Source organism: Pantherophis guttatus, chromosome 2, assembly GCF_059756535.1.
Source record: "Pantherophis guttatus breed Tessera chromosome 2, ASM5975653v1, whole genome shotgun sequence".
Taxonomy (NCBI): domain Eukaryota; kingdom Metazoa; phylum Chordata; class Lepidosauria; order Squamata; family Colubridae; genus Pantherophis; species Pantherophis guttatus.
In genome coordinates this window covers 269,949,113-270,019,552 of record NC_142064.1, presented here as the reverse complement: position 1 = coordinate 270,019,552, position 70,440 = coordinate 269,949,113, and the positions used below count along the sequence as shown (strand labels likewise).

General features: G+C 44.5%; 3 protein-coding genes and 1 pseudogene across 12 annotated transcripts in view; 3 read left to right on the top strand and 1 right to left on the bottom strand.

Moving 5' to 3' along the window:
* The first annotated feature begins 11,536 nt into the window (after window positions 1–11,536).
* On the top strand, window positions 11,537–12,920 carry LOC117662645 (uncharacterized; annotated as a pseudogene).
* A 5,415-nt stretch (window positions 12,921–18,335) lies between these two features.
* LOC117662569 (uncharacterized) lies at window positions 18,336–34,888 on the top strand. Of its 4 annotated transcripts, none has more exons than XM_060691217.2 (5): window positions 18,336–18,522; window positions 20,212–20,368; window positions 24,017–24,882; window positions 28,470–28,599; window positions 29,862–34,888. In XM_060691217.2, exons 3-5 carry the CDS (start codon window positions 24,166–24,168, stop codon window positions 31,292–31,294), a joined length of 2,280 nt encoding a protein of 759 aa, XP_060547200.2. In that variant the 5' UTR covers window positions 18,336–18,522; window positions 20,212–20,368; window positions 24,017–24,165; the 3' UTR covers window positions 31,295–34,888. The 4 variants fall into 4 exon arrangements, with proteins under 4 accessions (XP_060547200.2, XP_060547198.2, XP_087740339.1 ...); XM_060691215.2 differs by having other exon boundaries at window positions 18,370–18,522; window positions 24,021–24,882; XM_087884213.1 differs by lacking the exon at window positions 18,336–18,522 and adding an exon at window positions 19,055–19,325 and having other exon boundaries at window positions 24,021–24,882.
* A 7,331-nt stretch (window positions 34,889–42,219) lies between these two features.
* Window positions 42,220–54,305, bottom strand: LOC117662582 (uncharacterized). 2 transcript variants are annotated; one of them, XM_034412049.3, is made up of 4 exons: window positions 54,012–54,305; window positions 51,220–52,030; window positions 47,770–47,890; window positions 42,220–45,842 (listed from the first exon to the last, which is right to left on the bottom strand). In XM_034412049.3, exons 2-4 carry the CDS (start codon window positions 51,907–51,909, stop codon window positions 44,668–44,670), a joined length of 1,986 nt encoding a protein of 661 aa, XP_034267940.1. In that variant the 5' UTR covers window positions 51,910–52,030; window positions 54,012–54,305; the 3' UTR covers window positions 42,220–44,667. The 2 variants fall into 2 exon arrangements, with proteins under 2 accessions (XP_034267940.1, XP_034267939.1); XM_034412048.3 differs by having other exon boundaries at window positions 51,193–52,030; window positions 54,012–54,264.
* A 3,155-nt stretch (window positions 54,306–57,460) lies between these two features.
* Window positions 57,461–70,440, top strand: part of LOC117662562 (uncharacterized) — a 19,219-nt gene continuing 6,239 nt past the window's right edge. The window contains exons 1-4 of one of the 6 annotated variants that reach the window (XM_034412000.3): window positions 57,461–59,310; window positions 63,779–63,861; window positions 65,523–65,567; window positions 69,140–69,828. In XM_034412000.3, coding sequence (XP_034267891.1) covers window positions 69,145–69,828 — 684 coding nt within the window. In that variant the 5' untranslated portion in view covers window positions 57,461–59,310; window positions 63,779–63,861; window positions 65,523–65,567; window positions 69,140–69,144. Of the gene's footprint in view, window positions 59,311–63,778; window positions 63,862–65,426; window positions 65,568–69,139; window positions 69,829–70,440 lie in introns of all 6 variants that reach the window. The other 5 variants (XM_034412001.3, XM_087884166.1, XM_034412002.3 and 2 more) reach the window with 5 other exon arrangements.

Genomic DNA, 70,440 nt, shown 5'->3' with positions numbered 1-70,440 from the left:
CAAAGGGTATGTCTACTTATGCCAATGGGATATTTCACTTTTTTCTTTTTTTAAAAAATAAATTTACAGGCATTTCTAAAATTCTGTTTTCACTGTTATCATTATGAGGTAACTGAGTGTAGATTAATGAGAAAAACTTAATTTCAACAACTGTAGAATCAGCATAACTCAATTGACACAAGTGAAGGTCTGACTACTTAGTGAATGCACTGTAGTTGTTGATGTGCTCAGAAGCTGGGATCTGCCCAACTTCTATTGGCTACTTCAGGGGGGCTTCTGGCATCTCCCTGGCCCTTGCAAGCACAGGGCAGGACCCCTTGTGAGCCCCTTGATATGGACACCTGGTTCCCCAGAGGCACCTGGTACCCGGATGCTCCTCCAGTCTGATGAAGGCTCTTTCTCCTTATGGATTTAAGGCTCTTTGGGAAGAAGGTCCAGTCCTGGGATACACAGAAGGTCAACTGAAAATAGGAAAAAGGGGCTAGTCTGCCATTTCATGCTAATTCCACCACACACACACACACACACACACACTCATGTGCCTCTGAGCATTCAGCTCCTGGCAACAAAGGGGGTTTCATTATTCGTGGGCCCTCCTGTGGGGGCCTCTGCCGTCTTCCCTTCTCAGCTCAACTGAGAGAGGATGAGTTTGGCTCGGTCCCCCCTCTGAGCCAAGAGCTCAGGCATAGCTGTGGGGCAGACAGAGCCATGGAGGTTCACTCCAGGCAGCCATCAACCTGCGACCATTTGAAGTTACGACAGAGCCCACCCACAAAAGGTACTTTATGACGGCGATCCATAATGGGCAGACGACCATAAGTTGAGGATCACCTGTACGTATTGATTTTTTATTTATTATCGAATTTAGAAACCACCTATATCACCCAGAGAGAGTGAATGATTTGCCTTGTTGGGAAGACATCCATTTCATTCTATGGCCACCTTTTGTTGGAAATGACTTCAACAAACAAATCTGGGTCAGTGAAAACAGAGATTTTATTTAAAAATAAACAAGAAAGCAATTTTGCAAAATAGGGTGGGTATCGCAGCAGACCTCAGCAAAGGAGTTTTTTTTTTTTAATGCAAAAGTTTTACAATTACATTTTCACCCCTTTTTTCCCCCCCACCTCCCCCCCAAACTTCCCAACCTCCCTAACCCTCCCTAACCCTCCCCTCCCCCCAGACTTCCCTATAATATATTCATACTCATAAAAAACCCTTAATATAACACTCATATATAAACTTGAACCCCTCCCTCCCCTGTATAATTTCTCTCTTTACCTCATTACATTAAAATATTTCCAATACATTATTTTCAAATAAAAGCTATTTGATACTTTCTAGTTTGATATTTGTTCTGAACATATTCTATCCACCTTTTCCATTCCCATTCATAAGTCTCTTGTGAACAATCTTTTAAATATGCTGAAATCTTCGCCATCTCTGCAAAACTGGCCATCTTCAAAGTCCATTCCTCGATAGTGGGCAAAGCTTCATTCTTCCAGTATTTACCTATCAACAATCTTGCTGCTGTTATCATATACAATATCAATTTTGTTTCACCCAATGTAAAACCCTTAACTATACCCAATAAAAACAATTGTGGAGAAAATTGAATTTTTTTCTTCAAAACATTCTGCATGACCCACCAAATTTTTATCCAAAAAGCCTTAACTTTCCTACAGGTCCACCAAACATGATAATACGTAGCATCCAAACATTCACATCTCCAACATTTTGGCTGAACATTAGGGTACATACATGACAACTTTTTGGGAATCTATAAAACATTTTATAGAAATTTTCCCTCAGGTTCTGCGACTGTGTAAATTTAACATTCTGAACCCAAATTTTTTCCCATGTTTCCAACATCACTGGTTCTTCAAAATTTTGTGCCCACTTAATCATACAATCTTTAACTAATTCAGTTTCTGAATCCCTTTCTAGCAAAACATTATAAAGCCTTTTGATATGCATTGGACCTTTCTCTCTTATATGTCTAACCAATTCTTCCTCGTGCAACATAATACCAGTTTTTTGGTCCTCTTTCCATCTCAATTGTAGTTGATTATATTGTAACCAAGTTAAATTAATCCCTTCGTCCAACAGTGTCTGCAATGTCTTCAGCTGCCATCTGCCCGCATCTGTAAAAAGAACCTCTTTGTATAAAACCCCCCCGAGTGACATTATATTTGTATTCCACAAAGTATGACCAAGATCCAGCCATAGCGGTATTTTATAATCCCATTTGAGTCAATGCTTCTTCCAAACTCTCATCAAAGAATCTCTAAGTATATGACTTTTAAATACTTTATCAACTTTGTCATCATAAAATAAGTAAGCATGCCATCCAAATTCAAGATCAAAACTTTCTGCATTCAGTATTCCAGCCTTTTTACTTCCAAACCAATCACTTGTTAAAGTTAAAGCTGCTGCGTCATAATATAGCTGTAGGTTTGGAAGTTTAAGACCTCCTCTTTCTGGAACATCTTGCATAATTTTCAATTTCACTCTCGGCTTCTTCTCGTTCCAGACGAACTTATTCACTCCAGATTGCCAAACTTTCAATTGTTTATCACTTTTAAGCACCGGAATCATTTGAAACAAAAAAAGAAATCTTGGCAAAATATTCATCTTAACTGCTGCTATTCTTCCAAGTAGACAGCTGCAGTTTTTTCCAAGTCTCCATATCTTTCTGCACCTCTCGCCACAACACCTCATAGTTATTTTGAAACAATTTCATATTTGATTCTGCAACCTGAACTCCTAGATATTTTACCTTAGGTACAGTCTCAAAACCTGCCCTTCTTTCAAGCTCATGTTTACGATCTTGTGTCATGTTTTTAGCTATCATTTTAGTCTTTTTTGGATTCAATCTAAAACCTGAAACTTTACCATAGTCTTGTATAATGTCCTTCATCAAGATTATTGATTCCATTGGTTGTGATAGGGTAACAACCAGATCATCTGCAAATGCCTTTATTCTGTAATCCTCTTGCCTGATCTTTATACCTTTCAAAATATTAGAGTCCCGTATTGTATTTAGCAAGACTTCTAGTGTTAAAATAAATAAAAGTGGGGACAACGGACATCCCTGTCTTGTTCCTTTTTCAATTTTAAACTCTGTTGTCAAACTTCCATTAATTATGATCTGTGCCTTTTGCTCTTGGTAAATTGCCGAAATCGCCTGTATAAGTTGATCCCCAAAGTCCATCTTTTTCAAAGTCTTTAATAGAAAATTCCAATCCACTCTATCAAAGGCCTTCTCTGCATCCAAAAAGACCAGCACTGCAGGGATCTGTTTATTCTTCTCAAGATATTCCAATAAATCTATTACTTGCCTTACATTATCCTTCATATATCTGCCCTCGATAAATCCCGCTTGATCATCATGAATCACCTTTTGAATTACTGGCATCAACCTGTTGGCTAGTACTTTCGCAAAAATTTTATAATCTGTATTCAAAAGAGATATTGGTCTATAGTTCTCTGGTTTTTTAGGACCAATTTGTTCTTTTGGTAACAAAGATATGTAAGCTGTTGTCCATGATGGGGGTATTTTACCCCCTTGCTGAATATTGCAAAATAAATCTCTAAGTTGTTCCACCATTTCAGCTTGCAAAGTTTTGTAGTACACTGCAGTCAAGCCGTCCGTGCCAGGAGCTTTGGCTGTTTTTAACTGTTTAATTGCTACTATTATCTCCTCCTCTGTTATTGGATAATTCATTCTTTCCTTTTGTTGATCAGTAATTTTTGTAACTCTTTTATCGTTTAGATATTTTTCTATAAGTCCATTCTGCACCTCCTCTTTAGCATATAATTTAGTATAATAGTCCACAAAAGCTTCTTTAATTAATTTTTGTTGAAAAATTTCTTTCCCTCCAATATCAATACTATCAATAGTCCGTATACTTTGTTTTTTCCTCAATGTGTAAGCCAACCATCTGCCCGGTTTATTAGCATTACAAAATGTGTTATGCTTCGCATATTGTAAATTTGTTGCAACTTGTTCCGCCATAAGCATTTGAAATTGGTCTTTCAAAAGTTTTATAGCACTACGTATTCTTTCATCTGTTGGATTTTTAATAAGTAGCTGTTCTTTATTCTTTATTTCTATTTCCAGTTCAGATCTTTTCTTTTGTCGAAACAGTCTATGTTTAGAGTTCATGTAAATAAGTACCCCTCTCATATAAGCTTTACTTGCGTCCCACACAATTTCAATTGGGGTACCTTTATTCAAATTTATTTCAAAAAATTCTTTCAGATGCTTTTTAAGTTCTGTTGTATTTTTTTCATATCTAAACAAATTCTCATTTAATCTCCAAGAACGTCTCTCAACCTTATCCATCTCCATTTCTATCCATACTGGGCTATGGTCAGTCAAAGTTCTTGGAAAAATCTTTGTTCTTTTTGTCTTAACAAGTAAATCATCTGTCAACAAAATAAAGTCAATCCTAGAGAAGGATCTGTGTCTGTCAGAAAAAAAAGTATAGTCCAATTCTTTTGGATTATGTATTCTCCAAACATCTTTTAGTTCCATATCTTCTTTCATGTCAAAAAAGGTCTGTGGTAATCTGATTCTAGACTTTGCCAAACTCTTTTTATCTAATTTAGAATCAATCACTCCATTCCAGTCTCCCATAATTAAAATAGATCTGTAATCCCATTGCAATATTTTAGTATGTAACATCTTATAGAAATAGTCCTGTTGTTGATTGGGAGCATAAATCCCAATCAGAAGAATTTGGCCATTTGCTGTAGACAATTCAATTGCTACAAACCTACCATCTTCATCTGTTTCTATAACTTTAGCTGTTAACTTTTTATTTACATAAATTACCACACCATTCTTTTTTTGCGAAGTTGAAGATATAAAATGTGTTCCTAGTTTGGAGTTTATCAAATATTTTTGATCTTGAGTTGTGGTATGCGTTTCTTGTAAACAAATTATATCATTATTAAATTGTTTCAAATATGTAAATAATTTCTTCCTTTTCTGTGCTGAATTCAACCCATTAACATTCCAGGATAAGCACTTAAACATCATCAGCCTCTTTCTGGAGCAAAGAGCAAAATAATTGAAGATCATCCGAAAGCTTCGATCTCGCTCCTCCCATAGCTCCAATCTCTTGTGCAGTACTCTTATCTGCCTCCTTGTCTTGTCTTTCCTGTTGTTGTTGTTGTTGCTTTTGTTTAAGTAACTTAGCTTGAGCTCGAGTTATACGTTGATCCTTAACTTCAATCATCCGAACCGAGTCCAAGATTGGAGAAGATTCCAGCAAGGGCTCATCCAGAAAACCTCCTTCTGCACCTTGCACTTCTTCTAATTCCTGCTTAGACTGTTCTTGCAGTTCTCGTTGAGGTTGCTTCTCTTCACTCTCTTTAATCTCCAAAACTGTAGATGTACGTGGAGATGGTGTTCTTTCCTTAAGAATAGTAGTGTAAAAGTGCTGTGCCTTCTCCACGGTATTCAAACGGTATCTTTCTCCCTTGTATCTGAAAATTATGCCGACTGGTGCGTCCCACCGGAAAGGTATCTGTAAATTTTTCAATTCCTTAACAAGAAAACCAAATTCTTTTCTAGCTTTCAGCATTTTAGGAGGTAATTCTTTATAAATTCCAATTCATGAGCCCCCCACTTGTACAGAAGTGTAAAAGGATTTTTGCAGGATATCGTTTCTTATTTCTCTTTCTGTAAAGTATATGACCACATCTCTAGGTAATTGTCTTTGTCTGGCCACCCAAGAGTTCACTCTGTAAATTTTATCTATTTTGTGAAAAACCACATCTGGATTGACTTGTAAAATCTTAGCCAGGGCCTCAGAACAAACTTGTCTCAAATCCTGTCTTTCCTCCTCTCGAATTCCTCGAAGCCGTATAGCAAACTCCATTGCCCTGAATTGTATCATGACAATCTCGTTTTCAACTCTTTGCATTTTATTATCAGCATCAGCAATTTTATAATCATTGTCTTTCATCTTAACATTAACTTCTGATTTAAGTTCTTCAACTTTATAATCAACTTTCCCAATAAATTCTGCCAGGCCAGATGCCACTTCTGATATTTTTTTGGTCACCTTGTTTTGATTCTGTTTCACCATATCTTTAACTTCATTAATTTCTTGCATAAACTCCTGATGTGATTTTTGAAGTTTATCATCTATCTCCTGTAGAGATTTTTGAAGTTTATCATCTATCTCCTGTAGAGATTTTTGAAATTTATCATCCAAAGTTTTAGAAATAAATTCTTTTAAATCTCCCACATCAAATTCTTTTTTCTGAGTCTGTAACTGTTGAGCAGGGGGAAGCTGCGTTTCATGTTTGTGTGTGGGGGATCCCCCCCCTGTTGCCTTCCCTTCCTGCTTCTTTGAGGCCATCCTGCCACGTAAGCTAGTTTTTCTGAAGAGGGAAGTTCCTTTTCCTTTCCCTCCTGCACAAAGACTTCTAAAAAAGTCCCCCAGATTTAGTCAAATAAAACTGAAGTAAAACAAAGTCAAATTTTTAGAAAAAGAAATTTTTTCTTTAGGTAAAGCAACTTTGTAGCAGCTTTGTAGCTTTATAGCAAAGCAGGAAGGCTTCACAAATCCACTTTCACTAGCTCGTTAACTCAAATGCTGGCCGCCATATTTTTTCAAATCACTTTCACTCACTCGCTTTCTCTTTTGAATTAAAAAGTCAACAAAGCACTAATACTTGCAATTTTCAAGTTTCTGGATTCAAGTTGGTATTTCCGCTGTTTGTTAGGGTTAATTCCTTTCACTTTAAAAGTTTGCTGCTGCCGGCTTGTTCTGCTGAAGGCAGAATCGTCCCACGCCGCCTGGAGTCTCCGCAGGTTGGAAGGGAGCCGCGCCTGTTTTTTCCCCCAGAAACAATTCCCTGGGGGGTTACAGGGGCTCAACCTGTGCCCTGCTGTCTCTGCTCCTACAATCTTCAAGATTTCGGAGGTTCACTCCAGGCAGCCATCAACCTGCGACCATTTGAAGTTACGACAGAGCCCACCCACAAAAGGTACTTTATGACGGCGATCCATAATGGGCAGACGACCATAAGTTGAGGATCACCTGTACGTATTGATTTTTTATTTATTATCGAATTTAGAAACCACCTATATCACCCAGAGAGAGTGAATGATTTGCCTTGTTGGGAAGACATCCATTTCATTCTATGGCCACCTTTTGTTGGAAATGACTTCAACAAACAAATCTGGGTCAGTGAAAACAGAGATTTTATTTAAAAATAAACAAGAAAGCAATTTTGCAAAATAGGGTGGGTATCGCAGCAGACCTCAGCAAAGGAGTTTGAGCCAGGAAGCCACACCCTTAGATTTCAAAAACGTTCATTATATACAGTTCTATCCTGACAGCCCATTTCCCTCCTCCTTTGGACTTATTGGACAGGCCCTCTGGAGTTTTAGCTAATCCAAGATGCCTCAAAGGAATACGTTATCTCTTTGTTTTCTCAGATTACTTTCTCTTCTCCCGTACCTATCTGTTACGTAACATCTCTCAGCTGTCTAGCGTTAAGGAATGTCTCCATTAGCATTAAGGAATGTCTCCCTGCACACTCAGCAGTGCCCCTCTCCTATGACAAAGAACAAGATAATGCCCACATGTCCTTCTCCAAGCATATTACAGACCTTTCGCATCCTGGACATAAACTGTTTCAACTCCTACCCTAAAAACAACGCTATAGAGCACTGCACACCAGAACAAGAAGACACAAGGACAGTTTTTTCCCGAATGCCATCACTCTGCCAAACAAATAATTCCCTCAACACTGTCAAACTAGTTACTAAGGCTGCATTACTATTAATCTTCTCATCGTTCCTATCACCCATCTCCACTTATGACTGTATGACTGTAACCTTGTTGCTCCTATCCTTAAGATTTATATTGACTGTTTCCCTATGACTATCATTAAGTGTTGTACCTTATGATTCTTGACAAATGTATCTTTTCTTTTATGTACTCCGAGAGCGTATGCACCAAGACAATTTCCTTGTGTGTCCAATCACACTTGGCCAATAAAGAATTCTGTCGTATTCTATTCTTTTCTGTGGATGCTTTTTATCAAATGGAATCCATTCAGGGGTGGGTTCTAAAATTTTTTACTACCGGTTCTGTGGGCGTAGCTTATTTTGTGGGCGTGGTTTGATGGTCATGTGACAATTCTTTAGGATTTAGCAGAGGTACTGGTCTACCAGTCTTTCAACTGCTTGCTGAGCTGTACCGGTCTACCCATTTGTTTTTGGAGGCACCGGTCTACCCATTTGTTTTTCGAGCGCACTGGTCTACCACCACACTGCCTTTTAGGATCAGCTGTAGGGCGGCCCTTTGAAGCCCCATGGCAAGAATTTAAACATTTTTTTCCTTCTAGCCGATTAGCTGGGACTCGGGAGGCAGCGAATAGATTGGGGGCAGGGCCAAACAAAAGGTAAGAATAACGCGGGGGTGGGTGGGAGGGCCCAGCTCCTGAACAAAGAGAACTGGTTCGGTGACGTCATATCGTCACCGCTACTGGCTCTGCCGAACCGGGAGGAACCCACCACTATTCTATAGTGGTTTGTCTATCCTTCTTCAGCTGCTTCTTGCAAAAAGTGAGCAAGGGCCCTGCCAGCCACACTCACCTCACACAAGTTCTGATCTTGAACGTGGATTTGAATTCTTACATTTCTCCTTGAACGGGGATGATTTTCATAAAGATTCATTATCCTCAAACACACACGTGTGTCTACATGGACACTGATGCATGACTGTGTACGTCCATATCTGTGTTTCTTAACTTGATCATTTTAAGATGTGTGGATTTCAACTCCCAGAATCCCCCAGACAGCATGAATTCCTGGAGCTGAAGTTCCCCCATCTTTAAAAATGACCGTTCTCAATCAACACCCAGGACATCCAGTATGGCCTAGTGCAGTGGTGGGTTCCTCCCGGTTCGGCCTGGTTCCACCGAGCCGGTAGCGGTGACGATATGACATCACTGAACCGGTTCTGGGGCCCCCTCCCCCCCACCCCCCACGTTATTCTTACCTTTTATTTGGCCCCACCCCCAATCTATTGCTGCCTCCTGAGTCTCAGCTGATGGCTAGAGGGAAAAAAACTGTTTAAACTCTTGCCGCTGGGCTTCAAAGGGCTGCCCTACAGCTGATCAGTGTTAAAAGAAAACAAATGAGTAGACCGGTGCCTGCAAAAATACAGGAGTAGATCAGTGCCTGCAAAAATACAGGAGTAGATCAGTGCCTGCAAAAATACAGGAGTAGACCAGTGCCTGCAAAAATACAGGAGTAGATCAGTGCCTGCAAAAATACAGGAGTAGACCGGTGCCTGCAAAAATACAGGAGTAGACCGGTGCCTGCAAAAATACAGGAGTAGACCAGTGCCTGCAAAAATACAGGAGTAGATCAGTGCCTGCAAAAATACATGGGTAGACCAATGCCTGCAAAAATACATGAGTAGATCAGTGCCTGCAAAAATAAATGGATAGATCGGTACAGCTCTGCAAGCAGTTAAAAGCCTGGTAGACCAGTACCTCTGCTAAATCCTAAATAATTATCACATGACCATCAAGCCATGCCCACAAAATAAGCCACGCCCACAGAACCAGTAGTAAAAAAATTTAGAACCTACCCCTGGCCTAGTGCCGTGATGGCAAACCTATGGCACGGGTGTCACAGGTGGCATGCGGAGCCATATTGGTAGGCATGCAAGTGTTGCCCTAGCTCAGCTCCAGCGCGCATGCGCGCACCAGCCAACTGATTTTTGGGCCTTCCGGTCCCACCGGAAGTTGGGAAACTGGCTGTTTCCGGCCTCCGGAAGGCCTCTGGGGAGATGGGGAAGGCTGTTTTTGCCCTCCCCAGGCTCCTAGAAAGCCTCTGGAGCCTGGGGAGGGGAAAAAACAGCCAGGGTTGGGTTCTAAATTGTTTTACTACTGGTTCTGTGGGCATGGCTTATTTTGTGGGTGTGGCTTGGAGGTCATGTGACTAGGTGGGCGTGGCTAGCTGGTCAGAGTCATTTCTGGAAGGTCCTTGCACTTACGACCAGTCCTCGCACTTACGACCCGATTCATTTGTTTGCTTTTAACACTGATTAGCTGTAGGGCGGCCTTTTGAAGCCCCTCGGCAAGAGTTTAAACAGTTTTTTCCCTCTAGTCATCGGCTGGGACTCAGGAGACAGCAATAGATTGGGGGTGGGACCAAATAAAAGGTAAGAATAACGTGGGGGGGGTGGGAGGGCGGGGGGAGAGAACCGGTTCAGTGATGTCATATCGTCACCGCTACCGGCTCGGCCGAACCGGACCGAACCGGGAGGAACCCACCACTGAAACGGGCCTACCGGGTCCACCGTGCCATCGCATGCCAAAAGCAGGGAGAAGCGTGGGGGGGATCACGTGCACATGCGTGGGAGGGCGGGGCGCATTGAATTATGGATGTGGGGACACGCACCTGCCACCCCCCATGTCCCCCCCACTTTTGGCACGCAACGGCAAAAAGGTTAGCCATCACTGGCCTAGTGGTTAAGAGGCCCTGCATTAGAAAGCCTGAGACCATAAGTTCGTCCCGTCTTGGCCATGAAAGCCAGCTTGGGCCAGTCGCTCTCTCAGCCTAGCATACCTCAGAGAGCTGTTGTGAGGAAAATAGGAAGGGGAAGATGTGTGGGATATGTTCCCTCCTTTGAGTTATTTGTAAATATAATAAAGGCGGATATATATATAAATAAAAATAAAAAAATAAAATCATTAGCAGTATTTTCAGGCTTCTTTCCCTGTAGCGCTGCCCTCTGGGAACAAGCATGAAAGCTGGGCTGCTCCCCCAAACTCTCCTCTTTCTTGCCCCGAGGGCTCCGGGGATTGGGAGATGATGACCCACCCAAGAATGGGCAACTCTGCAGAAAACCAACCTCCCTCCCTCCCTCCCTCCCTCTCTCTCTCTCTCTCTCTCTTTCTCTCTCTCTCTCTGGATAATTGTTCTGACTGTCAGGAAATTTCATTTATCTCTAGGTTGCTTCTCTCCTTGATTAATTTCCATCCATTGCTCCTTGTCCTGCCCTCAGGGGCCTTGCAGAATAGATTAACATCCCCCCTCTTCCTTGTGGCAGCCCCTCCAATATTAGAACAGTGCTATTATGTCAGATCTTTTTTCTTTCTACTTAATCTAAAAGAAGAAGAATGAACTAGTTTTTTGTTTTTAATGCTAATGTTTAGTTTGCTCCTCCTTGCCAAAGCTGGGTGGAAACCCTAAAACCCAATATTTTCCTTGTTTTTGCCTGAAGGCGCTTTAATGTGGCAGCTCTTTGTTGATGGATGTTTTACAAAGCACAAGTTCTAAGAAAGTTTTGAGGCTGGTATTGTTATCAGGTACCAGAACAAGCTGATAGCCAGAAGGCTGACTTATATAATTGTAAATATATTTCCAAATGCCTTTCCTAAGGCATTTAGTGATTTCTAAAGATTTAGTGATTTTCTACATTGTCAAAAGGAAATACTATTCTCATCTACTTTATTGTTCCACCAGCAGAAAAACAATTGTGACCTGCAAGTCAACTATCAACAGAAAATAGAAAATCAGAGCAAGGCAGCAGCTTCTGGAAAATATGGACCGTGGGAAGCTCTTGGATCTCCTGCCAGATACAAGCGGCACTCCGAAAAACCAAAAAAGAACCCATGAATGCTCAGAGTGTGGGAAATCCTTTACTTGCTGGTCCCTCCTTTTGACCCACAGGAAGATCCATGTGGGAAGCGAATCCAGTCAACGTTTGGAGGGTGAGAAATCCTTCTCTAGAAAATATGCCAAAGATGTCAGAAGCCCCTCCAAGTCAAAACTCTATAAATGTGTGGAATGTGGCTTATGCTTTGGTCTAAAGTCAAACCTTCTTAGACATCAGAAGATCCACACTGGAGAGAAACCTTATCAATGTCTGGAATGTGGGAATTTCTTCCGTGAAAAAGACACTCTCAGAAAGCATGAGAGGATTCACACAGGGGAGAAACCTTAGAAGTGTTGGGAATGTGGGAAGAGCTTTTCTCGGCACTCAAATCTTTGGGTCCATGCGAAGATTCATGCAGGAATAAAATCTTACAAATGCTTTGATTGTGGAAAATGTTTCACCCTGAGAACATATCTTCGGAGTCATGAGAAAACACACAGAAGGGAGATTAAGGAAATGTGCCTCGAATGTAGGAAATGTTTTACCTGGAAATCAAGCCTCATGCGACATCAGAGAATTCACATCGGAGAGAGACCCTATGAATGCCCAGAATGTGAGAAGCGATTTATGTATTCTTATGAACTTCAGAGACACCAGGAATGGCATAAAGGAGAGTTATCCTATAAATGTGGGGAGTGTAGGAAAAGTTTTTTTTTCCCACGACTGCTTCAAATTCATCAGAGAATCCACTCAGGGGAGAAACCCTACAAATGTGGGGAGTGTGGGAAATGCTTTAACCAAAAATGTGAGCTTGGAAGCCATCAGAGGCTCCACACAGGGGAGAAGCCATTCAGATGTGTAGAATGTGGAAAATGTTTTGCTCGAAAGAAATACCTTTGGAGTCATCATAAAACCCACACAGGGGAGAAGCCATATCAATGCAACGAATGTGGAAGATTTTATCGTACCATATCAGTCCTTAGAAGTTATGTGAAAATTCACACGGGGGAAAAAAACTACAAATGTTTAGACTGTGGGAGAGCATTTGCTCATTCATCTTCCCTTCGAAGTCACAGCCGAATTCATACAGAAGAGAAACCTCACAAATGCTCAGAGTGTGATAAATGTTTTTCTCAGAAAGATAGACTTTTGATGCATCAGCGAATCCACACTGGAGAAAGACCATAAAATGTCTGGAGTGTGGGAAATGTTTTGCCCAACCTTCAGCATTTTGCAGGCCCACCAGAATTCACACAGGAGAGTGGCCTTACAAGCGTGCAGAGTGTGAGAATACTGTTCATTGTAAATCACAGCTAACAGCTAACAACAGAGCTAACAACAACCTCAGACAAATCTCTTTAGTTGTGAACAATGTGGGAAACATTTTTTCCCCAAAAGTCACACCTTACCGTTCACCAGGAACTTCACAGTGACAGAAGGGAAATTCTACAATTGTTTGGTTTCGGGAAATTTTTTTTCTTAGTCAATTAACCTTTAATATCCTACAGTAGACAATCAATCAAAAGTGGATAAATTTGGGGGAGTGGGAATATTTTGCTCGCTAAACCACATTAGTAGCTTACCAGAGTGATTACACAAAAATGAGTTATGAGAGTGTAAAGAATAGAAATAATGTTCTGCAGAGTACAGGAAGTCCTTGACTTATAAGTGGGTATGGATTTCCAGTCATAAGTTGCTTGAGTCATAACTCAAGGCACCCAGGTATAGTTGTTATTTTTTATTAGACCTTTGTTCATCAATAAGAACTTCAGATTTGGAGATGAGAAAATGGGGTGAGGGTGGAATGAAGATGCCTCTGGTTGATTATTTAAGGATAAAGTGTTGATGTTGAATATGCTGGCTGAGGATGAAGAAGGAAAGTTTCTTTTTCCTACTATCTTTTTTGGAGGGATTTACTTTTCTTTTTTCACATTGTCTTTTTCATATGTACGCATTACAGTATATTCCCACACACTCATACATAGTTGTATTGCATTTTTTAGTTTGATCTGTGAATATAATCCTTAATAAATGTATTGTTCAAAATAACCAAGAGGACTGTTTTCAGGGCATGGACTGGGAGTCCAAAAAAGTCAAGAAGGCAGCTAGATTGTGACATACTACGCCAGTAATGGTTAACCTTTTCAGCACCGAGTGCCGAAACAGGAGTATCTCTGTGTGCGCACCTGCACACTAGTGCACACATACCAAAGCACCAAAACCTGGAAGAGAGCAGCTGGCTGGTGCGCATGCGTCTAGCGGCCAGCTGCTCTTCCAGGTTCTATCGCACGCATATGCGCCAGCCAGCTGGTCTTCGCGCATGTGCGTGACGGAACCTGGAAGACAGCAGCTGGCCGCATGTGCATGTGCGCCATGACCAGCTGCCCTTCCAGATTCCGTCGCACGCATGCGCAAAGACCAGCTCGCCAGCGCGCATGTGCGCGACAGAATCCGGAAGTGCAGCTGGCGACAGCGCGCGTGCCCACAGAGAGGGCTCTGCGTGCCACCTCTGGCACATATGCCATAGTTTCGCCATCGCAATACTACGCAGTCAAAGTCCTGCTGCTTTTTGTGTACGTGATGCCCTTTAAAACAGCCGCCATCTTAACTCTTTTGACTCCATCCTCCCTTGCTGGACACATCTGTCTTCTGGGGCTGAATTGAAAGGGCTAGATTTTAGATCGGGTCAGCAACCCGTGGCTCTGGAGCCGCATGTGGCTCTTTCATCCCACTGCTGCGGCTCCCTGTTGCTGGTTGGCTCCACAATTATTAGGGCTTTTGGTTAGGATAGGTAGAAGAAAAAGGATGCCGTGTTACGAGGAGACTCTTTGGTGGGGGAACTGGACTTCTGGTCAGCAGAGGAAAAAGAACACTGTGCTAGGAGGACTATGATGGAACCGGACTTCGAGTCGGCTCCAGAATTGAATGGGGGCTTCCAATTAGGACCTTTGTGGCTCTTTGAGTATTTAAGGTTGCCGATCCCTGTTTTAGATGAACTTTAAGAGAAATATCTTGGGTTATTCAGGTAACTCTGAGGGCACAGTTAAACTGTGGCCTCAGGAAGAGATGACCTCAGAAATATAAATCTTGACAACCAGACGACTGCAAGAAATATAAATCCTTCCATCCTCCAACATTTGGTCAGAGATGAAGAACCTTCTTGGATAAGAAGCGAAACGTCTTCAAGGAAACAACAAAATCCAGTTTTTGACAAAGCAAATTTCGGACTTTTGTCATTGGTTATTTTATTATTTTACTTTTCTGTTTACACACCTTTCATTTTTATTTCTTTTATTGTAAGCTGCCTAGCCCTATGGTGAGATTGGCAGCAAATAAGTTTTAACAAACAAATAAATATCAAATAAATGTGGAATAGATAGAAACACACGTCGGGCCTGAAAAAAATGCCTTTGTGGGTCTTGGCACAAGAAGCATTTGATGGCAAAGAAAGAGCAGACAAAGAGCAATGGTTAATGTATTAAGAATTTTTCGAAGAAGTAGCTGGATAATACAAGGTGAAGGTGAGAAAGATTTAAAGTAGACAAAAGGACATTTGGAATTAAACAGCATACTATGAGACAGAATTTGAAACTGAACTACTATATGTGCAAATAATGAACATGAAATTGCTAAAATGTCTCAGCTTTTTCTCAGATTTGAAATGGACAAAGAACAAGTTAAAGAATATACGGCTAGTCCTTGATTTACAACAGTTTGGGCTGTTTCCGGCCTCCCGTGGTGGGGGGAGCTGTTTTCACCCTCCCCAGCCTCCTAGAAAGGCTCTGAGAGCCTGAGGAGAGCAAAAAATGGGCTTTTTCCCCACCAGGCCCTCCGGAGGTAGAAAACAGCCTGTTTCCCTACTGCCGGTGGGCCCAGATGAGATGGAATCAGGATAAATAAGAGAAAATAAAAGGTGAATAAAAGAAATAATCATTCCAAGTCAGGTATATAAAGTCAGATCAAATCCTATGAACTCTAAGCAACCTTTGAATGAGCTCATCTATTCACTTAAGGATACGTGCTGGCTAAAAGCAGCTGGACTGCCTTATTAGTCAAATATATCTTCTGATAAGGCTCAGCTGTCATCCAGCAGAAAAGTTAAGAATGGAGTTTGGTGAATAGAACTGAGCAATTAGTTCATGGATGTCCCCCTAATCACTTGACCTATGGCCCTGTGTCCAACTCTCTGATTCTGTACATCTTCTTAACAGAATCAAATGTGAACATCTGGACGGATACAGGGGATGGAAAAGGTTATTTATTGTTTAAAAAGTATAGTCATAATTTCTGCATTTACACATTACAGCTTTTAAGGAACAGTAGTAAAACATAAAATGATGGGTTAGTTAAGGTATAATGGTTTAATCATGAAGTAGTGAAAATGTATAGCCAAAATAATTGTATTAAGTAGCATGTAATGGTTTAATAATTAGTAAAGTGTAATGTAAGTGAAATGTATTTTTAATGTAGCCATATATGGAAGCCGGAAAAGGCTCATGGAACTCTTTGTCTTGAAAACATATTTAAGTAATAGAAAAATGACCCATCTGCATTCAGGTTGCAACTTTCAAACATAGCCCTGAATCTTTGCGCAAATAAACAGATCTGTCTGACCCAGGAATGTGCTTCAGCTCCTTATTTCTACAACACAGAAGGCCCAAAAATCGCGCCAGAGCTGAGCTCGCATGCCCACCAATATGGCTATGCGTGCCACCTGTGGCACACGTGCCATAGTTTCGCCATCACGGGTCTAGTTTAATGAAAAGAAGGACTAGGGGAGACATGATAGCAGTCTTCCAATATCTCAGGGGTTGCCACAAAGAAGAGGGAGTCAAGCTATTCTCCAAAGCACCTGAGGGTAGGAGAAGAAGCAATGGGTGGAAACTAATCAAGGAGAGAAGCAAACTAGAACTAAGGAGAAATTTCCTGACTGAACAATGAACCAGTGGAACAACTGGCCTCCAGAAGTTATGATTGCTCCAATACTGGAGGTTTTTAAGAAGAGATTGGACAACTATTTGTCTGCAATGGTACAGGTAGTCCTCAAATTACAAAAGTCATTTAGTGACCGTTCAAAGTTACAACAGAGCTGAAAAAAAAGTGAATTCTGACTGTTTTTCACACTGACGATATCCCAACGGGATCAAAATTCAGACGCTTGGCAATTGGTTAATATTTATGACGTTTGCAGTGTCCTGGAGTCATGCAATCTCCTTTGGCAACCTTCTGACAAACACTGTCAACGGCGAAGCCAGATTCACTTAACAATGGTGTTACTAACTTAACACCTGCAGAACAGCAGTGGCAAGAAAAAGTTGTAAAATGGGGCAAAAGTCACTTAGCAATAGCAAATGTCTCACTTAACAACAGAACTATTAGGCTCGGTGGGGGTCGTATGTCGAGGACTACCTGTATAGGGTTTTCTGCCTGAGAAGGAGGTTGGACTAGAAGACCTCCAAGGTCCCTCCCAACTCTGTTACTGTTACTGTAGTCTGCCCTTTTTTCCTCTGGAAATCCGTCCATACCCCCACACCATTCAAAGGGTGTCCATCCCAAATTGCAATAGCTAAAAGTCTATAGAGATTCTCAGTCCTCCAGGTCATGGTTGTCCCAAAGGGGCCTTTTTTTCCCTGGAGGCAACTGGACTTTCATGTTTCTTTTTTCTTTCTTTCTTTCTTTCTTTCTTTCAAGACGTTTCAAAGAACCCATTCAAAGCAGGGGTGAGCAACTGTGGCCCTTTTACAACCTGTGGACTTCAACTCCCAGAATTCCTGAGCCAGCCAAGCTGGCTGAGGAATTCTGGGAGTTGAAGTCCACAAGTCTTAAAATTGCCCAAGTTTGGAGACCCCTGCTCTAAAAGGATGCAAATATCCAGATGTCTGCAAAGGAATATAAATCCTTCCATTTCCCCACTATCCTGTCAGAGCTGAAGAAGCTTCTTGGATGAGAAGCGAAAGATCTTCAAAGAAAAAAACAGGAAAGTCCTGTTGCCTCCTGAGCCAGCCAAGTTGGCTCAGGAATTCTGGGAATTGAAGTCCACAGGTTGTAAAAGGGCCACAGTTGTAATGTAATGAAGCGGGCTGTGATAGATGACCACTGGATAACTTTCTATTCACTCTATTCTAAAAAGCAATGCATCCGGTTGGAAAAAGTACAAACTCAGCCAAAATCCTTTTGGTACCTCTAGGAGGCCTCTAAGTTGTCAGAAGAAAGGAACATTCTAATGACATACAGCTTAAAGGTTGGTTAGGTCAAGGGGATCCACATGAGTTAAAAATTGTCTATCGTCAAAAGATGATTTGAATCTATGCTTCAGTAATCTACAAAAAGAATTATGACTGTTTGCAAAGAAACTCTGTAATTAGGAAATGTCAATTAAAAATGACAAATGTATAGGACCATATGAATTGCTGACCTAACAGAATCCTTTGTCTAGAAGGGTATAAAAACCATTGTACCTAATTCCTGTCTTTGTTCAACGCTTCATGTACAGAGCCTTGAACCTATTGCGCAATATATAAAATCTGTCTCTGATTAATCTAAAAGTTGTGTTTGTCTTATTAAATCCACAACAGTTGCCCACCCCTGCATTCAAAAGGTTCTTCTTCCCCTTTTCTCCCCTTGCCCGCGAAGGGTTAAAACCATCGAGTTTGTCGCCGGCCAGAAGGGCCGGGAAGAAACTTGCGCGGCGGTTCAGGGGCCGCCCAGTTCCTTCCTGTGGCTGGAGGTGTGTGGGGGGGGGAGGAGAAAGGGGCGAGTTGCAAAGGGAGGGGGGAGGGTGGGAGGAAAAAAAAAAGAGAGAGAAAATCCAGGTTGGTGGGCTTTGCTTTTACTCGCCTGTCCCGGGTAAGACCCGGGTTTCGGTCCTGCTGCAGAGGTGAGTTTTGGGAGGGAAGGGATGCAAGGCGTGCAAAAAGTGCATCCTCGGTCCGGTGCAAGCCAGCCCGCTTGATCTCTTGGCCGGGATCCCGATCGCGATTCCTCGCGATGGATCCGGCAGTGAATCTTTCCCGCTTCTTCGCTTTGCAGCCCCGCTTGCACGAAGTGTGGCTTCCATCTGTCTGTCTCCCCATCCATTCTTTCTGTTTGGCATTCTACCAATGGGGGGGGGGGACACAGATTCTATGCGAGTCGCTCAATCAATCAATCAGAATAGGTGGAAGGGACCTTGGAGGTCTTCTAGTCGAACCCCCTTGCTCAAGCGGGACATCCTATATCAGGGGTGAAATCCAGCAGGTTCTGACAGGTTCTGGAGAACCGGTAGCGGAAATTTTGAGCAGTTCGGAGAACCAGCAAATACCATCTCTGGCTGGCCCCCGAGTGGGGTGGGAATGGAGATTTTGCAATATTCTTTCCCCCAGGAGTGGGGAGGGAATGGGGATTTTGCAGTATCCTTCCCCTGGAGTCGGGTGGGAATGGGGATTTTGCAATATCCTTCCCCATGGAGTGGGGTGGAGAATGGGGATTTTGCAATATTCTTCCCCCAGGAGTGGGGAGGGAATGGGGATTTTGCAATGTCCTTCCCATGGAGTGGGAAGGGAATGGGGACTTTGCAATAGCAAAATAGCCTGGGTAGCTCAATAGACTAAAAGCCTGTTATTAACATTCAGCTGTGTGCAATTATTGCAAGTTCGAATCTCCCCAGGCTCAAGGTTGACTCAGCCTTCCATCCTTTCTAAGGTAGGTAAAATTGAGGACCCAGTTTGTGGGGGCAATAAGCTGACTTTGTATAAAATATACAAAAGTATGAAGGCTATTGCTTAACGCATTGTAAGCCGCCCTGAGTCTCCGGAGAAGGGTGGCATATAAATCATATATATATATATATATATATATATATATATATATATATGTAGGTCTTTGGTTATTCGGGTCTTCTCCCACGTAAAATTGGAAGTGTCTTGGCGACGTTTCGACGAATAACCAAAGACCTACATACAGACACCCGCGAAAACCTGAGAAAACATATATATATATATATATATATATGTATGTATGTATATATATATATATATGTATGTATGTATATATCCTTCCCCTGGAGTGGGGTGGGAATGGAGATTTTGCAATATCCTTCCCATGGAATGGGGTGGGAATGGAAATTTTGCAATATTCTTCCTCCAGGAGTGGTGAGGGAATGGGGATTTTGCAGTATCCTTCCCCTGGAGTGGGATGGGAATGGAGATTTTGCGGTATCTTTCCCCTGCCACGCCCACCAAGCCACACCACACCCACCAAGCCACACCCACAAAACCGGTAGTAAAAAAAAATGGATTTCACCACTGTCCTATACCATTTCAGACAGGTGGCTGTCCAGTCTCTTCTTAAAAAACTTCCAGTGATGAAGCACCAGCCAAATGATGAAGCGCAAGTCAAGAGAGGCTTTGGTCATACCGTTTAGTCAGTCCAAGGAACAAGCAGAAGTCTGTCCAGAAACGTGGCTTGGTTTGGAATGTGGCATCCTGAAAATGTCCTCTCCCTTTTCAGTAAATTCCCATGGTTTTGTTACAAAGAGTGTGTCTGTAACTTTTTCCCGCCTCTTTTGTTTTTATCTTTTCCTCTGTAGGTGATTCTCTGCTGGAGGCACAGAGTTACAGCTGGACACAGGGCTCGAGCACACCTGAGGAATATCATACCCTTCCTTCCTTCCTTCCTTCCTTCCTTCCTTCCTTCCTTCCTTCCTGGGAGTAAACGTCATTGACGTCAATGGGTTTCTACTCCAGGTAGGTGGGACTAAACTACAACACTTCGACAAGGACATAATTTTGACATGGTTATAAATTTTTAGCTCAGTAAAATCCAGTGGTGGGTTCCTCCCAGTTCAGCCCAGTTCTGCCGAGCTGGTAGCAGTGACGATATGATGTCACCGAACCAGTTCTCTTTGTTCAGAAGCTGGGCCCTCCCGCCCCCCCCCCCCCCCGCGTTATTCTTACTTTTTATTTGGCCTTGCCCCCAATCTATTCGCTGCCTCCCGAGTCCCAGCTGATTGGCTAGAAGGAAAAAAACTGTTTAAACTCTTGCCGCGGGGCTTCAAAGGGCCGCCCTACAGCTGATCAGTGTTAAAAGGCAGTGTGGTGGTAGACCAGTGCGCTAGAAAAACAGATGGGTAGACCGGTGCCTCCAAAAACAAATGGTCGACCGGAACACTCCAAGAACAAATGGGTAGACCGGTACAGCTCTGCAAGCAGGTAAAAGCCTGGTAGACCAGTACCTCTGCTAAATCCTAAAGAATTGTCACATGACCATCAAACCACGCCCACAAAACAAGCCACGCCCACAGAACCGGTAGTAAAAAATTACCCCTGGTAAAACCTATAGTTCTATGGTATTAAGTCCCCTGGTAAGAGCGATCACTCGATACCTTAAAAGAATGACGGCAATACGAGCCAGTTATATCAAAAAACATTTTATCGATTGTAAGGAAGATGAGCTCAGTTAGAGAGAGCTTTCCTATTTGGGTTATCTAGTCTTGGCAACTTAGCTATTGAAATTTGATATTGTAAAATTTTAATGTCATCTATCATATATTTTTAGATTGCTATTTTTGTAACTGTTTTATCCTTTTCCCTTTTTCTTTTCTGTTTTGTTTGAAAAGGCCTTCGGGCTATTCAATAAACCATACTATACTATACTATGGTATTAAGTATCATTTCAGTTGAGCAGGTGTCAACAAGTACATCAAGGTGAATGAGGTGTGGGGGCGCTACTGATGCCTCCTTAAGTCAAACATGCTTTTTCTCGAAGGGCCACTGTGCAAACTCAGGAACAGATGCAGCTGCTTTAAAGAAGGACCAGTAAGAGCACAGTGCTGTTTCTGCTCCCAGTTTAGAGCAATGTTTTTCAAGATTGGCAACTGAGGGATGTATGGACTTCAACTCCCAGAGTTCCTCAGGGCTATTGTTCACATCTCTTCAACTTGCCACACTTGAATAACACTCACCTAGAGAAATCTGTAGTCCCCAAATTCTTAGTAACGGCCACACTGACAAGAATTCTGGGAATCGAAATCCAGAGTCTCCTGGTTCTCCGGGTTTATTCTCTCTCTCACTTCTTGATCTGATTCTTTTTCCTCTGTCTGTTGCTCCTCTTGTCTTTTGGTTTCTAACTCCTCTCTGCTGTCTGAATTCTTAATTATGTACTCCCAGAATTCTCAGCCCTGACTGGAGAACTCTGGGATCCATTGTCAGTGTCCAGTCAGCATGGCCATGGCTGAGATAGACCAAGATCTATGCTCCCAGAATTCTCTGCAATAGCCATGCTGCCTGGAGAATTCTGGGAAATGAAGTCTAGGGGGTACCCTGGTTGGAGAAGGCAGTAATAGTTCTTCTATTACTGCCTTTACCTGATAAAGCCGCTGGGCGAGATCATCCGTGGTTTCGGGGTGGAGTACCATCAGTACGCTGACGACACCCAGCTGTACATCTCCACCCCGGATCACCCCAACGATGCCCTTGAAGTGATGTCCCGGTGCCTGGAAGCCGTACGGATCTGGATGGGGAGGAACAGGCTCAGGCTCAACCCATCCAAGACTGAGTGGCTGTGGTTTCCGACGTCCCGATATAGTCAGTTGACGCCATCACTGACTATTGGGGGCGAATCATTGGCCCCCACGGAGAGGGCTCGCAACTTGGGCGTCCTCCTGGACTCACGGCTGTCTTTAGAAGAGCACTTGACGGCCGTGACCGGGAGGATTTTTCATCAGGTTCGCCTGATTCGCCAGTTGCGTCCCTTTCTGGATCGGGACTCTTTACGCACGGTCACTCATGCCCTTGTCACCTCCCGCCTGGACTATTGCAACGCTCTCTACATGGGGCTCCCCTTGAGGAGCACCCGGAGGCTCCAACTGGCGCAGAGTGCGGCCGCGCGGGTGGTAATGGGAGCGACATGGCGTTCCCATGTAACACCTCTCCTGCGCGAGCTGCACTGGCTCCCGGTGGTCTTCCGGGTGCGCTTCAAGGTTTTGGTTACCACCTTTAAAGCGCTCCATGGCTTAGGACCCGGGTACTTGCGGGACCGCCTACTACCACCAATAGCCTCCCACCGGCCGGTACGCTCCCATAGAGAGGGGCTCCTCCGGGTGCCGTCAGCCAAACAATGCCGACTGGCGGCCCCCAGGGGGAGAGCCTTCTCTGTGGGGGCACCTACTATCTGGAACGAGCTCCCCCCAGAGATACGGAGGATCCCGGATCTGCGCACCTTCCGCCGCGCCTTAAAGACCTTACTATTTCACCAGGCCGGCCTGGCCTAATTTTCCCCCTCTTTTATAAAAGATTTTTAAAATTTTAAATATTTTTTAGTATTTATATATTCAATTTTAAATTGGTTTTAAAAGTTTGGGGTTTTAAATTTGTCGGGGCCAAAATTATTTAATTTGATTTTATTCTATTTTTTAAATTTTGTATTGTATGTGTTTTTATTGTTTGGCTGTGCACCGCCCTGAGTCCTTCGGGAGTAGGGCGGTATAGAAATCTAATAAATAATAAAAAATAATAATAATAATAATAATAAAAGAGGAGCCTTTTATTAGGTTCGCCTGATTCGCCAGTTGCAGTCCTTTCTGGACTGGGACGCCTTGCGCACGGTCACTCACGCCCTTGTCACCTCCCGGCTGGACTATTGTAATGCTCTCTACATTGGGCTCCCCTTGAAGAGCACTTGGAGCAGGTGCTGGTCCAGAATGCGACTGCACGGGTGATTATGGGCGCAACTCGTTGCGCCCACGTGACACCCCTCCTGCGCAAGCTGCACTGGCTCCCAGTGGTCTTCCGGGTGCGATTCAAGGTGTTGGTCACCACCTTTAAAGCGCTCCATGACACAGGACCCGGGTACCTCCGAGACCGTCTTCTGCCACCAATAGCCTCCCACCGGCCAGTTTGCTCCCACAGAGAGGGTCTCCTCAGGGTGCCATCGGCAAGTTATGTCGGCTGGCGACACCCAGGGGGAGGGCCTTCTCTGTGGGAGCTCCTGCCCTTTGGAATGAACTGCCCCCGGAAGTGCGTAAGATCTCTGACCTCCGGGTATTTCGTTGTGCACTCAAGACCCTGTTGTTCCGCCAGGCTGGGCTATCAACATAACAATTTTAAATTGGGTTTTAAATTTCTGGGGTTTTAAAATTTAGCCGAATTCATTTAATAATTTTAAACTATTTTAACTGATGTTGTTTTGTGTTTTTAATAGGCTGTACACCGCCCTGAGTCCTTCGGGAGAAGGGCGGTATAGAAATAAAATTATTATTATTATTATTATTATTATTATTATTATTATTATTATTATTATTATTATTATTATTATTATTATTATTATTATTATTATTCTATCTCAGCAGCTCTTTTAAATAACCCGATGTAATGACATTTATGTCCTTGTGGCAGGCAGATTTCTTGAGTGGCTTCAAGCCGACCAAGGTTGGACTTTTGTCACCTCAACCAAATTGGGACCCAAAGCCAGTAGACACAAAGAATTGTGTGGGAAGGGAAGAAACCGAGCTGGACCAAAGCCACTCTGGCCTGGAGGAGTTGATATGGCCTCCAAGGAGGAAGAGGAAGACTTGATGAGCCCCCGAGATCAACAGGATTATCTTCCAGTGGAACAACAGGAGGAGAAAGCAGAAGGACAGAGTGTGGCAAGTCCTGGAGATGTTTCTGAAGGAACTGGGATGAGCAACCATGTCGGCCTGATGAAAAACGAAGAGAAAACATCTCATGGGAAAGATGTCCCAGGGATGGAGGAAAGGTCTCCATCTCAACCCGGGCATGCTCCGTTCCTGGCTTCCCAACGCTGGGACGATTTATTTCTGACCTCCATCGAAAAGGCGGTCAACGCTCACCCTGGAAAATGGATGTCCCAGCTCATCCCAGGCCTCAAAGACGAAGGAGAAGCATTTGAGGACAAGGAGATTGGAGACTACGGGAAGGTGAAGGCAGCCATCTTGCGGGTGGACGCGATCAGCACCGAAGTCCAGCGGCAGCATTTCCGACGGTTCTTATACCGAGAGGTTGACGGTCCCCGGGAAGCCTGCAGCCGTCTCTGGTTCCTGTGCCACCGGTGGCTGAAGCCGGAGAGGCACACCAAGGAGCAGATCCTGGAACTGCTGATCCTGGAGCAGTTCTTGGCCATCCTGCCCACGGAGATCCAGGGCTGGGTCAAAGATGGCTGCCCTGAGACTTGTGCCCAGGCAGTGACTCTGGCTGAAGACTTCCTCTTGAGCCGACAAGAAGTTGAGAGGCCGACTCAGCAGGTAATAGATTTTTCAGGAGAATTGATTGGTTTTGCAGGATTAAGCTTCTGCAAAGCGTTTCAAGCGTAAAACATTTGAAGCAGTGTTTAAATCTAAAATTTGTTACTGCCGGTTCTGTGGGCGTGGCTTGGTGGGGTGTGTGTAATGTGACTGGATGGGCGTGGCCATTTTTTTTTTTTTAACTTTTAAACCATTTTTTCTACAACCTCTTCGGCGAAGAGGTTGTAAAAAATGCTTTCAAAAGGCTCTGACGATCCCAGCGGAGTTGCCTGATTGGCAGAGGCTTTTTTTTCTTTTAAATGCCTGATCAGCATTCTTTAAATCCTGATCAGGCAACTCAGCTTGGATCGTCAGAGGCATTTAAAAGAAAAAAAAGCCTCTGACGATCAGGCAACTCCGCTGGGATCTTTGACGATTCCAGCTGAGCCGCGTGATCATCAGAGGTTTTTTTTTAAAAAGCATTTTTTCGGCCGAAGAGGTTGTTGAAAAAATGCTTTTAAAAGTAAAAAAAAAAAAAAAAGCCTCTGATGATTGTGCGGCTCAGCTGGGCATTTGGGGGGGGGCAGGGATTTTTGCTATCGGTTCTCTGAACCACCCGCCTCCATCGCTACCGGATCGGGTGATCCGGTCCGAACCGAGAGCATTTCAGCCCTGATTTGAAGGTTGAAACAATTTGGGGTAGGATTCCTCCTTAAAGGGGGTATTGAATCAGATCTGTTTCCCCCCCCCCACATAGATTGAAATTGAACTGATCAACCTTACCTTTGCATGCTGAAGTTTTTAACAATTGTTCAAGCATGTTTATCTGGATCTTTAATCAATAAAAACAAGAATGGTACTGTGTTTCTCCGAAAACACGACCCACTCCAATAATAAGCCCAACCCTAATTTTTTGGGGGTAGGCCTAGTATTATCCCTACCCTGAAAATAAGGCCAGGGGGATGGGCGTGGCCAGCACGAATGGCGGCATGGGCACGGGGAGGGACAATTGTCCAGCTGCAGCTGCAGCCCACTGGCCTCTTGGAGCAGTGCAAATACCTCTTTTGCCCTTCTCCTTCTGGGCGCAGTGCTTCTGCTTGTCGGGCCCCTTCCCCGAAGCCGGTAGCTCCGCGACCAGCACCTTTACTTTTTCCCTCTTTTGGGGAGGCTCGTGGGAGGCTTTTTGGCGAACGGGAGGAAAATGGGGAGGGGGATTTTCTTGCCTGTTATCCATTCATCAAGCTCAGCACCGACTGAGGGGAGGAATGGCAGGCAGGAAAATCCCCGTCCCCATTTTCCTCCTGCGAGCCAAAAAGCCTCCATTCCAGGGTGGATAAAAATCAATGATTTTTTTTTAAAAAAATCAAAAAAATCAGATTTTTTTTATTTAAATCGGATTTTTTTGATTTTTATCGAATTTATTTTAATAAAAAACTTTGGGGGTAAAAATCTATCGTAAGATAGTTTTCTATTTAAAATACATAAATAATTTATTTGCTGAATAATTTAATTTATTCAGCATGAAATGGAGCTCAGTTATGCAGCATGAGGCTGTATATTCTGCAACACTGGGACTATCGGTGAGTCAACAGTGGGTCAAAGGAGGAGCAGAGATGACAGTTGCTCTTGAAAAATTATGATTTAAATCGAGTTGATTTAAATCAAGCCTTTTTACTAGTGATTTAAATCATGATTTAAATTGTGATTTAAATCAACTCGATTTAAATCAAATCCGCCCTGCTCCATTCTGAACGTCGAAGGTTCGGAATGGAGGTGGCAGGGTATCCAACTCACCCAAGTCTGTCCTGCTGCACCTCAAAAAAAGTAAGACCGCCTAGAAAATAAACCCAAGTGCTTATTTTCAAGTCTAAAAGAAAATAAGACTCGGTTTTATTTTCTGAGAAACACGGTAATTCTGTTGAATAATAATCGTTTATAACGTAAATGGTACGACACGCAAGGAAAGAGCTGTACCGGGGGTCCCCAACCTGAGGGCCATGGCCCACTACTGGGCCGTGGCCTAATCTCCACCGGCCACTTGAGTGGCTGGCCTGTATGCAAGCATTGTGGGCAGTTCCCCCCCCCCTTTCCGGGCTGCCAACCAAGAAAGGTTGGTGAACTCTGACCTATACGGAGGGCAGAGGAAGAAAGCAAGTTAATTGGTCTGGGCCAAATTGTTTATTTATTTTTATTTTATTTATTTTATTAAATTTCTATACCGCCCTTCTCCCGAAGGACTCAGGGCAGTGAACAGCCACGAGATAAAACACATAAATACAAAAAAATTAAAATGAATTAAAAACGAATTAAATAATTTGGCTGAATTTAAAATACCCCATAATTTAAGTTTAATTCGATTTTATCTTGTTTTTAAATTTTGTATTAATGTATTTTACTGTTTGGCTGTTCACCGCCCTAAATCCTTCGGGAGTAGGGCGGTATACAAATTAAATAAAGAAAGAAGAAGTTCCTGCCCCTCATTTAACAGTGGCTCAGTGGCTAAGATGCTGAGCTTGTCGATAGAAAGGTCAGCAGTTCAGCGGTTCGAATCCCTAGCGCCGCATAACGGGATGAGCTCCCGTTACTAGTCCCAGCTCCTGCCAACCTAGCAGTTCAAAAGCACGTAAAAAATGCAAGTAGAAAAATAGGGACCACCTTTGGTGGGAAGGGAACAGCATTCCGTGCGCCTTTGGCGTTTAGTCATGCCGGCCACATGACCACGGAGACATCTTCGGACAGCACTGGCTGTTTGGCTTTGAAACAGAGATGAGCACCGCCCTCTAAAGTCGGGAACGACTAGCACATATGTGCGAGGGGAACCTTTACCTTATAATAACTGAGAGGAAAAAAAATTAAGGTGAAACTAATTGTTACGTAATCCTGAAGAGGGAATCCAAGGTACATAGAATTGTCCTCTGTTTATCTAACCACCTGCTGGGTACAGGCAGTCCTCGACTTACGACCGTTCATTTAACGGCCATTCAAAGTTACAACAACACTAAAAAAGTGACTTACCTTACCCATGCACTTAACAATCGTCACAGTGTCCCCATGGCCATACGACTGTGATTTGGGCACTTGGCAACCAGCTGGCATTTAAAAAATCTGCAGCCTTCCATGGTCATGTGATCCCCATTTGGGACCCTCCCAGCCGATTTCCAACAAAGTCAGTGGGGAAGCCATCAATTGGAAAGGATGTAAAAACATAATCACCTGGTGTCTTGCTTATCAGCCATGGTGATTCGCTTAACGACTGTGGTAAGAAGGTCATAAAATTGGGCACAGTCACAGGTTGCCTCACTTAACAACCGTATGACTTAACAATACATTTCTGGTCCCAGTTGTAGTTATATGTCAAGGACTACTTATTTCTCGAGATCGGTGTTTCTTAAGTTTGGCAATATTAAGGCATGGACTTCAACTCCCAGAATTCCCCAGCTAGCCTGTTGGCTGAGGAATTCTGGGAGTTGAAGTCTGCCTATCTTAAAAGTTGCCAAGTTGGAGAAATATTGCTCTAGATGATTTTTAAATTAGGATCACAATTATGGAACTCTTCCAGTCAGCACTGTTCTCCTCATCCTTGAACGGGATTTTTCCTGTTTTTCCAGGTGCCTGAGTTATTTGAGGAGACGGGGGCGAGCTCCCCAAAGGCCAGCGACCAAATCTTGTCAGACGCTGAGCAGAGTCAACTGTGTTTGGAGGTTAAACAGGAGCAGCCTCTGGAAGATTCATCTTTAGGTGAGACACAACTCGTGTGACATTCAAAGTTCCCTGAAGTGCATCGCTTCATCTCGGAACCTTCTGGCAACTGGTGGTCCGCGAGAAAATTTTGGTGGTCCGCAGAAAAATTATTTGCATTTTTTTATATTGCACTAAAATCAGGGGTCCTCAAACTATGACCCTGTCAGGTTTCGATGCTATCTCAAAATAAATGAATTTCCAAACTGCCGATCTTTAAGGAAATTTTCTCTTTATTCGAGCACAGCAATCTGATCCTGACTCTTTCGCGGTCAGTACTGACCTTTGCCCCCCAATCCCTCCCCTTTCCGATCCCCAATTCTCTGCTTCTCATTGGCTATCTTCCAAGTCACTTTCCTGATCCCTTCTTCGTCAGATCACAGGAATGTCTCCCCCCTCTCACATCTCCGAGGAGACAGAATCTTCAAAGGGATTTAGTAGGCAAAAGTTCAGGCTTCTCCTCCCTTTATTATATGTCAGTGCTGGGACGCTGACGGACCCCTGGGACGGATACGTGCAATGAATGTTTCTGTTACTGCAGAGAGTCTCCCCCTTTGGGGTCTTTTTGTGCAGGTCAGAGGAGGGCAGAAATTCCAACTTGGAGTCTGCTTCAGCCTCCTGATGTGGGCTTTGGGCAAAGGCTGGAGGGAAGTACTGCTGGTGGCAAGGAGCCAGAGGGCCTCATTCCAGTGGGACTGCATCATGGCCTGAAACTGGCTGACCATCTCAGCCAGCTGAGCCTCCAAGCACCAGTACCTGGCTTTGCACTCCCGCAGGTCTTCCCTCTGCTTGGAAAACCTATGCTCCTAGTCCTGAGTGAGGTGCTTCTGCTGAGCCTCCTTCTCAGTCAGATCCAATTTGAACTGAGCTGTTTTGCCAACTCTTTCTCGTGGTGGCTGCTTAGCTCCAACAACTCCTTCCTGTTGGGGCCCTAAGGAGCCCGGGCAGGGAGGCGAGGAGTGGCTGTCGAGGTGCCCCTTGATGTGAGTGACATTGAGTTGGCCACGCCCACCCAGTCACATGACCACCTGGCCACGCCCACCCAGCCGTTCATTGGGCAGATCATATTAGTGGTCCACGGGATTTAAAATTATGAATTTAGTGGTCCCTGAGATCTGAAAGGTTGATGACCCCTGCTATAAAACACAGTGAGGTCTAAATGTAAGTGCTATTGATATTTCTTCATTTGCCCTTTTGATTTCAAAGGACAAAGCTAGAACAATTTTATACTAATGGTCCAAATTTATTGGGGTTTCTTTTAGATGATCTCCGCACAAGTAAAAACGATGCCAGGCTTCCCCAGCTGGCAAGGAGAGAACCTGAGCTGCTGCCTGAGGCATCTGAGGGAGGCACCCCGGACTCCATTCCCGTTTCAGATGAGCAAGGAGCCCTCTCTGAAAGTCGGCAGAAGCCAGAACATGCTAGCTTGAGAAAACTTCCAAGGAAGAGGGTTCAAAACTCCATTTCTTTGGTAGAGGGTTACAAAAATCTCGGCATCGCCCCAGCAGAAAAGAAAAACGCCGATGATGAACCAGCTGTCAAGATCATTATATGCAAAGAAACTTTCAGCCAGGGTTCCGATCATGCTGGGGAAAAAGTCCACAAATGCTCGGTGTGCGGAAAGTGTTTCAGTCTTCGTTCGCGCCTGATCGTCCACGAGAGAACCCACACGGGCGAGAAACCTTACACGTGCTCGGAGTGCGGACGAAGCTTCAGCGTCAGCTCCAGTCTCATCGCCCACCGGAGAACCCACACGGGCGAGAAGCCCTACAAGTGTTCCCATTGTGCAAAGAGTTTCAGCGTGAAGTCCGGGCTGATCGCTCACGAGCGGACCCACACGGGAGAGAAACCCTACAAATGTCTGTACTGCAGCAAAAGTTTCCGCCGCAATTCTGGTCTCGTGAGCCACCAGCGAATCCACACGGGAGATAAGCCGTACCAGTGCTCGGTGTGCGAGAAAAGCTTCAGCGACATCTCCAACCTCATTACCCATCACCGGATCCACACGGGAGAAAAACCTTACAAGTGCTTGGAGTGCGGGAAAAGCTTCAGCCAGAGCTCGTACCTCAACAGCCACCAGAGAATCCACACGGGGGAAAAGCCATACGAGTGCGCCGAGTGCGGGAAGACCTTCAGCGTCAGCTCTCGGCTCCGGAAGCACCAAAGGAGCCACACCGGAGAAAGACCTTTTGTCTGCTTGGACTGTGGGAAAACGTTCAGCGAGAGCTCCGATCTTTTGGCCCACGAGAGGGCGCACACGGGAGAGAAACCCTTTCGCTGCTCCTTTTGCGGGAAGAGTTTTCTCCGTAGCTCCGAGGTGGTGAGCCACGAGAGAATCCACACGGGCGAAAAACCGTACCAGTGTGGGGAGTGTGGGAAAAGCTTTAGTGTCAGCTCGCGCCTCAGCGCGCACCGGAGGATTCACACGGGGGAAAAGCCATTCCAGTGCGTGGTGTGCGAGAGAAGCTTCAGTTACAAATCCCACCTCATTACTCACCAGAGAATCCATACCGGGGAGAAACCGTTCCAGTGTTCTGTCTGTGGGAAAAGTTTCCGGGGCAGTTCCAGCCTAGTGGCGCACGAACGGACTCACACCGGAGAGAAGCCGTACCGGTGTCTGGACTGTGGGAAAAGCTTTACTCAGAGCTCAAACCTCATTAGTCATCAGCGAATCCACACAGAAGGGAATTCCTGAGATCTCCCTCAGATCTCTGTGGATTCTCAGTAGGATCTTTCTTTTCTGAGGGAGACATCGGTTCTTAGGTATTTCGCCGGCAGTTCCACCTCTTCTCCAGGAGGGGCGCATTTTCAGCAATTATGCACTAACAAAGGGTTTCCTTTCCAAACACAAACTGGCACGTGTGTGTGTCCACCAATCTACCCAGACCAAAATATGGGTAGTTTGGGGAGGTGCTGATGGTGCGATGCCCAGAGAAGGTGATCAGAGGGGTAAATACATGGTCACACCTTCTGTTCAGAATCCACTTCGCATCTGCACTGCAGGGCTGAGGGAATCTTTTCTTTTTCCAGAAAGAGAGAATCCGCCAGGTCTGGAATAGAATGAATACTGTAAAGGAGGACTTCCATTTTTGTTTTGAGATCTGAGATCCGACTGGTTGGCTTTTTAGTTCCTGGAGAACCTATAAGAACTAGATGAGGAAATTCCGCTTGGAAGAGAAGGGAATTCTAGTTTACGGGAAGCAAAATGGCACCCAAATCTCGTGTTTGAAGTCAAGGGCTGCCGTATTTTTCAAGTAGAGAAATATTAAAAGGAGCGGGTGTACGCAGGTTCATCTTCTTAAGGCTTGATATCTAAATTTAATTACAGAATTATTTGGGGAGAGGGTTTCTATTCCTCCCCCCCTCAATTCCCCCATCCTACCCACCCACCCCAAAAATTCAGGGCTCTGACTTTAGAAAGTTTCAAAAGATTGATTTGGCTGACTTACAGGCCTGTCTATTCCTCTGATTCTCCAGAGAAAAGGCGGAAAAGGAACTGGGGGAAGTATTGGAGGTATTTCAGAAATGTCCCAAAAGTGCTTTTTTTTCAAGAGGCAACTGCACTTTCTGGTTTTTTCTTTGAAGACGTTTCGCTTCTCATCCAAGAAGCTTCTTCGGCTCTGACTGGATGGTGGGAACTAGAAGTCAGAGCCGAAGAAGCTTCTTGGATGAGAAGCAAAACGTCTTCAAAAGAAAAAAACAGAAAGTCCAGTTGCCTCTTGAAAAAAAACACCTTTGGGACAACCATGTCCTGGGATGACTGAGAACCTCCATAGATATTTCAGAAATGGTTTTCTACTAACAAAAGAGAGGGTTTCCATGACTCGCAGACCCAAAGATTCGAACTCTTCAAATTTGACTGTTGCATACAGGTAGTCCTTGACTTATGGCCACAGTTGGAGCCAGAATTCCCGTTGCTAAGCAAGACAACTCTTAAGCGTACTTTACCTGATGTTATGACCCCTTTCCCCCCAGCAAAATCACTGCAGTTGTTAAAAGTGAATCTGTTCTGCCCCAGCTACGGACCCCAAAGAACACAGCACACACAAAGTCTGTACAAAACTTAAATTTACTAAAATAACTTAGTCTTTTCCAAAAAAGGCTGTTAAGAAACTTTCTTAACAGCCTACAAGAATCCAAAGATAAAGTAATCACAATCTTACTAAGGTTGGCAGAAAGCCCAGAAGCAATTTGCAGAGAATCCAGCCACGAAGGAGAATGAACTAAAGTTGTTCCCTGCAAATTGCCTCAGTCGTCGTCCTTTCTTAAACAGGCTAAGGGAGTGGCCAATTAGCCCCAAGCCTTACTCTCGAGGAGACTTTCTCCTGAGGAACCACTCCTGCCTTTTGGCAGCTCTGCACACCTGTGCATCGAGAAGAGGCTCCTCCTCTTCTTCCTCTTCACTTATTGGAGGTTCTGAAGGCCCTGGCTGAATCCCCGCCTCTGGCACCACATCTTCTCCAGCCTCCTCATTGTCCGACTCGAGTCCCAGCTGCACAGGCTGCTGGTGCAGCACCACACCAGTCTCCTTGCTGTCGGAATCAGCTACAATCCACACAGGCCGCTGACGGGCCACAAAAGAATCAAATGGTCATTAAGCGAATCTGGTTCCCTCCATTGACTTTGCTAAGAAGGTAAAAAAAGGCATTTAGGTGACTCTGGGATGCTGCAACCATGATAAATACATGCTGGTCACCAAATGCCTGAACATTGACCACGTGGCTGTGGGGATGCTGCCTGAGTTACAGATGGTCCTCGACTTACAACAGTTCGCTTAGTGACTGTTCGAAGTTACAACGGCCCTGGAAAAAAGTGACTTATGGCCGTTTTTCACCCTTACGACCATTGCAGCATCTCCATAGTCATGTGATCTACATTGGGACCAGTGGTGGGTTGCCCCCGGTTTGGACTGGTTCATAAGAACCAGTAGTAAAGCCAGTGGGAAGCTCCGCCCACTGACCCGGAAGTCATCATAAGTGACCTGCGCATGCGCAGAAGCTTCTATACATGCGCAGAAGAGCGCGAGTGAAGTGAGCGGGCACGGGCGCGATGCGAACCGGTAGTAAAGGTAAGTAGAACCCACCCCTGATTGGGACGCTCGACAACTGACTCATATTTATGACGGTCGCAATGTCCTGGGGAGTCGTGCGATCCCGTTTTGCGACCACCCGACGAGCCCAGTCCATGGGGAAGCCAAATTCGCTTAACAACCGTGTCACTAATTTTAACAACTGCAGCGGTTCGCTTAACAGCCATGGCGAGAAAAGAACAAGATCCGCCTGATGAATGTTGCGAAAAACCAGGCTGTGAAATCAGGTGCGTTCCTGTGGTACCTCACTTAATGACTGCTGCAGTCCCAATTGCGGTTGTAAGTGCAGGAATACATACGTAGTTCAACCTTGGCCTACCTGATCGGTCTTCTCTGATCGGAGTCACGACATATTGTTGAGCCAGAACAGGGGTTGGTTTGGTATGTCCTTGGCCCACTGTACAAAATCAGCCAGTTGCAGGTAGTCCTCGACTTACAACAAGTTCATTTAGTGACCGTTTGAAGTTACGACGTCACTGCAAAAAAAGTGACCGATGACCATTGCAGCATCCCCATGGTCGTGTGATCAAAATTCAGATGCTTGGCAACTGACTCATATTTATGACGGTTGCAGTGTCCGGGGGATCACATGTTCCCCTTTTGCGACCTCCTGACAAGCAAAGGGGAAGCTAGCTTCATTTAACAACCATGCATAATAACAATTGCAGCGATTCACTGAAGTGTGGCAAGAAAGGTCATAAAATGGGGGCAAATCTCACTTAACAACCGTCTCACTTAACAGTGGAAATTTTGGGCTCAATTGTGGTTGTTATCAACAAATCAAGAGGCAGCATAATGTGAATCTAGCTTCCAGTGTTTTCCCCACTGAACTCTCTTCCTGGCGTTTGGGTAAAAATAACAAATCATATTTTTAATGTTCAGGCCAAGGAGCAAATCTTAGGTACTTTTTTTGAAAAAAAACACAACAGATAAAGAAAGTCTTGGTTAAAAAAAATAAAATCCTTACAGGTTCTAGACAAGACGCATGGTTTAAAAGTGAGATATCCAATTATATTCCATGTGCAATTTGGAAGTCCAATGTGATTCGATATCTCCCAGCTGGTGGGGTAGGGAGCACTTCTACTCTTCCAACTAAACTACTCTTAATTTTGGAAGTAATAAACGGCCCTGTTAAAAGGGAGGGGTCTGGCTTTGTCTGGTTAAGAGAGGTCTCCAAAATAAAAATGTCATTCGCAGTTCCATCTGCTTTGTGGTTTTTGACACATAACCTTTTCATTTGTGAAGTATGTTTCTGTCTTCTGTTGAGGGAGGAAAAAAAGAAGTGTCAGAAACATGGTTTTTGGTCACCACACTATAAAAAAGAGGTTGAGACTCTAGAAAAAGCGCAGAGAAGAGCAACCAGGATGATGAGGGGACTGGAAGCTAAAACATAGGATGAACGGTTGCAGGAACTGGGCACGGCTAGTCTAGTGAAGAGAAGGACCAGGGGAGACATGATAGCAGTCTTCCAATATTTGAGGGGCTGCCACAGAAAGGAGGGGGCCAAGCTATTTTCCAAAGCACCTGAAGGCCAGACAAGGAATAATGGATGGAAACTGAACAAGGAGAGGTTCAACCTAGAAATAAGGAGAAATTTTCTGACGGAGAGCAATCAACCAATGGAACAGAAGTTGCCTTCAAAAGTTGTGGGTGCTTCATCACTGGAGGCTTTCAAGAAGAGACTAGACTGCCATCTTGTCAGAAATGGTGTAGGGTCTTCTGCTTAGGCGGCGGGGAAGGGGTTGGACTAGATGACCTATGTCCTATGGACCTATGAGGTCCCTTCCAACTGTTAATCTGTTTGTCAACTGGAGGGGGGGAACGGGGGCTCAGTCAGATGGAAGAAAGAAAATAACGGCAAGACTATGGGGTGGGGATCATGTGTTTTTAAAATTATGGGGGGGCCAATCATCTCCTGGCCTTACTCCTGAGTCATCCCTTTTGCTTTAGCTGCTCTTGCCTTCTGGCAGCTCTGCGCATGCGTGAACTAGGAACAGACTCCTCCTGTTCCTCTGCCTCTCTGCTGTCCGACTGGGGGCTCTGGAGTCCATGCATCACTCCCAGATGGCCCTGGCCCCATCTCTGCCTCCGACGCAGAGCCCTCGTCCGAGCCTTCCCCAGACTCCAGGACTGGCCCACGTTCCCCCCCCAGCCTCCTCACTGTCTGACTCTGCTGCCAGCTCCGCAGGCTGCTGGTGGACCACAACAGCTAGACTGTCCATCCCTCCACCCAAGAGTACTGGCACACCCCATCCAGACAAGCTGGTACACTCCAGATAAGATAAAGAAGTACACATATAGTCATCCTCTGCCTTTGGAAGTCTTCCAAGGACATTGGGTGCCATCCTAGGAATATTGGGTGTTTCCTGATGAAATTCCCATGACCTTGAAGGCCTGTAGAGCTAATGGTGACTTTGGCACATATTGTATGCTTCCTCCGAGTTGTCAATGAAAACATTAGATTCCTGGTTAACCCACAGGTGAAGCAACAGTATAGGTATTCTTCAACTAATGACTGTAATTGAGCCCGGAGCTACAATTGTAAGTCATTCCAGTCATTAAGCAAGTCACCAACTTTACAGTTGAGTGAGCATCAGAACTGAGCTACAAGTAGTCCCCTCTTAACAACCAGCAAAAGATTGTAAAATTAGGCGTGGTCATAGGGTGATCCATTTAACGACTGCATCACCTTGTTATGATAACCTGGCCTAATTTATTTAAGCATTTATTTTAAAATGAGCTTCCTAACCCCTGGGTCATGGAAGCAGCAGGCAAGCGAGCGAAGCTTCATCTGCACACATGGACAGGATCTAGGTTGTGTATGCGAAACCAGCCCCAGTCTGTGGAAGACAATTTTTTCTTCTGAAACCAACATCTGGAGCCAAAAAGAGCCTTGATAGTACAGTGGTCTACGCACCCTGTTATTAACACAGCTGCCTGCAATTTACTGCTGGTTCGATCTCTCCAAGGCTCAAGGTTGACTCAGCCTTCCATCCTTTCTAAGGTAGGTGAAATGAGGGCCCAGTTTGTGGGGGCAATAAGCTGACTTTGTATAAATATACAAAAGTATGAAGGCTATTGCTTAACGCATTGTAAGCCGCCCTGAGTCTCCAGAGAAGGGCGGCATATAAATCAAATTAATAAAAAAAAAAAGGTAGGGGATTGCTTGTCAGGGCGCTGATTAATCCCATTCTGCCTTTGGGATAATCGCACCTTGATTAAGAGGAGCGGATCGAGACTTTTCCTTGCAAGCATACTTTAAGAAAACAAAAACCCGAAGATAAATCTTTTAATAAAACTCATTTATTTGTTATAAAGAAAATAAAACATCTCACTAAGAAAATTAATTGTTACATTTTTGAAAAAGTTCGTGCCGGCTATTTCTCAGCGGGACCTTTCTGGCAAGAGAACAAAGGAAAGATGTGTGAAGGAATGTGGGTGGATGACATGCGCAGTTTAGCTTACTGATAACAATTCTTGGCAAGCTACGGAAAGTCTGATAGTCCAGAAATGAGAGCTCAGCTGGTAAATAAAAAACACAGTGACATTGCTGCCTTAAAACAAAGGCAGACCACATATTTAAGCAAGGGTCCTTGATCTTTTTTGACTGCAGCGTAAACTGAAATATCAAGAGCCCTTTCCTTAAATCATTTGGCATTCCTGAAGTGAGTCATTCGAGGACTGATCATTATTATCAGACGCAAATGGGGCTCGGTTGCCCACAGGTTGATTTTTGAGAAAGGCTTTGGGGTCCGGAGGCACTGTGTGATGAAACAGACTGCAGCTGGTGAAGTGTTAATACCACTTTATAATGCCTTGGTAAGGCCACACTTGGAATACTGCATCCGGTTTGGTCGCCACGATGTAAAAAAGATGTGGAGACCAGTGGTGAAATCCAAATTTTTTTACTATCGGTTCGGTGGGCGTGGCTTGGTGGGCGGGGTGTGGCTTGGTGGGCATGGCAGGGGAAGGATACTGCAAAATCTCCATTCCCACCCCACTCTCGGGCCAGCCAGAGGTGGTATTTGCCAGTTCTCCGAATTACTCAAAATTTCCGCTACCGGTTCTCTGAACTGCTCAAAATTTCTGCTACCGGTTCTCCAGAACCTGTCAGAACCTGCTGGATTTCATCCCTGGTTGAGACTAAAGAAAGAGTGTAGAGAAGAGCAACAAAGATGATGAGGGGACGGTTGGCTAAAACATACAAAGAACGGTTGCTGGAATTGGGTATGTCCAGTTTAATGAAAAGAAGGAGTGACGTGATAGCAGTGTTCCAGTATTTGAGGGGCTGCCACAAAGAGTAAGGGGCTGATCTGTTTTCCAATGCAACAGAAGGCAAGAGAAGCAATGGGTGGAAACTAATCAAGGAGAGAAGCAAACTAGAACTAAGGAGAAATTTCCTGACCGAACAATGAACGAGTGGAACGACTGGCCTCCAGAAGTTGTGATTGCTCCAACACTGGAGGTTTTTAAGAAGAGATTGGACAACTATTTGTCTGCAATGGTACAGGTAGTCCTCAAATTACAAAAGTTCATTTAGTGACCGTTCACTAAGAAGGACTAGGGGAGACATGATAGCAGTGTTCCAATATCTAAGGGGCCAGTCCAGGGGTGAAATGCTACCAGTTCAGACAGGTTCTGCCGTCTGGGTAGGGAAAATTTTGACTGGTTCGGAGAACCGGTAAGGAAAATTTTGATTGGCCACGCCCACCCGCCCTCCGCCTCCTCTCACCTCTCCTATATTCTGTTATTAGCTCAGATGATTTGCGCGGCAGAGCAATTGCTGCCTCAGCTGAGCTAAGAAACAGTAAATGAGTCTTAGTCTCATTTGCCCTCAGCTAGAATAATAAAGCAGGGGTAAAATGCTCCTGGTTTGGACCGGATCGCCCAATCCGGTAGCGATGGCGGCGGGTGGTTCGGAGAACTGGTAGCAAAAATCCCTGTGTCCCCTCCCCATCATGCCCAGCTGAGCCGCACGATCATCAGAGGCTTTTTTTTTTTTTAACTTTTAAAAGCATTTTTTCTACAACCTCTTCCGACGAAAAAAATGCTTTTAAAAATAAAAAAAAAGCCTCTGATCATCGCGCAGCTCAGCTGGGATAGTCAGAGGCTTTTCAAAGCATTTTTTTTCTGCAACCTCTTGGCCGAAGAGGCGGTAAAAAAAATGCTTTGAAAAGTCTCTGACGATCCCAGTTGAGTTGCCTGATCGGCAGAGGCATTTTTTAAAAAGCCTCTCTGACGATCTCAGCTGAGTTGCCTGATCGGCAGAGGCTTTTCAAAGCATTAGAAAAAAATGGTTTGAAAAGTTTAAAAAAAAATTCACCCCTGTAATAAAGGGACACTTTCTGCCCTTTTCTCTCCGCCCCCACCCCCAAAGCAGGGAAAGAAATACTAGCTTTAATGAGATGTCTGGGTGTTCAGCCAAGAGCAATTATCACCACCTTACAATGTTGTGAAGCTTCAAACCACCTTCCCTGAATTGAGAAACTGCCTCAAAAGAAACTGCCTTTTGCTTCCTCCGGAGCAAAAGCAGAGCGCCTCTTCCAGGGAAGATTTCTCTGTGTCTTCTATTTTTCTTCCACAGCAGAACAAAAAAGCCTTTTCCTGTGAAGGCTTTTCCAGTTCTTTATTCTGATTTTCTTCTGGAGCAAAAGAAGCAAAAGCCCTTTCTAGTGAAGCAGTTCCACTGGTTAATCGTTCTCAGCGTCAGGAAGTTTCTCCTTAGTTTTAGGTTGCTTCTCTGTTTCTTCAGTTTCCACCCATTGCTTCTTGTTTTGCCTTCTGGGGCTTTGGAAAATACATTGCCCCCCCTTCTTTCTGGCAGCCCCTTAAAAGCCTGTTGCCTATCACATTTTCGGCAAAGCATGTGAACCATTTCCGCCTTTCAGTGGTCCATGACTGGTACCAAAGCGTGGCTTGGTAGGCGTGGCAGGGGAAGGATACTGCAAAATCCCCATTTCCTCCTGATCAGCTGGAACTTGGGAGGCGGAGAATAGATGGGGGCAGGGCCAGTCAGAATTTTTACTACCGGTTCTCCGAACAACTCAAAATTTCCGCTACCGGTTCTCCAGAACTGGTCAGAACCTGCTGAAACCCACCTCTGACTGGCACTGAGGATTATCAGAATATTCATGACTGGGAAGACATGGTAACAAGGTCAGCCAATGAACAGGCATAGCAACTAAGTCAGCCAATGGAAGCTGAAACCAGTTTGGAGCCTGGGCGTGGCTTAGACTTAGTTTAACTGCCCTGTTAGGGGGTGGGGTTTGGTCTGAATTAAGTTCTGTGCTCAGCTCTAAAAGAAGTCTGGTCTAGTCTGCTCTGAACTCTGAACTGAAATAAATCTCTCTTCTCTACCACGTTGGAAGAACCACTTTTGGTATTGTATATTTACTTATGTGTTATGTGAAATCCCATTTTTTTAAATACTAGTTCTGTGGGCGTGGCTTGGTGGGCGTGGTGTGACTTGGTGGGCGTGGCAAGGGAAGGATACTGCAAAATCTCCATTCCCTCCCCACTCCTGGGGGAAGGATACTGCAAAATCCCCATTCCCACCACATTGTGGGGCCAGCCAGTGGTGGTATTTGCTGATTCTCCAGAACCGCTCAAAATTTCCGCTACCGGTTCTCCAGAACCTGCTGGATTTCAGCCCTGATATAAAGAGAAGTTAATGAATCCTGCTGAATCAGTTTACCTGTGGGTGCTTCCTGGATGTTTGATTTCTGCAACAAACCCTTGACAAAGATGTTACCTAGTTTGGGTAATGAAATATCTGCACCAAGCACCAAGGACTCCTCATTTCAACCCTGAGCTCCAAATATTCTCCTTTGTTAATACCAGAGTTGGAAGGGATCTTGGAGATCTTCTAGTCCAGGGATCCCCAACCTTTCGGACCTCAGGGACTACTAAATTCATAATTTTAAATCCCGTGGACCACTAATATGATCTGCCTAATGAGCGGCTGGGTGGGCGTGGCTAGGTGGTCATGTGACTGGGTGGCCGTGGCCAACTCGATGTCACTCACGTCAAGGGGCCCTCGCCAGCTTGTACTCTCCCCTCTCAGCCACTCCTTGCCTCCCCATCCAACAATACTTCTCACGGCCAAATACAGAAGGCGTAGTTTGGTCCCCTGGTCAATTCTGGCGGGGTAGGCAATGCTAGTGAGGCCATAGTAAAGAGCCCATCTGAGGAATAAAAACATGGCTGAAATGTACAAGTAAAGTGCCATCATCCAGAGAGTTTGACCCCCTATCATTTCCATGGTGGGAAGGTCCTGAGATCAGGGATGGAATTTTTTTCCTCCCGTTCACTATCCGGCCACAGGAAATTGCCTTAAAGTTTAATTTGCTTTGTTCTTCATCCGACCGTCAGGTGTATGTCACGTTGCAGTTCTTTGAACAGTAGGTGATGGGTGCACCCTGAAGCCTTTTCTTATATCATTTCAGCTGGCACGATTGGGCAACCAATCGTTTATTTTAATCATGATTTAATCAGACCTACAAGGTCCAGACTGTTGTGGCCCGTCAGCGGCCTGTGCAGCTAGTAGCTGATTCCGACAGCGAGGAGGCTGGTGTGGTGCTGCGCCAGCAGCCTGTGCAGCTGGCACTTGAGTCAGACAATGAGGAGGCTGGAGAAGATGTGGTGCCAGAGGTGGGGATTCAGCCAGGGCCTTCAGAACCTCCAGAAGCTCCCATAAGTGAAGAGGAAGAAGAGGAGGAGCCTCTTCTCAATGCACGGACACGCAGAGCTGCCAAAAGGCAGGAATGGTTCCTCAGGAGAAAGTCTCCTCGAGAGTAAGGCTTGGGGCTAATTGGCCACTCCCTTAGCCTATTTAAGGAAGGACGACGACTGAGGCAATTTGCAAGGAACAACTTCATTCACTCTCCTTCGCGTCCTGATCTTAGTTCTCTTTATCAGTTTCCTGCAAATTGCTTCTGGGCTTTCTGCCAACCATAGTAAGATTACAATTATTTATTCTTTGGATTCTTGTAGGCTGTTAAGAAAGTTAATTAACAGCCTTTATTTGAAAAAGACTGATTTAATTTAGTAAACTAAGGTTTGTACAGATTTTGTGTGTGCTGCACTCTTTGGGGTCCATAGCTAGGGCAGAACACAAACAAACAGATCTCTTTTAAGAGCCTTCTGTGCTTGAGGATTATTACATCAACCAATATCACTTTTGTTTTACTTAACAGTCATCCTGCAGATTAAATGAGGTTCCTTTTTTTTGGGAGTGGGGGCGGTCTGGCAAAAAGAATGGGCAGCACTCCAAAATAAGAGGAGTGACTCAACTTAGAGAGACATGAATTAATATTTGGATGGCATGGCTGTTTATGGTATAACCTGAAAGACAGTCGTAAAATTCGAAAGTATATCAGAGTAGCCCAAGGCTTTGTGCAATTAAACAAACAATATAAGCTTCAAATCATCCAAGCTTAGGCGACAACAACAAACTATAAGTGATGAGGGGGTCGAAAAGTTTTGTGACGTTGCGACCCGCCTTCAAGACAAAGAAAAATGCAGATACCAAATACTAATGGATGACTTTAATGCAAGAATAGGAAGAACAATACCTGGAGAAAAAGCGATTGGCCCGTATGGAACGAGATAATAGAGGCGACAGACGAATAGATTTTACTGAAGGGCAGGAACTCATTCTTCAAGAAAACAGCTGGCAGAAAATGGACCTGGAAGAGTTTTATCTATTTTACCTTTACAATAGTGGCCAAAATTGTGGAAGCCTTTTGGGAAAAGTGTATTTTTGAGGTTTGATGGCTAATAACACCACTTTTTTTTTTTTTTGGAGCTTCAAGATAATCATATTCCACTGTTGGAATGGCCTGGGAATAGCCCAGATCTTAACCCAACTGAAAATCTGTGGAGCTGACTAAAGAAACTTGTTAGTCAGAAGCAACCCAGCAACAAAACCCAGTTAATAGAAGCCATCATTCAATCTTGGTTTCACATTATTAAAGCTGCAGAAGTAAAAGACTTGGTTCACTCTATGGGAAGACGTTGTAAGGCTGCAATTCATGCTAAAGGTTACCCAACTAAGTATTAACTGATGTGATAATTTTTGTATATCTCGTTCTTTCTATGGTGTTAATTTTTGTATATCTCGTTTTTTCTACGTGTTTCACTTTTCTTATTTCTACTGTAACTGCTATTCTAATAGCAAATCCTTCCTAAAAGTTATTGCATTACATTCTTGATTAAATTATCTTTCCATTGATATATAATTTTATGGTACTACTCCAAAAAAAAGTGGTGTTATTAGCCAGTTTTAGAAAATACACTTTTCCCAAAAAGGTTTCCACAATTTTGGCCACTACTGTATTTTTTTTTAAAATGTCCCTTGTATTTTTGTATTTAATGCTTTGATAAACTAATACAATTTTGAAACTGGATAATGAAACATTTGTGGGGTTTCAGAACACGCCTCGGATGGAAGAAATTGAGGCCTATAAATACAGGTAGCCCTCGACTTATGACCACAATTGAGCCCGAAATTTCTGTCGCTGAGCGAGACAGTTGTTCAGTGAATTTCGCCCCATTTTACGACCTTTCTCCCCCACCGTTGTTAAGTGCATCACTGCAATTGCTCAGTTAGTAATAAGGTTGTTTAAATGAATCTGACCTCCCCGTTGACTTTGCTTGTCAAGGAGGTCACAAAAGAGAATTGCATGGCCCCCCCGGGACACTGCAACCGTCATAAAGATGAGTCCCTTGCCAAGAGTCTGAATTTTGATCACGTGATCATGGAGATGTTGCAACAGTAGGAAGTGTGAAAAACGATCGTAAGTCAACTTTTTTCAGTGCTGTTGAAACTTTGAACAGTCACTAAATGAATGATTGTAAATCGAGGACCATCTGTACAGGATCTTAGGCTCTTTGGTTTCAACCCGGGGATCCATTGGGGCGAGAAATATGACGTCGTTTATTCCACCTCCTTGTTTTATATTCCAATATGCATATAAATTAATCCAGGCAGTAACCTCACCCTGCCCAAATCCATTGAATGCTACACCTAAATCAATAATGAGAAACGAATCTGCGAACACCAAAAGACAAGCGAAGTTACGTCGCTTTTTTTAGCGTCCTTGTAAATTCGGTCATTAAACAAATGGTTGTAAACCGAGGACTACCTGCGTTGCCAACAAAAGGTAACAATTTAAGCAAGAGAGTCCCAAGGGAAGCCATACAGGGAACACAGTCTGTATATTCTGCATATTTTAATGAGCTTCCAAGTTCCACAAAGGTGCAGCTTGGACAGAAAAGTCATGGAGTTCAGAGTAAACGTGTTAAGAGCGGAAATGCAAACACAAAGGCCTCTGATGCAACCGAAGGAGCAAGTTAATAGTATAACAGAGTAACAGAATTGGAAGGGACCTTGGAGGTCTTCTAGTCCAACCCCCACAACTTCTGGAGGCAAGCCGTTCCATTGATTAATTGTTCTCACTGTCAGGAAAATTTCTCCTTACTTCTAAGTTGCTTCTCTCCTTGATTAGTTTCTATCCATTGTTTCTTGTCTCGCCTTCTGGTGAATTGGAAAATAAGTTGACCCCCTCTTCTTTGTGGCAGCCCCTCAAATATTGGAAGGCTGCTATCACGTCTCCCCTGGCCCTTCTCTTCACTAGACTGGCCATACCCAGTTCCTGCAACCGTTCTTCATATGTTTTAGCCTCCAGTCCCCTCATCATCTTTGTTGCTCTTCTCTCCACTCTTTCTAAAGTCTCAACATCTTTTTTACATCGTGGCGACCAAAACTGAATGCAATATTCCAAGTGTAGCCTTACCGAGGCATTATAAAGCGGTATTAACACTTCACGTGATCTTGATTCTATCCCTCTGTGTATGCAGCTCAGAACTGTGTTGGCTTTTTTGGCAGCTGATGCACACGGCTAGCTCATATTTAAATGGTTGTCCACTAGGACTCCAAGATCCCTCTAAATAGTTACTACTATTGAGTCAAGTACCACTTAGCTTTCAAGCGCCACTAAACCATTTGCGGGACTCGGTGGATACATTAACACGCCCATCCCCGTGTTAAGTATTTGGGGAGAATCTGCCGGAAACTTTCCGTCCGTGTGGACCTTTTGATGCAAAGTCAAGTTTGTGCTCTGGCTGAAGCTTTTCCCACACTCGGAGCAGGTGTAGGGCTTCTCCCCGGTGTGGGTTCTCTTATGTCTAATAAGGCTGGATTGATCCCTGAAGCTCTTCCCACAGTCCGCGCACCCGTACGGCTTCTCCCCCGTGTGCATCCGCTGATGCGCATTGAGGCTGCCCCTGTGACTGAAGCTCTTCCCACACTCGTAGCACTTGTAGGGTCTCTCCCCCGTGTGAACCCTTTGGTGCTGAATAAGACTCGGTTTGTCGGCAAAAGTCTTGTTGCAATCGGCGCACTGGTGCGGCTTCTCTCCCTTGTGGATCTTCTGATGCCTCAGAAAGTTGGTGCTCTTGTTGAAACTCTTCCCACACTCCGAGCACTTGTACGGCTTCTCCCCCGTGTGGATAATTTGGTGGGAGGCGAGGTGGGCGCTCTGAACGAAGCTCTTCCCGCACTCTAAACACGTGTACGGTTTTTCCCCGGTGTGGATGATCTGGTGGGAGGTCAGGTGGGCGCTGCGACTGAAGGACTTCCCGCATTCCAAGCATTTGTACAACTTTTCCGTTTTGGGGACTGTCGGTGGTTTGAGCAGGCTGGATGGACCATAAAAGGTTTTGCTGAACTCAGTGGGTTGATGTTGTCCATCAGCATGGGCAGCCCGATACGAAGGAGGAACTAAAGGGTCCAGAAACTTCTCTCCGTTTTCCAGAAATGTGTACGAACTCTCTCCTTCAGAAAGCATTTCCTTGTCTCCGGGGTTCTTCCCAAACATACTTTTCTGGGTTTCAGTCTCGGCAGACATTTCCCAGTGATCACTGAGGCATCCGTTCCTTTCCTCTCCTCCCTGGTTGTTTTGCTGGAGTGAGATCTCATGGAACTCTCCGACTGGACAAGGAAGAGATCTTTCGATCCATTCTTCTTGTTGGTTTCTCTCTCGGTGTGCGGGTTGAACTCGGCTCCAGACTTTCTCTTCAAAGGGTTCCCGCTCGGTTTCTTCAGAGAAATCTCCACACAGTTTCCCTTCTGTTTCGCTTTTCCATTCAGATCCTGTTGGAATTAAGATTGGGAGATTGGTTAGAGCACAAACCAAGTTATTCAGAAGTAGCCTCTTCCAGAATATTTGGGCTTCCCAGTGAGAAAAAAAGTTCTGGATAGTGGACGTGGCAGGACTAGGAGACAGCAGCAGAGAAGAAAAAGAACTGGACAAAATTACAAAATACAAAACTCCTCACTGCTACTGTGTTTCCCTGAAAAAAGACCCTGTCCTATATTTATTTTGCCAACAAAAAAGGCACCAGATCTTATTTTTTTGAGGGGGGATGTCGTCCACTGACTCACCTCACTTGCGCCCATTGCCCCAGGCCTCCTTTTTTCTGTCAGAGGCAGTGGTAAAATGTAAAATTTGTTATTACCGATTCTGTGGGCATGGCTTGGGGAGGAATGTGATTGGGTGGGCGTGGCCAACTTTTTTTTTTTTTTACTTTTAAAACCATTTTTTTTACCTCTTCAATTGAAGAGATTGTAAAAAAAATGCTTTTAAAAGCCTCTGACGATCTGTTGTGGCTCCGTTGCCTGAGCGTGGGCTATCGACAGATGCAGACTCTGAGAGTGAGGGAGAGGAGTTGGCAAGGCCTCCCTCTCCAGGACCCTCCTCTCTGGCAATGCCTCCGGAGGACACCGAAGGCCAAGAGATAGGCCCAGAGCCAAGCACGTCCCCGCAGCCACAGGTGGACAGCGACAAAGGAGATAAGTGCTGGCTGGATCCTCGACAGCGGCGCAGCAGAGGGGAAGGCATGCCAGAGATTAGCTGAGTAACTGGACCACACCCCACAGGGTATAAATGTGGGTGTGGTGGCTGGTTCAGTTTGTGACGAGCAAAAACTATAAATAATCCATGATCTCTGCGTTACTGGACTCCTGCCTGCCTTGTCGGACTGCATTTGGACTAATCCTTGTATTGTTGAAAACTCTGCCTGTTTTATCGGAATGCTTGCAGCCTAATCTTTGTTTTGTGTGAGTAAAGTCTGAATTGGCAGCTAGCCGCTGGGTTGCTGCCAGCTTTATCTTCCAAGACTTTGTCGTGTGGCTTATTAACTCCGGGCCGTCTGTGGGGGTGCGTGTGTGGGACGGGGACAGAACACGATCCCAGCTGAGTTGCCTGATCGTCAGACAGACTTTTTTTCTTTTAAATGCCTCTGACGATCCAATCTGAGTTGCCTGATCAGCGGAGGCTTTTTAAAAAAGCCTCTGCAGATCAGGAAACTCAGCTGGGATCTTTGACGATCCCAGCTGAGCCGCACGATCATCGGAGGCTTTTTTTTTAAAAGCATTTTTTTCAGCCGAAGAGGTTGTAGAAAAAATGCTTTTAAAAATTAAAAAAAAAAGCCTCTGATGATTGTGTGGCTCAGCTGGGCATGGGGGGGAGGATGCAGGAATTTTTGCTACCAGTTCTCTGAACCACCCGCCTCCATCGCTACCGGATCGGGCGATCCAGTCCAAACTGGGAGCTTTTCACCCCTGCTATTAACCTGCTCCTTCGGTTGCATCAGAGGCCTTTGTGATTCCCTTTCTGCTCTTAACATGTTTACCCTAAAATCCATGACTTTTCTGGATTTTGGAACTTCTGGAAGTTGGAAGCTCATTAAAATATGCAGAATATACACACGGTGTTCCCTGTATGGCTTCCCTTGGGACTCTCTTGCTTAAATTGTTACCGTTTGTTGGCAACGCAGGTAGTCCTCGGTTTAGTCCTCACCCCGATCTTTTCTAGAAGCGTTGCATCGCAATCCCGCCCCACAGCAGGCCCACCCATGCTGGCTGGGGATAATGGGAGCCTTAGTTCATAGCATCTCTTTGGGAATAGACAGATTCTGAGCAGTCAACTTTGAGGACTCGGGCTCCTCAGTTAAACTCTGCAAAATTCCACAAAGATTGTTCACTTGACCGTAAGGAAAACAAGAGAGGGTCTCCTTACCTAAGAGATCAGTACTGGAGTCATCGTTCTCCTGTTTGGTCTCCACGTACATCATCCTCCACCCTGCCTCAGTACCAACTTGGCTAATTCTGGAGATTGTTGCTGCCTCCTCCGATAATACCTGTAAAGGAAAAAATGGCATTGCCCTCTATCAGACCCTCGGACACTCAACAAAAAGGGTTGAAAACAGGCAGCAAACGCAAACACAATCTTCAACCATCAGGGATACAAGGACCCTCCGAATTTTTAGGTGTGGCCCAGGGGTGAAATGCTCCCGGTTCAGACCGGATCGCCTGATCCAGTAGTGATGACGGCGGGTGGTTTGGAGAACCGGTAGCAAAAATCCCAGCGCCCCCCCCCCCATGCCCAGCTGAGCCACACGATCATCAGAGGCTTTTTTTTTACTTTTAAAAGCATTTTTTCTACCTCTTCCGATGAAAAAATGCTTTTAAAAGTAAAAAAAAAAAGCCTCTGATGATTGCGCAGCTCAGCTGGGATCGTCAAGAGGCTTTTCAAAGCATTTTTTTTCTGCAACCTCTTGGCCGAAGAGGTGGTAAAAAAAATGCTTTGAAAAGTCTGCCTGATCGACAGAGAGGTATTTTTTTAAAAATACCTCTCTGCCGATCAGGCAACTCAGCTGGGATCATCAGAGGCTTTTTTAAAAATACCTCTCTGACGATCCCAGCTGAGTTGCCTGATCGGCAGAGGCTTTTCAAAGCATGAGAAAAAATGGTTTAAAAGTAAAAAAAAAAGTTGGCCACGCCCACCCAGTCACATTACCCCCCAAGCCACGCCCACAGAACCAGTAATAACAAATTTTACATTTCACCCCTAAAGCTCTTTGAGGCCACGTCAGACTATTGGGGGGCACGTATAGCGGCTCAAAGCTGAGGGTACTAGAGAGATGCCAAAGGAGACCACAGGTGGTCCCACTTAACGTCCCCTCATTGAGTGACCGTTTAGAAATACAACAGTGCTGAATAAGGGGCATTTGCAATGGGATGGATCTTAACATCATGGCCATCGCAGTGTCTCCTTCGTCACATGATTGCGATTGGATCACAATTTCGACGTTGCAGCGTCCTGCAGTCACGTGATCTCACTTACAACCTTCTTTGCTGACTTCAGACAAACAAAGTCAACAAGGAAGTGAGCACGTCTCCAAAAAGCCAACATTGTCCAAGGCTGCATTAACAGAGGGATATAGAATCAAGATCACGTGAAGTGTTAATATCACTTTATAAGGCCTTGGTAAGGCTGCATGGGAATACTGCATCCTGTTTTGGTCACCATGATGTAAAAAAGATGTGGAGGCTCTAGAAAGAGTGCAGAGAAGAGCAACAAAGATGATTAGGGGACTGGAGGCTAAAACACAGGAAGAACAGTTGCTGGAACTGGATATATCTAGTCTTATTGAAAAGAAGGACCGGGGTGACATGATAGCAGTGTTCCAATATCTCAGGGGCTGCCACAAAGAAGGGGGAGTCAACAGTGGTGAAATGTAAAATTTGTTACTACCGGTTCTGTCGGCGTGCCTTGAGGGAGGTAATGTGACTGGGTGGGCGTGGCCAACTTTAAACTCTAAAATGCTTTTAGAAGTCTCTAACGATCAGGCAATTTAGGTGGGATCGCCAGAGGCTTTTAAAGCCATTTTTTTTCTACAACCTCTTCGGCCAAAGAGGTTGCAGAAAAAAATGCTTTTAGAAGCCTCAGACGATCTCAGCTGAGCCGCACGATCATCAGAGGATTTTTTTTAACTTTTAAAAGCATTTTTTTTTGGCCGAAGAGGTATAAAAAATGCTTTTAAAACTAAAAAAAAAAAGCCTCTGATGATCGCGTGGCTCAGCTGGGCAGGAGGGGAGGGCAGGGATTTTTGCTACCGGTTCTCCGAACTACCCACAACCATCGCTACCGGATTGGGCGATCCTGTCCGAACCGGGAGCATTTCACTCCTGGGAATCAAGCTATTCTCCAAAGCACCTGAAGGCAGGACAAGAAACAATGGATGGAAACCAATTAAGGAGAAAAGCATCCTAGAATTAAGGAGAAATTTCCTGACAGTTGGAACAATTTATCAGTGGAACCACTTCCTTCCAGAAGTTGAATGCTCCAATACTGGAAAAGAAGAGATTGGACAACTATTTGTCTGAAATGGTATAGGATTTCCTGCCTGAGCAGAGGGTTGGACTAAAAGACCTCTAAGGTCCCTTCCAACTCTGTTTAGTGTAATTCTAATTCTAATTCTAGTTCTAATTCTTATTTTATTCTCTCTTCATTCTCTCCTTTTCCTATTCCATTCCATTGGTCACAAATGGCAATCACGTGACCATGGGACACTATGACTGTGTGGTATCCACCTAATGATGGCAACTGGATAGTCACGGTTGCTATCATGGTCGGTGTGGTCATGTGATGTCTCACTGTGTGACCCCGTCATTAGCAACAGAGATCCTACTTATGACGGGGTCCTCGGTGCTCTCTGAGCTTGGTTGTTTCCTTGCAGATGTTTCCTTATCCAAACCAGGAAATATCATCAGTGCTGGATAACATCATTAGCCCTGATGACATTATCTAGTTGGGTAACAAAATGTCTGCAAGAAAATCCACCTAGGGCAGGGAGCACCAAGGACTCCACAGGTCAACCCTGAGCTACAAATATTTTCCCTTATTGGTCCTCATTATCATTGGTATACACGCACTACCTGTAATCGCGTGTGTTGTGACTCCGACCCCCGAGCCTGTCCTAACAGAGGGAGAGGACTCAGAAGGTGAAGGAGAGGATTTGGCAAGGCCTCCCTCTCCAGGACCCTCCTCTCTGGCAATGCCTCAGGTTTCCTCTGAAGGCCAAGAGATATGCCAGGAGCAAGGCACTTAGGAGCAGCCGCAGATAGAGAGCGAGGGGGATGAGTTTTGGCTGGATCCCAGACAGTGTCGGAAGGATAAGCGCGCATAGCAGAGAAAGAGACGTGGGCGGGCCAGAGATTGAGCTGAGTCACTGGACCACACCCCACAAGGGATAAAAGGGGGTGTGTCGGCTATTCAGGCCTTGTGACGGACAAATTGAAAAGCTTGGAAGTCATATCGTGTTTCTAGAACCCTGTTAGAATCTCTTTTTGGATTTCTTCGGACTGGACTTTGACAATTTTTTGCTTTGTGGAATTAATTTGGTATATCGGACTGAGGAGAAAAAACCTCCCTTAGTGAGTAAAATCTCTTGGCAGGCAGTTCATGGTTCGCTGCCAAGACTGTTATCTTAAAGGAATTCCTGACTGTTTGATTCATTAACTCCTGGCTGTCTGTTTGTGTGTGTGCGCGACGGGGACAGAACAGCGTGGATGCTAAACAGATCAAGGTTGGGTAATGAAAAATGAGTTGGGCAACGACTCTGTCCTGGTGCAACCTTGTCATCAATACTCCTCACACCTCATAAGAAAGGACCCATTGCAATACCCCTGCGTGGTGTTCCCACATGTTGAGCTCTTCCTTCTTCCCGAGGAAGTCTTCAACCAAGACCACTGCCTGGGAGCAGCTCTCTGGGCCGCACGCCCGGACCCAGCGCTGCATCTCCGGCGGTAGGATGGCCAGGAACTGCTCCAGGATCAGCAGCTCCACAATCTGCTCTTTGGTGCACATGTCCGCTTTCAGCCACCGCTTGCAATGTTCCTGGAGTCGGCTGTAAGCCCCTCGGGGCCCTTCAGCTTCCTGGTAACGGAAGCGCCGGAAATGCTGGCGCTGTTCCTCCCGCCGCCGGGCATCCCTTTGCAAAATGGCTGCCTTCACTTTCCCATAATCCCTCTTGCTGCACCCTTCCAGGTTCAGAAAGGCCTGCTCGGCCTCTCCGCTCAAGGCTGGCTGGAGCCGGGCCACCCATTCCTCCTTGGGCCACCGACAGGCTCGGGCCACCTGCTCGAAGGAATCCAGGAAGGCCAAACTGTTTTCCCACGGATCCACGGGTGGTTTAGAGCTCCCCGAACACGGGGTCTCCACCGTCTTCAGGAACTCCCGCCACTGAGCTTCCCACTGCTGAAGGGATCCCTCATCCGGTTCCTGCTTGATCTCTCTGCCCATCTTTCGGGGCGGGGATTCCCCTCCGCGAGGATCTTTCTTCTGCGGATGATCTCTGAGGTCCTGCTCTTCCATTGTCCTTCTCAGAGGGTCTCCAGGCAAAAGTACCACCCAGCCCGACGGTCCAAAACCTGCCCCGGGATCCAAACCGTTGCAACCGTACTGGCATCAAGGGCAATTCCTCAGGTTACGATCTCTGAAGACACAAAAGGAATTTGCAAATCACCCACAGGGAATGCTAGGCGGCTTGAGGTTGTTGGGAGTTTTTAATCTCACATTATTGAATAACATCAAAAGCATGGAATATTACTATAATACTATATAAATTATAAGATATATAATTTACTACTATATAAATTGAGCTATAATTTTATCTTTGATTGGGATTTCACTTTTATTGTTTTAGAAATAGTTATATTTTATGATTTCAAACCTCCCAGAGTTGTTAGCAAATAAATCAAATAAATCAAATGATAAACCAAGCCATCCCTTAGCACTGATGATGTTATCTAGTCAGCTAATGAAACGCCTGCAAGAAAAGAAATCAAGCTCAGAGAGCATCAAGGACCCCTCATTTCGACCCTGAGCTACCAAATATCCTCCTTGAGAAGAAAGAAAGGGATCAACATTCTTCTAATAATACAACTGGGGGAGGATACGCTCTTAAATTTTTAAAATCTTAAAATTTTAAAATGGACACCTAACATCAAAAACGTCATCAAAAAAGCACAACAAAGAATGTTCTTTCTGCGCCAACTCAGAAAGCTCAAACTGCCCAAGGAGCTGCTGATCCAGTTCTACAGAGGAATTATTGAGTCTGTCATCTCCATAACTGTCTGGTTTGGCTCTGCAACCAGACAAGACAGACACAGACTTCAGAGGATAATTAGAACTGCGGAAAAAACAACTGGTACCAACCTGCCTTCCATTCAGGACCTGTATACTGTAGGAGTCAAAAAGATGGTTGAGAAAACATCTACAGACCCCTCACATCCTGGACATAAATTGTTTCAACTTCTACCCTCAAAACGATGCTATAGGACTCTGCACACCAGAACAACAAGACACAAGGACAGTTTTTCCCCAAACGCCATTACTCTGCTAAACAAATAATTCCCACAACACTGTCAAACCAGTTACTAAGTCTGCATTACTATTATTCTTCTCTTCCTTACTAGTATCTATAGCTTTCCACTTATTACTATAACCATGTTCCTTGTAGCTTTCAATTTATATTGTTTTTATTTGTTTCCTAGTACGATTTGACAGCTTATTAAGTAACCTTGACTATACTAAGTGTTGTATCTTTTTATTCTTTTTGGGGGGGGGGTATTATTTATTTTAGTATATCTTTTATTTGTATTATTGATAAAATTTATTAATAATACAAATTAATAAATTTATGTATTTATTAATAAAAAACTTTTTAAAAATTAAAAAAAAATGTATCTTTTTATTCTTGATGAATGTATTTTATTCTCCTTACGTACACTGAGATCATATCATATCAGATTATGAGACTGATTCCGGGCTTTATTATTTACTACTATTTAATTATTTGGATTAAATTATGATTTTATTGTACTTGTTTCTTAACTTGTGTTCGCCGCCCTGAGTCCTTCGGGAGAATGGCGGCATATATATATATATATATATATATATATATATATATATATAAATAAATAAATATGCACCCAAGAAAAAAATTCCTTGTGTGTCCCAATCATACTTGGCCAATAAAGAATTCAATTCAATTCAATTCAATAATTCAAGTCTGTTCTGTTCTGTTCTGTTCTGTTCTGTTCTGTTCTGTTCTGTTCTGTTCTATTCTATTCTATTCTATTCTATTCTATTCTATTCTATTCTATTCTATTCTATTCTATTCTATTCTATTCTATTCTATTCTATTCTATTCTCTGCCCTACCCCACAAGGTTGTTGTTGGGCGATAAAATGGGGTTGTGTGTTTCTATTTATGCCACCCTGAGCTCCTGAAGAAAAGGGCTATAGATGCACAGGAACGAATAACGCTAATAACAACGAGGATAGACAACGTGTATATTTAAGGTATAACGTTATTGCAATGACATATTTACACGCGCCATGTAGACATTGTACTGTAACGTGCGAACAACGTGCACGTAATAACAATGGGAAATCGTGAACCCTCCACTTTACCTGGTCTCCTTTTTCCAATGTTTTCTCCCACCCCGCTTGCACGACGAAGGCATCTGAGCCCTGCTGCAATCCTTGATTTCTGCTCCCAGGCGTTGCTGCAGCTTTTTTCTTGCTTCCGGCTCTTTGCAACTGTGATTTAAAAATTTAAAATAAAAAATAAAAAATGGAGAAACCCTGCTGGGAGGTAGATGTGCTTTTTTTTTTTTTTTCCCTCCTCCCCAAAAAGTCCATTTCCGGGAGAGGAGCCCGTCTAGGAAGGAGACTGCATCAGGGGTGGGCAACTGTGGCCCTTTTACAACCTGTGGACTTCAACTCCCAGAATTCCTGAGGCAGACAAGCTGGCTCAGGAATTCTGGGAGTTGAAGTCCATAGGTCATAAAGGGGCCATATTTGCCCATCCCTGGTTCACATCCTTTTGTATTCTTATTTGCAAAGGGAGACGCGTCCCGTCTAGCCCTCTGCTGGTTGGATCTTTCTGGTCGTCTCTCTCTCTCTCTCTCTCTCTCTCTCTCTCTCTCTCTCTCTCTCTCTCTCTTTTTGCTTTTTTTGGAAAGGTTTTTTTTTTGTGGGGGAAGTTGGAGAGGCCTTTTCTACTCCTTGCTTGGTCCTGTTAAGGAAAAATATGTATTTGTGCTCGTCCCAGGGAGCCTTGAATGCTTTGCACTGCTCCTTTTTAGATCACAGAATAAACAAGAGCTGGAAGGGATTTTGGAGGATAGAAGTAACAGAGTTGGAAGCAGTGGTGAAATCCAGTTTTTTTTACTATCGGTTCTCAGGGCGTGGTTTGGTCGGCGTGGTAGGGGAAGGATATTGCAAAATCCCCATTCCCTCCCCACTCCTGGGGGAAGGATATTGCAAAATCCCCATTCCCACCCCACTCCTGGGGGAAGGATATTGCAAAATCCCCATTCCCACCCCACTCCTGGGGGAAGGATATTGCAAAATCCCCATTCCCTCCCCACTCCTGGGGGAAGGATATTGCAAAATCCCCATTCCCACCCCACTCCTGGGGGAAGGATATTGCAAAATCCCCATTCCCTCCCCACTCCTGGGGGAAGGATATTGCAAAATCCCCATTCCCACCCCACTCTGGGGCCAGCCAGAGGTGGTATTTGCCAGTTCTCCAAACTACTCAAAATTTCTGCTACTGGTTTTCCATAACCTGTCACAACCTGCTGGATTTCACCCCTGGTTAGAAAGGACCTTGGAAGTCATTTGGTCCAACCCCCTGCTCACGCAGGAGACCTATGCTAGGGATTCGAACCGCCGAACTGCCCCATTTGAGACAATCTCTTCTGAAAAACTTCCAGTGTTGGAGCATTCGCAACTTCTGGTGGCAAGTGGTTCCACTGGTTAATTGTTCTTAACTGCCGGGAAATGTCTCCTGAATTCTAGGTTGCTTCTCTCCTTGATTACTTTCCATCCGTTGTTTCTTGTCCTGTCTTCAGGTGCTTTGGAGAATTGCTTGACTCCCTCTTCTTTGTGGGAACCCCTCAGATATTGGAAGACTGCTATCATGTCTCCCCTAGTCCTTCTTTTCATTCAACTAGACATACCCAGTTCCTGCAACCATTCTTCATATGTTTTAGCCTCCAGTCCCCTAATCATCTTCGTTGCTCTTCTCTGCACTCTTTCTAGAGTCTCAACATCTTTTTTTACATTGTGACGACCAAAACTGGATGCAGTATTCCAAGTGTGGCCTTACCAAGCATTATAAAGTGGTATTAACACTTCACGTGATCTTGATTCTATCCGTTTATGCAGCCTAGAACTGTGTTGGCTTTTTTGGCAGATGCTGCATACTGCTGGCTCATATTTAAGTGATTGTCTACTAGGACTCCAAGATCCCTCTCACAGTAACTACTATTGAGCCAGGTACCATCTATACTGTACTTGTGCATTTTGTTTTTCTTGCCTAAATGTGGAACTTTACTTTTTTAACCATTGAATTTCATTTTGTTAGATAGTGCCCAATGTTCAAGTCTGTCAAGATCCTTCCTTGCCATAAAGCAGTGTTTGGGGAGGGACAGAATAAACCCCATTATAACCTCAAAATGAACACTGGTAGTCACAGTTTATGCCAGATACCAGCGAAACTATACAGGCAGTCCTCAACTTACGGCCACAATTGAGGCCAGCATTTCTGTTGCTACGTGAGACGTTTGTTAAGTGAACTTTGCCCCAATTTACGACCTTGGTTGCCACAGTTGCTAAGTGAATCATTGTGCTTGTTCAGTTAATAACACAGATCTTGGCTTTAGTGAATCTGGCTTTTTGATTGACTTTGCTTGTCAGGAGGTCGCAAAAGGTAATCACATGACCTCCGGGACACTACAACCGTCATAAATATGAGTCAGCTGCCAAGCGTCTGAATCCTGATCACGTGACCATGGGGATGCTGCAACGGTCACAAGTCACTTTTTTCAGTGCCGTTGAAACTTCGAATGGTCACTAAAGGAACTGTTGTAAGTCAAGGACTATCTGTACTCAAGATGCCTCAGAGAAGGAAAAATACCTGATGGATGGAAAAATCCTGAAGTGATTGTTATACACAAGAAAGAGGCCCAAGATGATTTAAAGAACTATCGCCCAATAAGCCTTCTTTCGGTCATCTAAAAGGTTTTCACCAAGATAATAGCAAAAAGAATATGGAGAACATTAAATGACGCACAGCCAAAGGAGCAGGCAGGGTTCAGAGGTGGCTACAGCACAATGGATCAAAATTTCATATTGCGAAATATTTCTTCAAAGCAAAATGAGAAAAGGAGAACCGGTAGCGGAAATTTAGAGTAGTTCAGAGAACCGGCAAATACCACCTCTGGCTGGCCCGAGTGGGGTGGGAATGGAGATTTTGCAATATCCTTCCCTCAAGAGTGGGGAGGGAATGAGGATTTTGCAGTATCCTTCCCCTGTCACGCCTACCAAGCCACGCCCACAGAACTGGTAGTAAAAAAAATTGAATTTCACCATTGATGTCACCCCTAGTCCCTCTTTTCATTAGGGTTGCCAGGTGTCCACTATTTGAGTGGACAGTCTGCTTTTTTCACATTATGTTCATTATTTTTTTTCACAAAATAGTGGACATTTTTTTTATTCAAAAGCTTTATGATGAAATGGTATGTAAGTTTTGCGAGTCAGAATTCCATGAAGTTTTACGCCATGTTCCAACACGTTGGTTAAGTTTGTTTAAAGTGGTCGAAAGACTTCTTTTAAACTGGATACCTCTAAAATCGTATTTTATTTCTCTTGGATCTGATGAGTGCCATATCTGGAACCTTATTTCGGATCAGGAAAATGAACTCGCAAAGGACGATGAACCAACAATTTCAGAATTGTATTTATATTTCACGCACTTCTTCATGTCAATAATGCAAGACACCCTACTGAAGCTGGAAAGCAAGAAAATTCTTGCATGTGATCTTCACATTATCATGTGTAAGCTGCGTGATTCTTTGCAAAAAAAATACGATGAGCAGTTTTTTGGAATGAAAGTTTTATTTGCCTTACGTAAAAAACATTTGCCTGAGAATGCTGTGCAAAAGTTCAAGAAAGAAGCCATCAACGTGTATCAAAGAGCCATTGCGTACCTAGAAAAGTGGTATAATTTCACCGATTCAGTATATGAGATGCTAAATTGTTTCAATCTAATTGATCGCAATAATCCTCCAACTTTAGAAGAAATGACGAACATCTGGTTATTATCACCATGGCGAGAAGAACTTCCACCCAACACTCTCTTCGATGAAATTTCTGCCTTAGAAGAAGTTTATGTTCATCTGCATCTGATGTTTGTCCCTTGATAAGTGGATGTACTTTTTCAAGAAAGAGCCAGCTCCGAGTTTACTGAAACTGTTCCAGTATTGTGCATCAATTCCGGTATCCAATGCAAACGTTGAACGAATTTTCAGCGTCATGGGAAATTTGTGGACTGACGAACGGAACCGACCGCTTGTACCATCAATTCGAAGTGAACTTTGTATATTTTTTGATATTTCTCAACGTTGTACTGAAATTAAAGAATTATTCCTTAAACACAAAGAATTGATCAAAGCTGCGCAGTCAAATAAAAAATACACACGACAGCAAAGTAAAATGTAATTTAATATTTTACATATTATATTTGATGTTTTGAATTTTAAGTAAAGTTTTGAAGTGATTATTTTAATACGTGTTAAAATGTTTGTAAGAAAATATATAATTTAATTGTAATTTTTTTTTTTTTTTTTTTACTACTTAACCACCCCACCCCCCCACTTGTCCGCTATTTTTTGGAAGCAGACCTGGCAACCCTACTTTTCATTAAACATTACTAGAAATACCCAATTCCTGCAACATTCCTGAAAAAAATTGAATTTTCACCACTGTTAAAATCCCATTTTTTCCGCCGGGAGGGGGGGAGGGGAGGAGTGAAAAAAACGCGGTCGCAAATCGACAGAGCTGCGGCAATCTAGAGGGGCTCCTCCTGCCAGAGACCATAGAGTTGAGGGTGAGGAGCGGGGAGGCGGTGGTGGTGAGGCAAACCATTCCTCAATGCTGGACTTCCGGCCTGGGTTCTTCAGAGGGGGGGGCATTTTCCCATCGTGGAATGATAGGAATCCCTTTTTTTTCCGTCGGTAGGGAGGGAGGGAGGGACAAAACGCGGCCGCCAATCGACCGAGCTGCAGCATCCTAGAAGGGGCTCCTCCTGCCAGAGACCATAGAGTTGAGGGTGAGGAGCGGGGAGGGGGTGGTGGTGAGGCAAACCATTCCTCAATGCTGGACTTCCGGCCTGGGTTCTTCAGAGGGGGGGGGCATTTTCCCATCGTGGAATGATAGGAATCCCTTTTTTTTCCGTCGGTAGGGAGGGAGGGAGGGACAAAACGCGGCCGCCAATCGACAGAGCTGCAGCATCCTAGAAGGGGGTCCTCCTGCCAGAGACCATAGAGTTGAGGGTGAGGAGCGGGGAGGGGGATGGTAAGGCAAACCATTCCTCAATGCTGGACTTCCGGCCTCGGTTCTTCAAGGGGCATTTTCCCATCGTCGAATGATAGGAATCCCTTTTTTTCCGTCGAGAGGGAAGGAGGGACAAAACGCGGTCGTCAATCGACAGAGCTGCAGCATCCTAGAGGGGCGCCTCCTGCCAGAGACCATAGAGTTGAGGGTGAGGAGAGGGGCCCCCAAACCATTCCCCAATGCTGGACTTCCGGCCTGGGTTTTTTTTTTCTTCAAAGGGGCATTTTCCCCGCGGTGGGTTGGAAGCCCCGTCGGGCTCCCTCGTGCTCCGGAGCGGGGAAGCGGCGGTGCAAATAAAAAAGAAGGGGTGAGTGCGGCCGAAGGCGGGGAAAGGACGCCGAGAGGAAAGAGGAGGCGGGCTGGAGATTTAAAAAAGGGTGGGGGCTTTTTTTTCTCACCCCTCCCCTCTCTTTCCCTGGGGGGGGTATTTTTTTGCAGAGCAATCAAGCGGCTCGATCCCAAAAGATCCCAAAAGATCTTGGGGATTTTGCTCCTTTAGCTGGGGAAGGGCCCGCAGGAAACCTCCCCTTCCCCAGGGACTCAGTGTTCCCAGCGATATAGCAATTAACCTGATTTTTTTAAAAAAATAAATTATTTATTTAATTAATTAATTAATTAATTAAATTTAATTTATATACCGCCCTACTCCCGAAGGACTCAGGGCGGTGAACAGCCAAACAGTAAAAATACATAAATACAAAATTTAAAAAACAAAAGTAAAATCAAATTAAACAAGTTTGGCCCAAACAGATTAAAACCCCAATCATTTAAAAATTAAAACTCTTTGTTATTAAGTATGAACTTTTGACTTGCCTTGAGAGACTTGCCAGGAGAGGTAAAACAAAGTAGCGGCTGTGTGTGTATGGGGGGGGGAGGGTGTCGAGGGAATCCGTTCAGATTTAATTAGATTCCTTAATAAATCTCTTTAATATGGAAGAAAAAGAGGGAGTCGAGCTATTCTCCAAAGCCCCTTGAAGGCAGGGCAAGAAGCAACAGATGGAAACCGATCAAGGAGAGAAGCAGCTTTGAAATAAGGAGAAAATTCTTGATGTTTTAGAACAATTCATCGGTGGAACGACCTGCCTCTAGAAGTTGTGAATGCTCCAACCTTGGAAGGTTTAAAGAAGAGATTGGACAACCGTTTTGTCTGAAATGGCATATAGAGTTTGCTGGCTAAGGAAGGGTTGGACTAAAACAGGTCTCCAACCTTGGCAACTTTTAAGCCTGGTGGACTTCAACTCCCAGAATTCCCCAGCCAGCCACCAGGCTGGCTGGGGAATTCTGGGAGTTTTAAGTCCACCAGGCTTAAAAGTTGCCAAGGTTGGAAACCCCTGGACGAGAAGACCTCCAAGGTCCCTTTCCGACTCTGTGATTTTTTTCTATTCTATTGGAAAGGTGGAAGGAAAGAGAAGAGGACGATGGGTGGTTCAGAAGTGGGAAATACGAATAAATAAATTAAAATGTTTATACACACTCCGGTAGAGAGAAGTTCCCTGAGGATGGGCTCCAGCACAAGTGCCTAAAGTTCGGAAGGCTAAACCTCTGGTTGCAGAGACCGACCGACTGACCGACCTGCAAATGTTATTCCTGGGACACGTATATTCGCCTTCATTCATAAGAATATATACTGCTCAAAAAAATAAAGGGAACACAAGCAGAAGACATCCGAGATCTGAATGAATGAAATAGCCTTATTAAATCCTTTGTTCGTTACATACAGGAGTTTATACACTGCTCAAACAACTAAAGGGAACACAAAACTACTGTATGTAACGAACAAAGTATTTAATAAGGCTGTTTCATTCATTCAGATCTCGGATGTCTTCTGCTTGTGTTCCCTTTATTTTTTTGAGCAGTGTAGAAGAAAAGGCTTGTAAAGCCTTAGTAAGACCACACTCAGAATTGCTGCATCCAGTTTTGGCCACCATATTATAAAAAAGATGTGGAGACACTAGAAAGGGCGCAGAAAAGGGCAACAAAGATGATTTAGGGGGCTTGAGACTAAAACATATAAAGAAGGAATTGGTTGCAGGAATTGGGTATGGCTAGTTCAGGGTCTGCCACCGTAAACTCTAAGAGCCATTTGGACCCATTTCCCACAGAAAAGAAAACACCGGGAGCCACAAAACCCTTCTTGTGCCTGACTATTTCTTGAGCAGCCACAAAACTAGCATATGTAGTTGAATTAAATGTTCTGTTTTCTTCTGAAACTTCTTTTCTTGGATTTATCCATGGTTGGCCTACTGGAGGTTGAAAAGCTCAATATGCTGGCGGGTGTCGCACATTGGTGGTTGTGACGCATATTTTGAGTGACAGAGCAGTGAAAGAGCCACATGCGGCTCCAGAGCCGCAGGTTGCTGACCCCTGGGCTAGTTTAATGAAAAGGACTAGGGGTGACATGATAGTAATCTTCCAATATCTCGGGGGCTGCTGTAAAGAAGAGGGAGTCAACCTATTTTCCAAAGCACCAGAAGGCAAGACAGGAAACAATGGTTGGAAATTAATCAAAGAGAGAATTAAGGAGAAACTTCCTAACAGTGAGAACAATTGCCTTCAGAAATTGTAGGAAATCACTGGAGGTTTTTAAGTAAAGAAACATACGAATCAAGGCTACATGAATAAATGAATGCTGGTTTGTTGGCAAGATTCAGCATTTTTTAAGAGGGACAGGTAAGATGGCAAGTTTTTGTTAACATATTCTCGATTTCCAGAGAATTTGAGTATGTGGGGAACTTACCATCTTCCTAATTATAGATACAAGGCTATGTTGGGGTTTTTTCATATCTGAATTTTTTCCAATTTGCTTAGGCCTTCATTTTTGTTAGATTTTTTCCATTCAGAATAACAAAATAATAGAATTTGGAAGGAACCTTGAAGATCTTCTAGTCCAACCCCCTGCTCAGGCAGGAAACCCTATACCAGTGATGGCTAACCTTTTTGCCATCGCGTGCCAGGAAGGGGTGGGGTGGGGGAGGTTTGCCCGTGCATGTGCCCACACCCATAATTCTATGTGCCACGCCACGCACATGCGAGCGCAACCCCCCTTTTCCCGCCCCCACTCCTGGCACACAATGGCCCAGTAGGCCCATTTTTCTTTCTCACCTGACTCCAGATCCTTTCTATGCATCTGGGGAGGGTGAAAACAGCCTTCCCCACCCCCTCGGAGGCCGGAAGTTGAGAAACGGGCCGTTTCGGGCCTCCGAGGGGGTGGGGAAGGCTGTTTTCACCCTCCCCAGATGCATAGAGACGATCTGGAGCCAGGGAGAAAGAAAAACGGGCCTTCCCCTGCCCCCCCAGGCCCTCTTCTGGTGGGCCCAAAAGGGCCGAAAATCAGCTGACAGAGCTGAGCTGGCGTGCCAGGCAATATGACTCCGTGTGCCACCTGTGGCACGCATGCCATAGGTTCGCCATCACGGCCCTATACCATTTCAGACAAACAGCTGTCCAATCTACTTAAAAAACTCTCCCATGTTTAGGTGCCTTTTTTATTTAACCAGATCTCATTTCCTGTCACCGAGCACTTCCCTTTCAGAAAGCTTTTATCCAAAGACTTTCAGGATGGCCCCTTAGATTTCCCTTGTTTACCTAAATATCTGAGATCAAAGCTAAACACATTTTTTTTTTTTTTTGTGATCTATCAAAGCCTGGCTTAATTTGGCAGAGTCGCAATTACTAATATCCTTGTCCTTGTCAAGTTAGATCTCGTGTATTCTGTTTTGCCTGCAAAGTACTTTTTCTGTATTAAATACAGAATGTATGACTGGGTGACTTTGAGGAAATGGGAAGAAGAGTTGTTGCCTAGGAAACAATCAGAGAAGAGAGGCAGGAGCCCTTAGTGGCTCAACGGTCAGAGGAAGGAAGGAAGGAAGGACCCGTCCTAACGGCGGCAGGAAGTTTATACTTGCAAACTTGCAAGTTTCTGTTAATGTAGCTTCCAAAAAAGTAGAATTAATTCATCTAGTTGGGAGGGCTGATAATATCAGAGTGTGCAGGTTTACATGTATGGCCCCCTCTTAAGGCAAAATGTGATTCTGTGTTAATGTACAGGTAGTCCTCAACTTATGACCATTCGTTTAGTGACCAAAGTGACAATGGCACTGAGAAAAGTGACTTACGACCGATTTTTCACACTTACGGCTGTTGCAGAATGACACACAATCAAAATTCAGACGCTTAGCAACTGGTTCATATTTATGACGCTTGCAATGTTCTGGGGGTCATGTGATCCCCTTTTGCAACCATCCGACAAGCAAACTCCATGGGGAAGCCAGATTCGCTTAACAATCCGTGTTCCTAATTTAACAACCACAGCGATTCACTTAACAAACTGGCAAGAAAGGTCTTAAAAACTCACTGAACAAATGATTCGCTTAGGAACAGAAATTTTGGGCTCAATTGTGGTCATAAGTCGAGGACTATCTCTATATCCTGCACAGACTAATAATTGGGATTTGGATTGGAATTGGAAGCCAGTCATTAGGCTGAGGTTTTCCTTATTGCTTATTTGGAAGAATAGAGGGAACATTATTTCTAATTTTTAGTTGGTTCTGCTCAGAATATTGCAACACAGTCTCTTCAATTAACGCATCCTGTCCCCTTTTTTATAGCCTGCTGTCCAATAAAAATTTATTATCTTATTCTGATTATAAATAGGCAGTTTATTATTTTATGGGAAGGAGTGCTTGCTTATCTCTTTGATACCTTCTCCACTCCCTTATTTCTTTTCTTTAGTAAAACCATTCAATATTTTTTAACATTCCATTTGTCTTGTGTAGGGCAGTTATGAACTGAATCTTCTCAAAGCTGCAAGTTTAAGCCTATAAACGGAGCCAAGGTGTAAGCAGGAGTGAGAATAAAGGTAAGGAGGGAAAAAAAAACTTTCCCAAAGGTTTGGCAAGGTCAAATCTCTATATATAAAAGCAAAATACCCTTATGCATCATCATGAAATCTCCAGAACCATAAAGCTTACGAACTTGAAATTTGGCACGTATGTTCCTCTTGGCTTCTAGCTGCTTGCTAAGAAAGGATTTTTCGAAATGACCATAATTTATTAACATGTTCTGATGCTAAGGAGTTAGGTTCTATTCCCCCTCCCCACCTGAAAAGAACTCTGTTCCAACTGCCATTTGACCAGCGCATGACTCATCCAGCCTGCGGGCTGGGAATTTAGACATTGTACTCCCCACCTAAAAGGGAGAGAAGGAGATAAGATAGGAGAGGCCTCTGTGGGGCCAGCCTGAGGGAGAGAAGTGGGAGAGGAGAGGAGACAATTCTGTGGGGCAAGCCTGAGGGAGAGAAGGGGAGGCAGATTGTAACTACTCATTAATTTTCAAGCTGTAAGTGTCGATTTATCAAGCCCTAAAAATAGTTTCGCAGCAGAGCACGAGTATCCAGCTAGTGTAATATAAAATACAGTAGTTAAAGTTGGAAGAAACCATCAAACGGATAGAAGCTGGCCTTCTCACGTCACACGGTGGTTGTTGGGGGAATATAGGTAGTCCTCGACTAATAGTTCGCTTAGTGACCATTCAAAGTTATGACGACATTGAAAAAAGTGACAGGACTGTTTTTCACAGTTGCAACCTTTGAAGCATCCTCGTGGTCGTGTGATTGAAATTTAGATGCTTGGCAACTGGTTCATATTTATGGCGGTTGCAGTGTCCTGGGGTCATGTGATCCCCTTTTACGACCTTTGACACGCAAACTCCATGGGGAAGCCAGATTCGCTGAACAACCGTGTTCCTAACTTAACAACCACAGCGATTCACTTAACAACTGTGGCAAAAAAATGTCGTAAAATGGGGCAAAACCAGGATGGATAAAAATCAAAGATTTTTTTTAAAAATCAAAAAAATCAGATTTTTTTTATTTAAATCGGATTTTTTTGATTTTTATCGAATTTATTTTAATAAAAAACTTGGGGTAAAAATCTATCGTAAGATAGTTTTCTATTGAAGATACATAAATAATTTAGTTTATTCAGCATGAAATGGAGTTTAGTTATGTAGCATGAGGCTGTATATTCTGCAACACTGGGACTATCGGTGAGTCAACAGTGGGTCAAAGGAGTAGCAGAGATGACAGTTGCTCTTTAAAAATTATGATTTAAATCGAGTTGATTTAAATCAAGCCTTTTTATTAGTGATTTAAATCATGATTTAAATTGTGATTTAAATCAACTCGATTTAAATCAAATCCACCCTGGGCAAAACTCAACCAATTCTTACTCAACAACCTAAATTTTGGGCTCCATTGTGGTCATAAATCGAGGACTACCTGAAGGAGGAGGAAGGGGTGTTTATTGCCTTGAGTTAGTTGTAAAAATAATACAGGGATACAAATAAATTCTATTTTTTCTTTAAGCATTATTTAAATACAGCTAATACGTTATTACTTTTACAATCTTTTTTTTTTATTTCTAGAATATTACATTCACGTACTGGCAGCAACTTGCGGGTCAAGGTGTAGATACTATAAAACATACTGCTTATTTTGTTCGTTTGTTGTTTTGTTTTTAGTTTCAGGCACTAATTTTGGACTATTGGGGTCGATTGGAAAGCCAGGTGGGTGACTTTTAGCTAATCACTCTCTCAGCCTAACCCACCTCACAGGATTGTTGTTGTTGTGGAGAAAATAGGAGGAGGAAATTGTGTTGGATACGTTCACCCCCTTGAGTTATTTGTAAAAAAATAATAAAGGCAGGATATAAGTAAACAAATCTTTGAAAGGTTTCCCCCACCCATCCTTAAAACCCTGCCAAAAGGCCAACATCGAGCCAAAAAAAACACAGTTAGGGACATACAGGACCTATCTGCTCCCGGGCTCCCTTTCAGGCAGTCCTCGACTTATGACTTTAATTGAGCCCAAGATTAAAGTCAAAAGTCGCTGCAGTCATAAATCGCAAATTGCAGACAGGAGACCACCAGACATGGCAAACGGTTGCAAAGGCGAGCCAGTTGCCAAATGCCAAAACTGCAATCACGTGAGTTCGTGTGTTTGTAGCGCCGAGGTGGCGCAGTGGTTAGAATGCAGTATTGCAGGCTGTTTCTGCTGACTGCCGGCTGCCAGCAGTTCGATTCTCACCAGGCTCAAGGTTGACTCAGCCTTCCATCCTTCTGAGGTGGGTAAAATGAGGACCCAGATTGTTGGGGACTCGGATACACTGACTCTAAAACGCTTAGAGAGGGCTGTGGAGCAGTATATAAGTCTAAGTGCTATTGTGTGTGGCCCTTGTTACCCCAAAACCAGATCATAAGTAGCCCTGGGAAGGTCCGTCGTAACTTTGAATAGCTATCAAGTGATGAATTTACATTCAGGACTACTGTATATGTATTTTTTACTAATTTACAGTGAAATATAAGAAGAAATGATAATAAATACAGCAATAAATATTTCTAGTGTCCGTTATTTCAGGAAGAAAATTGTAGCATTGAAATTTGGTCACTGTACTAATGAAATTTGGTACTGGAGGTCCCGTGGGGGTGGTATGAGGTTTATGGGTTACGTAGTCCCTCATTATCTCAGGCTGCAAGGCTTGCTGGCTGATGGAGATCGAATCATTTTTATGCATCAAATTGGTATATGACTGTACAGGTAGTCCTCGATTTACGACCACAATTGAGCCCAAAATTTCTATTGCTAAGTGAAGACATTTGGTAAGTGAGTTTTGTCCCGTTTTACGATCTTACTTACCAGAGCTGTTGAGTGAATTGCGGCAGTTGTTAAATTAGTAACATGGTTGTTCAGTGAACCTGGCTTCTTCGTTGACTTTGCTGGTCAGAAGGTCGCAAAAGGAGAAAACATGACCCCTGGGACACTGCATCCGTCATAAATACGAGACAGTTGCCAAGCATCTGAATTTTGATCACGTGACCATGGGGATGCTGCAACGGTCATAAGTGTGAAAAATGTTTTTTTCAGTGCCGTTGTAACTTCGAACGGTACTAAATGCAGACTAGCATCTGCGTTTTCCTGCGTTGGATGAGAGCACATCTCTGTCCTTCTCTCCTGGCCACTTTTTACAGAGGCACAATTGAGAGCGTTTTAACAAACTGCATCACTGCTTGGTTTGGTGACAGCAGTGCCTCAGATAGAAAGTCCATACAGAGAGTGGTAAGGACAGCTGAGAAGATTATAGGAAGCTCCCTTCCTGTTATTCAGGATACTGCTTATAAGTGCTATGTGCTTAGAGCTCAAAGACTTGTTAGAGACCCCACATACCCACTCCACAGTCTGTCTGTATTGCTCCCCTCTGGGAGGAGGTTTCAAAGTATTTCTAGCCGGACTACCAGATTCTGGAACAGTTTGTTCCCTGTGCGCTCCATCTGGTAAAGTCACAAGATTAGTTTTTCTCACCATATACACATATATATCCAAACTACTGTGTTTCCCTGAAAATAAGACCTGGTCATATATATATTTTTGACTCCAAAAGAGGCATTAGATCTTATTTTCGGGGGATGTCTTCCACTGTCTCACCTCGCGGGTGACGGCACTGACAGCTCCGCCCAGCAGGAGTCTGTGTGGCTTTTGCTGGCCCACTTCTTATGCAGCCACTTGCCACCGCTCGCGCATAGCAACCCCTGGCCTCCATTTCGTCATCAGAGGCCTTCAGGAAAGGGCAATGTGTGGAAGCGGTGGCAAGCGGCTGCAGAAGAAGTCGGCCAGCAAGGTGAGGCGGCTGTCAGGGTGTGGGAGGCCTGGCTGCAACTGTGCTAAGTGGGTGCGGGACATGTGGGGCAGCTCCATCCCCACCCTAGCTTGATTTTTACCCAAGCGCCTCACCTCACCTCGTGTAACCAGGTGCAACGGAGTGGGCGGGGTCTTAACTAGGCCTTATTTTGTGGGTAGGGCTTATATTGGAGACAGTGTGGTGGAATTCAGCTGGTTCGCACGGGTTCGAACGAACTGGTTGTTAAATTACCCACCCCTGCTATCAAAGTGGGTCCTGGGCGCTATGCTGCAATGGAGAAATGGCAGCAAAAGCGGCCGGCACAAGGGAAGAAGACCGCTTTCCGTCTTTCTTCTCCCTGCTCCTCCTCCTTGTCTCGTGCCGGTTGTTAGTTTCTCCAGTGCAGCACAGTGTCCAGGATCCACTTTGATAGTGGGGATCTGTGTGTGTGTGTTTAATAATTTGCCTGGCCAAACTAACCCCGCAGTCTCCCCTATATTGGGCCCAGCTTCGATCATGCTGCTGACTTAATTCCTCGCCCCTCTCACTTTTGCCCGCAGACTGACCAACACCCCCTGCACACAGTGCCACGGGAAGGGGGGGATTGAATCCCTCCACTTCCCCCCAATTCTTCAACTTCCCGCGCGAGCTCTCAGGAGCATCAACTCCTTGTCTCTGTGGTAAAACCCACTCCTCCTCGTTTCTTGGAAACCTCGCCTCTTAAAGGAGCCAGTCCAGAAGGCTGAAACAGCCGCGAGACCAACATGTAGACGAGCCCCCTTGGAAACAGCCTTTTGGCAAAGGGTGGAAATTTAATAACCCGTTTACCCAGGGTCAGTTTGGCCGTTGTGGGAGGCTCGTCCGGCTTGTGCGGCGGAGCTGGAGGACAGGGATGGGCCACGCCTCCCACGACAGCCAACCTGACTCTGGGCAAACCAGTTGTGAAATTATTTGACTCATATCATTGGGCGCACATGTAAAAATCCAAGCTAGGGCGTATTTTTGGGATAGGGCTTATTTTCAGGGAAACATGATAGGTCCCAAACGGTGATCAAATGACTGGGGGATGCTGCAACCTTTGTAAATGCGAGCCGGTTGCCAAGTGCCCAAATGACAATAGCACTTAGACTTATATACTACTTCACAGTTCTTTTACAGCCCTCTCTAAGCAGTTTACAGAGCCAGCCTATTGCCCCCCAACCGCCTCCTCGTTTTTACCGACCTCGGAAGGATGGAAGGCTGAGTCAACCTTGAGCCCTGGTGAGATTCCAACTGCCAAACTGCTGGCAGCCGGCAGTCACCAGAAGTAGCTTGCAGTGCTGCATCCTAACTACTACTGCGCCACCACGGCTCTTGACAAATGTCTCGCTTAGCAACTTAAATGTTGCGCTCAATTGTGGTCGTACGTTGAGGACTACCTGTACTTCAAGGGACGGAATTGACAAGCTGTGTTTGTGTTCATAGGCACCATGATGCTGGGACAAGAGCAGGATCCCGGAGGAGAGAGCCAGCCCCCGTTAGCACCGGTGCTCTTCTCCAGAAGCACAACTACTCAGCAGGAAGTGAAGGTCGAAAATCAAGAGGATTTGGGTGAACTCTGGGAGACTCAGTGGCAGGAGTTCTTGACTACAGTGGAAGTCCCCCAGATCCTTCCGGAGCCTTCCCCATGGGAGGACGCTCACATCTTCCTAGCCTCCTTCGAGCAAGTCGCCAGAGCTTTCCAGTGGCCCATGGAAGAATGGGCGGCCCGTCTCCGGCCTACCTTGGGAGGAGACGCCGAGCAAGCCTACAGCAGCCTGGAGGCGGGAGACCGAGAGGATTACGGGAAAATGAAGGCGGCCATCTTGCAGGCCGACGCGTTGAGCCGGGAGAAGCAACGGCAGCACTTCCGACGTTTCTGCTACCAAGAGGCCGAAGGGCCGAGGAAGGTATACGACCAGTTGCAGAGCCTTTGCCGTCAGTGGCTGAAAGTGGAGAGACATTCAAAGGAACAGATTCTGGAAATGCTGATTCTGGAGCAGTTTCTGGCCATCCTTCCGCCGGAGATGCAGAGCTGGGTAAAGAGACATAACGTGGAGAGCAGCGCTCAAGTCATATCCCTGGCTGAGGATTTCTTGCTCAGGCAGTGGGTGCCGGTGATAACGGAACAAGAGGTATGTGTGCAGAGCTCATTCTTTTATTTATTTTTCTCAGACATTGTCTGTAATCTGACAGGAAACAGCAAAGTGGAGCACCGAAAAAAAGGACAAAAATGTCCTGAACTCGGAATGAAACAGCCCCATTTTGGAGCATCGGTTTGGAACGTACGGACAAAAACGTGAAATCTAGCAAACAACCGGAATTCAAAACCATCTCTTTCTCCCTCGAAGCTACGGCCACGTAGTCCTCGACATACGACCACAGTTGAGCCCAAAATTTTACCGTTGCTAAGCGAGAATTAAGTGAGTTTCGCTCCATTTTACGACTTTTCTTGCCACGTTTGCGAAGTGAATCACGGCAGTCGTTCAATGAATAAGTGCAGTTGTTAAATGAATCTGGTTTCGCCGTCGACTTTGCTCGTCAGAAAGTCGCAAAGGGGAATCACGTGACACCCCCCCCCGGGGACACTGCAACCGTCATAAGCGTGAGTCATTTGTCAAGCTTCCGAATGGAAATCACGTGACCATGGGGATGCTGCAGCGGTCATAAGTGTGAAAAACGGTCATGAATCCCTTTTTTTCAGGGCCGTTGTAATTTCACGGACGGTCACTAAACGAACCGTTGTA

Bases quoted from the DNA above. Each gene is read 5' to 3' on its own strand.
- LOC117662582 (XM_034412048.3), bottom strand. From the start codon at position 51,909: ATGGAAGAGCAGGACCTCAGAGATCATCCGCAGAAGAAAGATCCTCGC. The intron at 47,891-51,192 runs GTGTGAGGAGTA...TTTCCTTTACAG, and splicing joins AATGGGTCCTTTCTTATGAG to GTATTATCGGAGGAGGCAGC. The intron at 45,843-47,769 runs GTAAGGAGACCC...TAATTCCAACAG, and splicing joins CTCCAGTACTGATCTCTTAG to GATCTGAATGGAAAAGCGAA.
- LOC117662569 (XM_060691215.2), top strand. The intron at 24,883-28,469 runs GTAATAGATTTT...CTGTTTTTCCAG, and splicing joins TTGAGAGGCCGACTCAGCAG to GTGCCTGAGTTATTTGAGGA. The intron at 28,600-29,861 runs GTGAGACACAAC...GGTTTCTTTTAG, and splicing joins TCTGGAAGATTCATCTTTAG to ATGATCTCCGCACAAGTAAA.